The sequence below is a fragment of the Gymnoscopelus microlampas genome (assembly GCF_963454915.1).
Source record: "Gymnoscopelus microlampas genome assembly, chromosome: 10".
Lineage (NCBI taxonomy): Eukaryota > Metazoa > Chordata > Actinopteri > Myctophiformes > Myctophidae > Gymnoscopelus > Gymnoscopelus microlampas.
Genome location: NC_139947.1, coordinates 24,646,120 through 24,717,704, shown reverse-complemented (window position 1 = coordinate 24,717,704; position 71,585 = coordinate 24,646,120). Strand labels below are relative to the sequence as shown.

At 42.0% G+C, this 71,585-nt stretch overlaps 6 protein-coding genes across 9 annotated transcripts in view; 2 read left to right on the top strand and 4 right to left on the bottom strand.

The window, feature by feature from the left end:
* The window catches only part of LOC311053691 (histone-lysine N-methyltransferase SUV39H1-like), a 6,934-nt gene extending 4,193 nt beyond the window's left edge, over positions 1 to 2,741 (bottom strand). Inside the window, exons 1-3 of the mRNA XM_084069360.1 lie at positions 2,677 to 2,741; positions 744 to 889; positions 1 to 606 (exon numbers count right to left, since the gene is read on the bottom strand). The exon at positions 1 to 606 is cut by the window's left edge and continues 60 nt beyond it. Of these exons, the coding sequence (XP_083925486.1) occupies positions 1 to 606; positions 744 to 889; positions 2,677 to 2,695 (771 nt within the window). The 5' untranslated portion in view covers positions 2,696 to 2,741. The remainder of the gene's footprint in view (positions 607 to 743; positions 890 to 2,676) is intronic.
* A 7,326-nt stretch (positions 2,742 to 10,067) lies between these two features.
* On the bottom strand, positions 10,068 to 13,106 carry LOC311053254 (DIS3-like exonuclease 2; the record flags this gene model as incomplete). Its single annotated transcript, XM_084068715.1, has 1 exon — positions 10,068 to 13,106. One exon carries the CDS (start codon positions 13,104 to 13,106, stop codon positions 10,068 to 10,070), a length of 3,039 nt encoding a protein of 1,012 aa, XP_083924841.1.
* A 2,687-nt stretch (positions 13,107 to 15,793) lies between these two features.
* Positions 15,794 to 21,431, bottom strand: LOC311053253 (organic solute transporter subunit alpha; the record flags this gene model as incomplete). The annotated part of the gene is made up of 7 exons (XM_084068714.1): positions 15,794 to 16,245; positions 17,936 to 18,188; positions 19,297 to 19,408; positions 19,616 to 19,771; positions 19,903 to 19,976; positions 20,153 to 20,304; positions 21,365 to 21,431. The coding sequence occupies 7 exons, from the start codon at positions 21,429 to 21,431 to the stop codon at positions 15,794 to 15,796; spliced, it is 1,266 nt and encodes a 421-aa protein (XP_083924840.1).
* A 1,269-nt stretch (positions 21,432 to 22,700) lies between these two features.
* Positions 22,701 to 34,124, bottom strand: LOC311052996 (protein-serine O-palmitoleoyltransferase porcupine-like). Of its 4 annotated transcripts, XR_014601589.1 has the most exons (14): positions 34,010 to 34,124; positions 31,692 to 31,878; positions 30,001 to 30,193; positions 29,019 to 29,062; positions 28,694 to 28,875; positions 28,209 to 28,339; positions 27,088 to 27,213; positions 26,675 to 26,775; positions 25,735 to 25,811; positions 25,380 to 25,443; positions 24,819 to 24,904; positions 24,148 to 24,255; positions 23,050 to 23,902; positions 22,701 to 22,965 (listed from the first exon to the last, which is right to left on the bottom strand). XR_014601589.1 is itself a non-coding variant. In XM_084068332.1 (13 exons), the coding sequence occupies exons 2-13, from the start codon at positions 31,825 to 31,827 to the stop codon at positions 23,801 to 23,803; spliced, it is 1,350 nt and encodes a 449-aa protein (XP_083924458.1). In that variant the 5' UTR covers positions 31,828 to 31,878; positions 34,010 to 34,124; the 3' UTR covers positions 22,701 to 23,800. The 4 variants fall into 4 exon arrangements, 3 of the variants coding, with proteins under 3 accessions (XP_083924458.1, XP_083924459.1, XP_083924460.1); XM_084068332.1 differs by having other exon boundaries at positions 22,701 to 23,902; XM_084068333.1 differs by having other exon boundaries at positions 22,701 to 23,902; positions 31,692 to 31,873; positions 34,006 to 34,100.
* A 9,302-nt stretch (positions 34,125 to 43,426) lies between these two features.
* On the top strand, positions 43,427 to 59,543 carry myt1a (myelin transcription factor 1a; the record flags this gene model as incomplete). Its single annotated transcript, XM_084068713.1, has 24 exons — positions 43,427 to 43,451; positions 47,031 to 47,119; positions 47,698 to 47,752; positions 47,873 to 47,915; positions 48,024 to 48,092; positions 48,652 to 48,887; positions 49,181 to 49,599; positions 49,636 to 50,455; positions 50,949 to 51,068; positions 51,192 to 51,282; positions 51,676 to 51,795; positions 52,498 to 52,715; positions 53,031 to 53,242; positions 53,414 to 53,629; positions 53,749 to 53,903; positions 54,242 to 54,304; positions 54,662 to 54,730; positions 55,281 to 55,343; positions 56,789 to 56,872; positions 57,323 to 57,544; positions 58,099 to 58,190; positions 58,461 to 58,564; positions 58,858 to 59,001; positions 59,400 to 59,543. 24 exons carry the CDS (start codon positions 43,427 to 43,429, stop codon positions 59,541 to 59,543), a joined length of 3,873 nt encoding a protein of 1,290 aa, XP_083924839.1.
* A 4,942-nt stretch (positions 59,544 to 64,485) lies between these two features.
* Positions 64,486 to 70,743, top strand: pcmtd2a (protein-L-isoaspartate (D-aspartate) O-methyltransferase domain containing 2a). Its single transcript, XM_084068538.1, has 5 exons — positions 64,486 to 64,812; positions 64,928 to 65,030; positions 65,173 to 65,344; positions 66,540 to 66,663; positions 67,753 to 70,743. The coding sequence occupies exons 1-5, from the start codon at positions 64,506 to 64,508 to the stop codon at positions 68,178 to 68,180; spliced, it is 1,134 nt and encodes a 377-aa protein (XP_083924664.1). The 5' UTR covers positions 64,486 to 64,505; the 3' UTR covers positions 68,181 to 70,743.
* The last annotated feature ends 842 nt before the right edge of the window (positions 70,744 to 71,585 follow it).

Below are 71,585 nucleotides of genomic sequence, written 5' to 3'. Positions count from 1 at the left end.
CCAGCCCCGTCCATTCTCAGTCTTAAAGATGCAAAGGTCGAACTGGATGCCATGCTGCACAACTCGGTTGGGACAGTCAGGGCCGCAGCAGCAACAGGAGTTACACTCGTAGATGGGCTCACCCGGCCGAATCCGCACCTGCCCCCGGTCGCTGTAGGCCATGCGGTGCAGGGCGGCACCTGGGCAGCAGCCGTTAACAGGCTCCTCCAAACAGTTCTTACATTCACAGCCTACCGCCATCTCATTCAGCACGATGCCCTGGCCTACCTTGCAGTTGTTGATGTAGGTGAAGTCCTTGGGTGGGCCCTCAAGGTCCACCTCGTTCAGGACAAAGATCCGGCCTGGATGGTTACGGGTCTTATTCATGTGTTCCTCCCAACGCTGGAGACTCAAGCGATGTTTGGCTTTTTGGGTGAGGGCCAAAGAAATGTCCTTGCCCAGTCTTTTAGGGATGACACGTTTCTTTTGGCGTCTCAGCTCCTGCTCCAGGTCCTGGTGAAACTCCTTGATCAACTTGGCACATTTGAGGTTCCTCTTGGGTTCCCAGGAGTTATCTGATTCTGGGTAGCCCCTCCATTTGACCAGGTACAGTTCCTCATCCTGGACCTATAGCCATCAAAACGCATTGTTCAGAGCAAACATAAAATTAAAAAAGAGGGACCAAAGATTATTTCCACAATATTAATACTGAGTTTATTAATATTATTATACAGTTAATGTCATTAATACACTTGACAACTCACCTTGTCCTTCTTGTAATCGCAGAGGAATTGAACTTCATAGTCGTTAAAGTTATTCTTGTTCACCCTTAATTGTTTGCAGTTTACCCTCCGACGGCGACAGACATCCTCAAGGTCATCCCAGGAAAGCTTGCATGGCACGACACAACCTGCAATAACATGTCTATTAGATCAACCAATGCAAGGAACACTACTACCTGCAATTAATACAATAAATGTTTAGATTAAATCAATGCAAGGAACACTACTACCTGCAATAACACAAATGTTTAGATCAAATTAATGCAAGGCAAACTACTACCTGCAATAACAGGTCTATAAGATCAACTAATGCAAGGAACATTACTACCTACAATAACACATCTGTTTAGATCAAGTTAATGCAAAGAACACTGCTACCTGCAATAACACGTTTGGATAAACATTAATGCAAGGAACACTACTACTTGCAATAACACATTTATTTAGATGTTAAAACTAATGCAAGGCACACTACAACCTTCAATAATAAATCAGCTTATATAATCTAATGCACGGAACACATAAACTGCAAAAACAAGTATGTTGAGATCATCTCTAATGCATGGAACACTATAACTTCCATTAACGTTTCTGTTTTAGAGTGGTTCTCAAGGTGGGGTTCAGGGACCCTCAGCGTTCCTTGGGGGGGGGTTCTAAATTAACCCTTATGGTTTCTGTTAACTCTGAGTGTACAAATAGACTCTCAGGGTTATTGGGGTCCTTGAAATTCACAGGCTTGAGAACCAATACATTAGATCACAACTACAAACCTAAAATGTTTAAATAAACTAATGTACGGAGCACTACAACCTGCGATACCACGTTTGTTTAGAGATCAAACAATTCGTGGAACAGGTCCAGAAGCAGCAACAAGACAGTTAGATCAACTGTTAAGATCAGCAACTAAAGAGCTGGGGGGTTACACCAACAGTGGTGGCCTATCAAATTCCGCGACTACACACTTTTCCTCACGAGTCATCGCCGTCAAGTTAAGAAACAAGTTACAAATAAAGTTTCAATCCACACCTCATCCCTCAAAGCCGCTAACACCGAGCTAAGTACAGTAACTATGTTGTTTGGACACACCGACTGTATCCCAAATGTCAAATCAGCCTTCGTGATTTTGGGGATAAACAATTACCTCACGAACAGATATACAATTCGTGTAATATCACTTATATGCCAATATTTCATTTGGCTGACCAGTTGAAACACTTAAACCATGTATCAGCTTTTTCCCCCGTAGTTAATTGCTGTACTTAGGCTACGTAGGGCACTTGAAGCTAGCGTGAATTTGACACCCCCGGGGTCACATAATTCGATAGGTCACAAAACGTAATGTAACGTCAGTTTAAAAACGTTTGCGCTCGAATAAGAATCGCTCATAAAGAACTGGCAGGTAGTGGATATGTTAAACGACGTCTTGTATCAAGGCTAATACATAAACAGACCTGACGTTACACAAGGAATCGCCATGTTTGCTCTGTGTGGACTTGTTACAACTTGGCGCCTGAATTTAGCGGCGCAGCATTTAGCCGCAAGAACAATCCCACGACCATATATTCTAGATTAAACCCAGAACTCACACACAAGAATGCCAAAAGTCGCCTCTTTAAGATAATAGTACCGCTATTAAATCACGGTGTAAAAGCTCACAGAACGACTCAAACCATCAACAACAACGATCGAGCGTCTTTCTTTCTGCGCGCACTGTTGTTGTTGCTTCTTCTTCCTCCTCCATAAAGTCACCATGTTGACCCAGCCCGCCATAATGCTCCACAATAACACTACGATCACTCCAACAGAGCCGATCAACACTTCGTGTGCGATCGCAGCCTTTGCAAGGCAAAAGACAAACACACGATACGACGTTCAACTGAGTACGAATTCGATTATTGTCGCCCGAAAAGTTTACCTTTCAAATTTTCCGCCATCTTCCCGCACAGCCGCCAAAACACTACGAGTTACATCGGGGCAAAGAAGGTCTTCGCAGTGTTGCCAGATCCTGCGAGACAAATAAGCAACCGGGCCTATGAAAACAAGCCCAAAAGAAGCGACTTTTGCGATCTACAAGCTCAAAACGCGTTGTGAGCTTGTGGATCTGCTAACAAAAAATGTAAAGGAAAAAAATCTTGAAGAAAATGGTAATCTTGGGAATATTTTTTTGAAACATTTTAACAACACAAATCTTGTATGGGGGGGGGGGGGTCCTGGCACAAACTATTTTCAGATGGGGGTCCGTGGACAAATACATATTCATTTGGGGGTCATTGATCATGAAAATGTTTGAGAACCACTGGTTTAAACAACATTAGGAAACAAGCAACTACACTATAACACTAACACTTTAAAAGCAAGCCCAAAAAACCGCAAGCCGCACATAAAAACAAGCCCAAAGTCGCTTATAATAAGTAGGCATGGCAACACTGGGTCCTTGCAGACGAAGTGGTTCCAGGCGGCTGGTTGGATGAACGTATAGACTTACATGCCTTCCTATTGGTGGATACGTATGCACGTCAAGAAATTAGAAACACGGCTTCCTGGTGAAAGGGAACAGCACGTTGCTTGCTCTCTTAATCGTCGTCAATGATGTGACAACCATGTCTAGATAACCAGTTGTTTCTATGCGAATACGTTAACCTGGTGTGAAAGCCTAGTTTCAATTTACTGTAGTTTCTGCTGCTCGGTGACCGTATCCGGTCTATAGCCCGCCTACCTACTGTATCCTCTTCTACGCGCACTCCTCGTGCCTGCGCACACCGTCAGACCATTTCCGTATCCGCCATTATAGACAAAGTGACCCCCCCCCCCGACCCCCCCTTTTCAAAGCAGTCTCTCATGCCAGATGTTGATTGACGCAATTTACAAATGCTTCTGCCAATGTAGCATTCAGGAGCTGTGTGGCTTGAGGGACTAACTGCAAAGTGACAGGAAAACTGGGGGCTCAAATGTAATGACTTTTGATTGATTGATTGATTGATTGATTGATTGAATACTTTATTTAGATAAACATGGAAACAGTACATGGAAGTACAATTCACAATAAAGGTCATTACATTACATTACATTACAGTCATTTAGCAGACGCTTTATCCAAAGTGACTTACAATAAGTGCATTCAACATAGGTAGGGAACGAAAACTACTAATCACCAGAAGTCTTAAGTGCATTTTCTGCAAAAACAAGCAACCAAGAGTATTGGTACCTATATATACTCTACCTATTTCCTTAAACAGATGAGACAAAATAGCTAAATCAAATGAGCAGGAGCTAAAACAAATAAGTGTATTGACTAAACAAGATCCAATAAACAATACAACAATAAAAAGTGTTCGTACAACTAGTTAACAACAAGTAGGCCAGGCAGAGAGGAAGGGTGTTTCCTGAAGAGGTGACTCTTCAGGAAACACTACTCTAAGGTATAGAGCGGCTAGCGCCGCTAATAATATATAACCTGAGCCCGCCAAAATGAAAAGCCTATAGAACAATGTTTCTCAACGTCTGTTTGTTTGTTTTTGTTTTTTTTGGGGGGGTATTAAATAATATTATTATTATTATTATTATTATTACATTTATAGCGTTTTGTGTCCACGAGCCATAGTCCCTATGCCCTGTGGACACGGCCAATTTCTGGGTTCCACTGTACAGTCTGTGGGGGCGTGAAAATTCACCGGGGGGACTCTAAAGCCCTTTTTCCATTACGGCTTATAGACCAGTCCAGTCCAGCATATACCAGACCAGAACCGCACCGCTTCAAATTATCTACTGTTTCCATTACACAAAAGTACCCCTGCTCAAATCCACAGGTATGAGTAGCAGACTCCGGTCATTCACACTCATTTGTAATGTCAATTTTTGCCTAACAATGGAATGTAGGTGAGTGGCCAACTGTCCTGTATACAAATGCAAATCACCTGTGCATGTGGCCCAGCTTGGCCTAGCTCAGACCTACCCAGGACTGGGTACTTTTTAGGCACCAGTTTAGTACCACTTACACACCACTCTACCCACTTCATTGTAGTGGAAACCGCTGCTGTGGTGGTCGGTGTGGTGTGGTGTGGTGTGGTACCATGCCAATGGAAATCCGCCTTATATGTCCTATTGGCCCCCCTCTGCGTGTGGACACCACTTGTTCGCCCATCAGTCCCACGGATGATTTTTGATTCCTTTTTTTGTTTTTAGGGTCCTTTTCTGCAGTTCAAGCATAATTCCACAGGGTGGCAGGCTATTTTCCAAATCTATTGGAAGTGGACATGTGCACACAGCCAGCATTAACTCAATGGAAAATGTACTCTGTGTACACCGTGTACAGAGGGTTTCCAAAGGGGTCCATGGCTGATTTCCAAAGTGTGGTCCGGGGAAACTATAGCCTAGACATGTTCATGTAAAACTATTGGCCGTGGACACAAACTTGTGTAAAACTATTGCCTGTGTACACAGTGGTTGATCTCCCACTGGGCTGGACTTGGGTGTGCTGGAATGTGCTGGGCTGTGCTGGGCTCTGGTGGGCTGTAATGGGCTCTGGTGGGCTCTGTTAGGTTGTACGGGGCGGTACTATACTATAGCCTAGAAATGTTCCAACTTTCCAGCTTTTCCAACCTGCAATGTGTCCTTGTCCGAGACCAGCAGAGTCGAGTCATCCGCGGACAAGAACAACTTGCAGTCAAGCTGATGTTATGTCGTTTACATTAGGAACAGTAAAGTCCCTAGTATGCTTCCTTGTGGAACGCCACAGCTCACTGGGAGGAGGGGGACAGGGTTCCGGACCGTTCATCCCCACCACCTGTTCTCTCTCCTCCAGGTAGGATTTCATCCAATTCACTGATGTGCTATCAAAACCGATTGCTTTTAGCTTATCAATCAATATAGAGTGATTTACGTTGTCAAATGCCTTTTGGAGGTCCAGCATGACCATGCCGCAGTATTTGCCCGCGCCCACCTCGTGTTTGATACGGTCGTTCAAATAGAGAAGGCATATGTCAGTGGAATCTGGGAATCTGTTGGGTAAAAAAAAAAATGTTTTGGGAGAAAGGAGACAAAAAGCCCATAATTTGAGAAGGCTTACTCTTTTCATCATCAGCTGAGGTATGAACCAGGTGTCTGCCCTACATCACCAAATAGTCAGAATGTAATTCACCTACAGACATACTGAAATGTAGTCCTGAAACAGGACAGGCAGGCGCAGTGTCCACCTTTAAAACCTTTTTATAAAATGGCTTTTAACTAGGGTTAGGAATTGTCCCTTTTTTTCTCCTCTCTTTTTAAATGTATTTTTTAGAGTATAGCCAATTATCTTTTACCCCCTTTTTCTCCCCAATTTAGTGAGGAGTCCCCACCGGGAGGACGTAGAGCCCTTGTCCTACTCCTCCCGCCCAACACTCGCTGACCGCCCCAGGTTCCGTCCCAGCCCGTAGTACGTGCAATGATCAATATCACCCTCCCCGCTCGGCTTACCTCCCCCGAACACGGACCAATTGTGTTTGCATAGACGCCTGACATACTGTAGCCGGATGCACCACGGTGGATTCGAACTCACAACCTCTGTGTTGGTGGGCAGGGAATTGTCCCTTCTGTTTCATTTTTCTTTCACTTTGCTTGTTTGCTGTTCTTGTATGTGAAGCACTTTGTAAACTTGTTTTTGAAGGGTTTTTTTTTACAAATAAAAGGGGTCCAAACACCAATCCCAGGGTGCTCAAGGAATTTGCCAGGCAGTTGGCAGCAGCATTCCTGACGCTGAAGAAGTTGCCCCAATTCTGACCTCCTTGCAGTGTCCTGAGAGGACACCCGAGCGCTTTTAATGACTATATAGTGAGTGAGTCACACCAAGTGGTAATCAAACACTAGTCTCCCACCCGGCAAACCGACGCACAACCTACCTTGCCAATAGAGCTAAGCTCGATTGGCAGAGATGTTGCGGCCGGGTTTTGTCCAGGGCACAACATCTACATGCTCAGCTTTTGGGACGACGTCCCTGTGCTTCACACTTCACGCATGCATCGCGACCTTCACACTGCACAACATCCTTCATGTCCCTCTTACGAGAACCTCCTCTATGTCCTGCCGACTACACAAGATGCAGTGATTCGCACTGAGCGAGACTTAAACCCCCGTCTCCCACTCGGCAAATCGACTAAGCTCAATTGGCAGAGCTGTTGTGGCCGGGTCTTGTCTGGGGCACTACATATAGGCCGTCAAGATCTTTGAGATTCTGGTCCTGCAGCACTCGAAGCCCCTGGTGAGTGACTCCCTGGACCCCCTGCAGTTTTCATAATGAGAAAACATTGGTGTGGATGATGCCATCATCTATCTACACGCACCTAGAGAGGCAGCGTAGCACTGTCAGTCATGTTCTTCGACATAACTAGGACTTTCAACACTATCCAACCAAGTGGAATACTGCTGGATGCCTGGATTACGGACAACCTCACCAGCAGACCTTAACGCAGGACAGTATCTTTATCTGCCTACCTCAACTGCCTGTGTTAAGGTACTAGTTCCTAACTGAGCACATAGCATCTGCACACATCTCTACCTTTCTATAAAGCCCTCATTGGCATCTGTGAACAATCTGGTGTTGAAGGAGAAACACACAGAGAGCAAGGTTTTTGAGTAGAATTGAATAAGGTGCTCTATCGAAAGTGCCTTTAGAGGTCAACATGGATTCCATACCCCCCAAAAAACACAATAATGGCCATATTTATTTTAGGCAGGGTTAGACAATGCTAACTGAGAAGGAATTTGACATCAAAACCTTTACTTTTTGGTATATATAAAAAAGTGTTATTTTTATATGGAAACTAATTCCTATAAGTATGCCTATTGTATGACTGTGTTTAGAGCCTTACAGTGCAAAAGGGAAAACAATGAACACACCTTTTGTTGGTATGTGCCCTAGCTGCCTGACAACTCATATAGTAAAATCAGAGCTTGCTTGAAAAGCTAGACAGCATTATGTGGCCCTTGCACCCTCCAGCAGGATCTCTATGCTCTTTCTGAGTGTATTGGGTGCAATGTATTGGGTCAATTTATCCATTGATTTAATCACTTTTGCCTTCAAATAAAGTTCCACAACAATACATTTCATGAATGGGAGACCCTGAAGATTAGAAAAAATATGTTCTGTTTTGTTGTAACTCGGGTACAACAACCCGGGGTAGGCGTACCTGAAAATCTGACAGTCCCTCCTGCTAGACTAATACACACAAACTCACCCTACTGAATTACTGAATTCAGATCATAGGTTTCACTTCTCCCCTCTCTCTCCACCACCTACAGTAGAAGTCTGTACTAACCATAATCTAACAACAAAAAATATTTTTTCAGACAAAATCTGAAATTAGGGTCAGCTGCCTATCAATTTGGGGGCCGTGACATGAAAACGTTCGAGGACCACTGCACTATACAAATCAGAACAGCCATGGAACAAAAACAGCGTATTAGCCTGCGATTGGCAATCACAAAATCCAATCATTCAAAATGTTCTTACCCACACATATTTTTAAGACAGGAATAAACATGGCCATTACGAGATATAGATCAGATATTTGACAAATTGTCAACCGTATCAAATCTGACTACCTACATCTGAAAACAAAAAGACAAATAATGAAAAAAAATGCTCGATTCCAATTTCTGAATGTATGACCTACGGAAAGCACTGAGGACGCTTTCAAAGCAAAAACACAGATAACCAAGAGGTACCACTGGAAAATCTAAAAAATAATACCACCACACCACCAGATCAACTCGCTGTAATTGAGGAATCTATTGATTCAAGTAACAGGAGTCTCCCCGTCTCTGAAATACATTTTCAGGTCGGGACACTATTTTAATTTGATCCATACAGGAGAGATAACTCATACAGGATATGCAAGTGATTAAACAAAAAACATGAGCAGGCAAAATTGGAACTGGAACACTATAACATTGAAGCTGATAAATGATCTTTGTCGGTTTCCTCTCCTGATTGGATAAGATTGATATCCTGACCTGAAATTGTATTTTCTGTTTACTAAAGAGCTGGAGAGACGGGGAGACTCCTGTTACTGAACAAATACTCTCTAGTCTGTATATGATTATTGATTACTAATTAGAATATAGAGATTTATAACAAAAAAACATATATATTATTTACATCCCCTTTAAGCTTCTGCTTTACACAGAGGAACGTCTTAGCCAGTCCCTTTTCTCCAAGCAGTTCCTTGCTCTCCTCATACCCGCTGTGCTCCAAGCTTCTACTCTGCAGAGGAACCGTTCTTCAGCCCTCCAGAACCACTAGAGGGTGTAAGGCAAGGCAAGGCAAGTTTATTTGTATAGCATGTTTAAACAACAAGGCACTTCAAAGTGTTTTACATACATTAAGCATTGATACATTAAGACATAGGGCATTAAGGTAGACAGTGTAAAAGAAACATTATAAAGGGACATTTGAATACATTAAAAAATAATTTAAAATAAAATAAGATTACAGTGTAGAAATGATTTCAGAAGCCCTGATAGGAAACACCTTTCTCCCTAGAATAGATAGATCAGGTGTAAGATCCTTATATGGTTGTTGCTTTGGGAATTGATGGATGTTCTTCCTTCAGTTTGTTGATGGAGAGTGTGAGGTCTCCTGATGTGTTCATCTGTTCATCTCTGACCCCCCCCCCTCTGAAGTTTAGCCTCAAGTTTCCAGGAGAGCATCTCCTGCATAGCATTCTGCTTCTTCTTTCGTGTATCATTAATCAAAAGGCGGGCTTCTGAGGGTGGTCTGTATAGGGGGCAGGAGCTAATTGTTTGGCATTCTGGTCAGGTTTGCCACACACTCGCATGCTGCGCTGTTTGCAAAGCCCCGCTTCTTCATGGATGATTTGAAGCAGTCGACCCCAGTGCGTACATAGGTGGTTCAGCAGTGTCCATTGCTGATAGGTAGGTCTTCCTTCACCTTTGACGACATCCATGGGTCCCAGATGTAGTGATGGACATATGTGGGCCCAGTTCCTGCTTTCCTCCTGTAAAGTTGACTAGAGAGCAGATACATAAGCAGGCATCCCACTTCAACGACAAGAGGGCGGCATCTAAGAGAGCCCAGGACCTTGCACATCAAAGTGTACAAATTAATCTGCCCACAATCCTCTCTCCCCCTTGTACCCTATTATGATGGGTTCAAAGGGTACTCTCTGACAATGGGTACAGCGGGTATAACCATGCATTCCTAACCTGCATCGTTTCCGACTTTCATTGTTCCCGAGTAGGCCAGTGCCAAAGTTCAAATGCATCATAGGGACAAATATAGATTTGAATTATGTACCTTTGAACATTGTTCTATGATACGTTCTCATCTGGCCTTTTAAGCACAGCACTGCATTTCATGGTAACATGGTCTGCTATGAGCTGCACCTCAACTACGGTGAAGAGTGAAATGACCTGACAAACTGAGGGTTTCTGTGGGTCCTCTTCTGATGCCCAGACCAGTGTCAGCTCTGATTTCTTTCCCACCTTGTGATGCTGGAACATCTCCAGGCCCGGCAGATTCTTGAGGTAGATCCGTTTCTGCACACCATAGCGGAGAACCATTATGTCAAAGGAATGGTCCAGTACTCCCATCACCATGGCCTCAGAGTCCAGAGGACCACACTCCTTGACTAGCACACCAAAGAATAGTTCTGTGCTGAGGTCTTGGGCTCTCTTAGAGGCCGCCCTCTTGTCGTTGCAATGGGATGCCTGCTTATGTATCTGCTCTCTAGTCAGCTTTACAGGAGGGCCACAACCCAGGGAGGCAGCCAGCAGCCTGTGTACAATGACATCAGCGTATCGGCGGATGGGTGAGGTGAAGTGAGTGTAGAACGGAACATTGAGGGCATAGTGCTTAAAACGAGACTCCTCCTGCTGAACACCAGTGCAGAAGTACTCTGCCATTTGCATTGGTCTGGAACACATGTTGGTGAGAACCTCTTTTCTGGCACTGGAATACTCATCATCACTGAAGATGGCAAGGAGGCTACTATGCAGAGCTCCAGCAGAGGAGAAGTCGATGTCAAGGCCCATTTGGTCACAAAACTCCTGCAACTCTGCAACCATCTTGGCCTGGGGTGGAGGGTGGCATCTGAGCAGGGCCAGCTCTCGGAAGGAGCGGTAGATCTGGTGGGCTGTGGCTATATTGGCCAGTAACATGAACTCCTCCACCAGCTCATTGCTGTCTCTGTACTGGTAAACATGGCAGCTCTGTGGCATCATGGTGTCTTCGTCCAGGGTGAATGAGAGCTTCAGGCGGTCCAATCGGAGAGCTCCTTCTTGGAAGCGCTGAGCTCTGAGGTTCTTGGCTATGGCGTGCAAGTTGAGCACAGCATTTTGGATCTCATCAATGGTGTGCTCAGGGGCCACGGGTGGCAGCTCCTCAGGGGAGAACAGTTTGTCCGGTGCCTCGATCATGCACTGCGCGTGGTCGTAGCTCAGCTTCACGCAGGAGCGGATCACAGAGCGGTCAAAACGCTCATTCAGTATCTTCCCCTGTGGTGTGATGGTCCAGATGACTGAGAATGTAAGTCTATCGGTGAGCGGGTTCAGACTGCACAGCTCCTCACACAGCAGCCTGGGTAACATGGGGATCACCTTTTGGACCATGTATACACTGGTGGCTCTCTGGCTAGCCATGGAGTCCAGAGCATTGCTCTCTTCCACAAAATAACTCACGTCAGCAATGTGGACTCCAACCTCAAAATTACCATCTGAGAGTGGTTTACAAGACAAGGCATCATCCAGGTCTCTAGCTGTATCGGGGTCAATGGTGAATATGCACTCATTCCTCAGGTCTCTCCTCTTGCGAAACTCCTCAGATGGGATGGTCCAGGGTAGATTCTTGGGGAGGCAGTCCAGCACGTCTTCTGAGAACTCTGAGAAATCCACATCATACTCTGTCAGGATGCCCTCTGTCTCTGGTTCGATATCTCCGGCCTGCCCCAATGTATTTGCGAGACGGCCTTCAGCAAGGAAATTATCAGCCGGCCAGTTGGTGATACGACAGATGAACAAGGTGTTGGCGTAGTCACCTGGGCGGGAGCTGAAGTCGGCGGGGCAGTCAGCAAGGGGAACATTTATCCGTGGCAACCGGTGGTCCACAGGGCGGAACATAGTGAAGAGCTTGTTATTGTTGTTGTGGTTGAATTTGAGGAAACCTGTGGCGGCTCTGGAGTGTTTCTGCTCAACAATGTACACCACATTGGCGGTCCTTTGGAGTATTTCTCTATTGAGCCGTGGGGCAGAAGGGTCAAGGGTCTCGAATTCAATGTCATTATCTGACCTCACTACCTTCCACTTCTCCTGTGGAAGCACCTGCACCACTACTATGTCCCCGTTGAGTGCTCTGTTTCGAGCTAAGATTCCATCCAGGAATATATCGCGTGTGCCGTCCGGAGATGGAATGAAAGCCTCCTGGTACTTCCTGGGGTTGATCCTTAATGGTCCCTGAATTAGTTGTCCACTCTTTAGGCCCTGGTTAACTTCCTCAGAGATCATGTAAGATTCAAAGATTTGCTTTCTTGGCCATTGCCCCCCTATGCCATTATTACTATAATCAGCATGGAAATAAGAGGCGTGGTGGGCTGCTTGCTGCTGCTGAAAGTTGTTGGCATTGACTGCAGCTCTCATCACCCCGTCCCTTCTGTTCTCCTCGTGATGCTTTGGCACGTTCTTCTTCTTCGGCTTTTTCTTCTCTTGTTCCTGGCCACTGGAGCTGACTTTCTTGGCCCATGCGCTGCCTTGGTGACACAGGGTACCATCCCTCGTATAGTCTCTGTGGAGGTCTTTGTTCCTCCTCTGCTGCTGCCTCTGGTGCTGCTGGGAGTCTCTTGTTTTTGGAGGGCGGGATTCCCCCACATACTCCACGTCTCCATATTGACGACCAGTGATGGCGGATCTCCTCTCTCCACGTCGCTGCTTGTTGCCAGACATGCCCTGATGCTTCCTGTCACAGTCTTGCAAGGCATTTCTGTCGTTATTAATCTTCTCCATGCACAAAGTCAGTGAGCTGTTCTCCCCTCCTTTGCTGCAGTTCATGGAGGAGAAATCATTTGAGTCGGAGAAGTCGTTGAAAGCCTGGTCGCCCTTCCGTTGAGGTATGTCGAGTCTGTCAGTGTAAGTCTCGAGTGCTGTGCTTGGTCTGTTTTCCTCCCCCTGTAATGACAACCCTTGTGCATACTGATCCACGTATGTCTTGAACTTGATGCCGTGGTGCTTGCTTAAGAGCCTGGCATATTGGTCTTTCTGAGTGGTGGAATTATATTGGTCCTTCTGAGTAGTGGCGGAGGCATTCTGGCCACGGTTAGCCTCCCGATTACGGTTACCCAACTTAAATTTCTTAGCCATGAAGATATTCTCATTCAGTAGTGATGGTAAAACGTCCACACCACTATGGTGTGTACACGCTGTTAGTTAATCTCTCTTGGCTTTCCCTTTAGTCTGAAATCTGTCTATAATATCTATATATTCTATGCTTCTATGTACTATCCCCTATCTTTACTTTATATCTCATCATCTCACCATGTCTCTACATATATCTCTGCTTATATAGGCTGGGTTTTTGATCTGACGTCTTGTTTGTGATTTGTGGTCTGACATCACACACAACACAAACAGAACTCAAAACTGTTGCCTTGCATATGTATGCCTAACAATGGCGATTCTTTTTGCCTAACAATGAGTTTCCTGAATTAGGCCGATGCCCATTGCGAACGATGCCTGTTGGGAACGAATGCCCCTCTGGTTATAGAATACCTGTTGTACCCCTAATCAGAGACCTGTTGTACCCGTCTGTCTGTGTCCCTTTGATGTCAATATATGGAGCTTTCTAAATCTGTCTGTCCGTCTGTCTGTTCCCCTTTCATGCCCATAAATGGAGATCACTGTCATCAATGTGACGTCATAGTACTGACATCGTTCGGACGGTTCACAGATTCCAACTGACTTCACTCTTCACGCACCTTAGCGAGATGGTGACCACACTCCCTCGGATCCTTGGCGATGTGCAGGCTGAGTTTGAAATTGATTGGTCCGACCGTTCTCGAGATATGTCTGAGATACAGTACACACATGCACATGCACACACAGATATTTGCGTAATTTAGCTATAGGAGAATTGTGTCCACAGCTTGCTGGCCCCAGCACCGTGGGGAAAATAAATGGAGTTTTACGTAGGCTAAATAATGTTCGCACCTGTCATTCAAGCTGGCGTTTAAAACTTGTACATTCATATCTGCAGACATTATTGTCTCCGCCAGGAGACTATGTTTTCGTTCTCGTCCTTCCGTGTGTCCACCAAGCTAACATTGGTCAAGCTTCACGTGACACGTGACAATATGTTGAAAGGGTGTGCTTTGATTGGCTAGCGAGACGCATGATGAAATAGAGACCTATAAATAGGTGTGTCACTTCAAAAGATCATTTATATCTTTTGAAGTGAGGTAAGACAGGATTAATCAGGAACAGTACTGGCTGAGACCTGTGCTCCGAGGAGCACATTTTCTAGTTTCTCTCTTAAATGGCACTGTATCCACTGAATTTCAATGCCGCTTTCCAGACAACGGTTCTAATACTGACGGCAAGCTAGCGCAATCAAGTGGTTCTGTGTCGGGAGGATTTCTCTGTCGTTCTCTCTTCCACCAAAATAAAAAGATAATACAACCTTAAGTGAACCAGAGAAATGCGTAGGTCTGTGCACATTGTAAGATGTGTGCATTCTTCTGCAATAGACCAGACCTATTATGTCTCATTTGTCAGTTACATTTTGTGATAAATTATCAGTGAACCCCCTCACATTTTCACCTTGTCAGAAACAAAACAAAACAAAAACAGCCTGCCCAGTGCCTTATGCATGACAATTGAATAAGGAAATATCTCAAAAGTTAAATATGAAGTGTTCTTTCATATATTGACGACTATTGGCTATAGAAGTCCCTGGGTTAGAGCTACACCAGAATGCTACGTGCTACGTGCAGTACTCAATCAAGGATGAATCTATGTAAAGCGCTTTGGATAGAAGCGCTATATAAATGCCCCAGATACCATTTACAAGGATGAACACATTACCAACAAGTATCGGGGTCTACAGAAGGCAAGGCAAGTGAGAAGATAGCAGCCAGGAGAATGAGGCTGGTCGGTCATTACCTTCTACACTAGGAGGCGGGAGATCCCAGCCAGCAAACTTGTGGTATGGGAACCAAAACACGGGCATCGATCACAAGGGCATCATCCCACACCTTGGATAGCATTTTGCTTATACAGATATTTATGTGACAATTGACCCTGTCGTTTGTGAACTAAGGCTCATGCTTACTCTGATTCACACTTGTAAGTCGCTCTGGATAAAAGGGTCTGCTAAATGCCTAAGTTGTAAATATTATACAAATAGCCTGGAAAAACAAATGTTTGTCTATTAGTAATTCTAAGGTAATGATAAGGTTTTTTAAATGTGTATGACTAAAGACTATTGCATTGTTCTGATAGTTAGACACACATTCTGTGTGTGTGTGTGTGTGTGTGTGTGTGTGTGTGTGTGTGTGTGTGTGTGTGTGTGTGTGTGTGTGTGTGTGTGTGTGTGTGTGTGCGTGCGTGTGCGTGTGTTTACCGTCACGATTGAGATGTCTTGAGAAAGGTTCTTGAGACTGAAACGTCAACCTTTTTCAATAAATCAGTGCACAGGTGATTAGTGTGTGCAGGAATTCACTTTTTTTCTTTAGAAATTGGATCTTTGGGGGAGTTGATTCCCTGCACCCCGGAAAAGACAAAACAAGTGGTGTGTGTTGCCTTCTACTAATCCTAGCAGACAAATGTATTCATGTTTTATTACACTTGTTACTTTTTCACAGACATTGTTGAAGTTTCTCTTCCTTTCCTCTACTTGTTTACAAGCAAGTCAGTCATTTTAACAACTCCTAAATGGCACTATGGTGAGGCTAGCACGGCGAGCTCAGTACCCAAAGAAAGGAGAAACTCCATATTACAACCAAACATGTAGAACATGGCATTGTCTTTTGACAAATGCCACCCAAAAGAGGTCAAACAACTGTGACATCATTAGGGTCCACATAGTTAATATCAGCTACGACAGTCACCTTGGCCAGATCCAGGCGATTATTTTCCTCTGAAAGATTGTGAAGCACCGCCGATGTCCCGGGCTTGCGTCGGTCGCGGTGTGTGGGCTGCAGAGGGAATGGGAAGCGATCAAGAGGGGCATGCTCAATTTTGCACAGGCTATCTTCACTGTCACTGTTGTAACCTGGATTGTTGTGACCAGGCCAGGGCTCTTCTGGTGGTGGGGTAGGGCTGTGGCATGGTCCCACGGTTAAAACACTGTCTGTTTGAACTGCCTTCTCCAACAACTGGGTTTTGATCTTCCTCTCCTCCAGGGCCAAGCCGTCCTCCACGCTCGGCTCCACCTGACGGAACGTATGGCGGGCGTAGAGGCCGATGCAGAACATCTCCACAATAACACAGTAGTGATAGATTACTGAAGTAGGACAGAGGAAATCATTAATTTAAAATGCTGAGAATTCTAATGATGTGAAAATGAAAATAATAAAAAAACACAGTACCTATGTTATAATCTGACATTCTCAACGATAAATATGTTATATACATTTTGGAAATCTGTGTTTGAACAGCTAAATGCACGCCAACATTTCCCATATTCAAGGTTGTTTTGTCGGGAGTGAAATACGTGTACCTCCAACCTGGCAAACTCACCCAAGCTCCATATAATCAAATACAAGGATACTTACATCATCAATTTACCTTTTATGTGATATTGCACAGTAGAAATGGTTCCAGATCATTGCCATTAGAGCTAGTTTTGCTAGACATATACAATGTACATTTATTGGCCAAAATATTGTACCACGTAAAGTCAACACAGTATGTACAACTACCACCTTTCTCCACTTGTGATGTCCTGATCTTTTCCATTCTGCTACCAGTACAGCCGCATTTTCAGAACTTTATTTTGGATGGCCAATTTATATTATGCAGCTAGTAGCAACTAAACTGCAGAGCTAGTGTCTTTACTGGCTTCACTAATCTACTGTAATTAAGCATAAATGCCATCAACAACGTTTTCTTTAAAAACTGGGCTGCAATTGTTAAGATTGGGCTTATCTATAAAATGAACAAAACTCTTGTCAGTCAGTCCGTCTGATCAGCATTTCTTTCCCTTAATGGGTTGAGCAATTCTGAACTTCCACACGGGCATTGACCATTAGCGTAGTGAGGACGCCCGTTTTTCACTTTCCCCAAATTGAAGCTGTTTATTAGCATTTTTGTGTACACAAGTCCCTGTGCATGCACGACCACAGGCAGTGTTGCATTGCTGATTTGGTATGTGGTTGTACTCTATTTTAATGACGTAACGCGCACGTCGTTTAACACCTACACAATGGACAATTGATATGCATCTAGGCTCAATCCTATGTTAATCCTATGTTAATTCATGCTGGTGTGACAACCAGCGGTTGGCAGCCTTTGTTAACTTTGTTGAGGTGTGAATTTAAAGTTAAATCTATGCATGTGCGTGCGCGTGCTCCTGTTTAAATAGGTTCCTTCACGGTGAGCAGGGCCGTCCCATGAGCAATGCAACCCTGGCCACAGGCTATGGGCTCTGTTGTCTGTACATCTTTTTATGACCTGAGGGCTGCTTTGGATATCATGATTCATGTCCATAGCACACGCACACAGATTGACACGATTCGACACCGGGACGTAAATGACCGAGTTGTCACACTGTCACACCATACACCAACAGGATGACATGAGCAGCGCTCCTCTAGCCTGGCTCCAGCCCCTGAAATCGCTAGCCTCGCATTCAGGGTCTGGTGACGCTGTAGAAGGCGGGGTTTTCTCGATTGAAAATCTAACCGGCGTCCCGGCCCAATCAGGATCGGTTTAATCCAGTATAAATCAATCGCTAAAGAGTCCCACTTTGGCCACGCCCCCATGGCCCCATCTCAGAAATCGTCTCCACTGAGAGGGCTTCAGACTGAATAATGGAGTGAAACAAAATGAAAATTCAGGCAGAGTGTCAGGCTAGCGCTCCTCTCCAAAAGGGTAACTATGCATACTGAGTGTATAACCCAAAGGTTTTGGGTGTGCACAATCCCCAGGTATGGACTAGTTATCTGTATTCTCTTTTCTGTTTGGGTACTTACACTGGGACCTGGCGATAACAGAGAAAGGGGGGGCGCAGGGTATGACTTCCAGAGAGCCCATAGTCTCCAGGATGCCACTCTGTAGGCCACACAGCACTAATACTGCAATGGTGCAGACAAATTTGGCCCTTAGTCCATAGCCGTGCAATGCCCTCCTGGTGGCCTTGTAGAACAGCAGGTGGCCATAGAACGACAGGATGGTTGATACGCCAATGATCCCATTTACATACAAATTGGGATTTACCGAATCCACCTGCAGAAATATATAAGAATGCCATCAATGACTAGGGGAGCTGATTGGAAATCTGGGACACATGACAACACATCACAACGGACAATATAATCAATATAATAATAACTACTTCCAGGTGGGTTACCAATGTATCAGCTTCAATTCTATAGTGATTTAATTCCAATTGCATCTGCTCATTTAGCTTGTTTATCTAATCACTTCTTCCAGTTTCACTTATTGTTTATCCTGTATCCTGTATGTGTCTCCTGATTGGATGACATTTGTATCCAGAACAGAAAATGTATTTATTGTTTAGTAAGGTGTTGGACAGATGGGGAGATCCCTGTTACTAAACAAATACTATATAGCAGGGGTCTTCATAACAGGGGGTCCTCAGAGTTACTGCAGGAGGGCCATCAAATGTTTGTGTGATAGAACCTTTTTTTTTTTTTACATTAACCGCTTGAACCCTTGAATTCCTTTTTCTGAGGGGAACATTAGCAGATCATTAGCAGATCTACAAGCTCACAAGGCTGTGGGCTGCGAGGCGTTGTGAGCTTGTAGAAAGGCAATTTTCGGCAAAGGGGTTTGGTGTAGGGGGAAAAAGAGCAGGTCAAGTACAAGTTATAGTAAAGTATTGAGGGTTTAAGTGGTTAACTGTCTGAAAATACACAGTAACATGAATCAAACACTGATGATAGTTCTGTCAAACAAGTCTATGAAGCCATCTATGAAATCTATGAAAAGGTTTAATCTGTAACATAATGTTATACAATGTAGTGGGGGGGTTCCTGCTTCATCTCTCTCTCAGAAAAGGGGTCCTTGGCCTGAAAAACTTTGAAAACCCCTGCTCTAGTAATGATTACTCTTTAAGCCCTTTACGACAAAGTGTTAAATAGATCTACATTCCCATAGTAATCATTGCTCTGTAGTATTTGTTGGTAACAGGGATCTCCCCATCTCTCCAGCTCTTTGAGAATCCCTCTTTCCAAGGTGTTTCCACAATGAACATAGTTACACGTGGCAAATGCATTTGATTTTGTCACTAAATATTATGATTTGTTTTGTAATATATTCATTAATATTGGGAAATAGAGACAGTGTAGCTGGAACTGAGGTGTGCACATACATCTCCATAGTCGTACTGCTCGTCTGTCCAGAGGACCAGAGTGATGAAAAACAGGATGCTTCGAACCACAGAGAGCTGGAGAACAGCAGCCATCATCCACCCCCGACTGCTCCTGAGTAGTGAGTAGAAGAGGATAGACATGGTCTACTCCAGAACATAATAATTCTTGTTAATAATTCGATTAGTTTGACTTTTGCGGCGCCAAGTGGCAGTAAGAGGTAACTGTTATGCCACTGATCACACCAGACCACTGAAGCTCATTCTGGTAAATGCAAATCCCTGAAGACTTCCCAGAATAACAGAAAGAGGTTGTCTGTACCTGTTGATGGCTATCATGGGGAGACAGCAACAGCAGCAACAAGGGAAAGGGTCTGGACTAAATTGTTCCCCTGCCAAGATGTCCAGCATGCGTGCCTTCCCACCAAAGAAGTCCGTGATGAGCCCCATAAACTTCAGCAGTGAGATGGAATGGTATCTGCACAGAAATATACATACTTCCATGTTTTTGTCCCGTAATGTCACCATGACCAATGTACAGTTGCTTGCTGCCTTTCATATAAAGTATGTTTGGTGAGGAAGATTTGAAAATCTCCAATGTGAACTCACAATGAAGCAATGAAATTACACACCGACGATGAGCGGGGAATATACAGTGCTATGAGGGAGGTCAATGCAAAAACCTAAGAAAAAAGAAATCCAAGATAATATTATTTTAAGTATTTTTATTTTTGTTCTAAACCACGCTTTAGAACAAAAAAAAAGAATGTTACAAAGGTATGAAAGCTTTAGATTGAAAATATCATTCATTTTGATCAGTGGTGTTTGCATGAAGGGAGGAGGGTAGGGGTCACGTTACCGGGTACATCCCTAGTATCCATAAGTACAGCCACTTCCGTCTGGAGGAAGTGACGTGGCGTAGGAGGAATCCCACCTCCTCCAAGAACACAGCCAGCAAAATGACAGCCAAGCCAGCGGGGATTAGGAAGAGCCACAGTTCATCCTTGATGGCTGACACAAACCAATAAAGAACACACACACACACACACACACACACACACACACACACACCGTGTTTTCTCAAAGTAAACTCCAAGCTCCTCCAATGCTTGTTGATCTGATCTGCAGTGTCTGTGTCCTAGAACAAATTCTGATGCTATTATTGTCCCGTGTCAAATGGGATACAGTACTTTGTATAGCTTCACCTAGGGGAGTGGTAGGCAACAGGTTTGGCATATTAGTTTGTAAATAATTTACAATATCTGACTGACGGTCCCACATACAGTATAGGCTTTAATGTCCAAATAGTATGGTGCTTACTATGGTGCTTAACCACTCATAGCGGAATCAGCAGACCGGGTAGGATGAATGCATAGTTCTTTTTCGCCTTTTAATTCTGTTTCTCTGTGAAATTTTGGATGAAAATTCTCTCTTCCATAAAAACAATACCTTGGCTTAAACAAGACTGTTTCTCTCTGAAGAGACCTTAAACAATGGAACAGCTCCTGTGTATCTCTGTTCGAAAAGGAGTATGACTGTCTGTGACCAGATACAACTTTTTTTTTACGTTTCAATTAACTTAAGGTCCTCACATTCAAGGATTAAAATGATTACACTTGTCTTTTTATCTGAACAGGTAACATTTGATTACACACACACACAGTTCTATCAGCATGCAGTTATACCAATATGTAGACACAAATCTTTATTTGTATTAATTTGTATTAATATTAACTTATAACACACTGTATGCTATCCACATTTCCAAGCAGTACACAAATGTAACCAAATGGACCCGTAAGGGTCCTTTAGGTTACATTTCTACACACTGAGTTACAAATACTGTAGAATGTGTATGTTGCTATGTTTTACTATTTTTAAAAAACATTTTCAAATAGTTCAACTAGCCAATCTACATCAACACGTTGTGAGCTTGTAGATTGGCTATTTGAATGATTTAAAAATGTTTTTAAAAATAGTAAGAAATGGCTAAGAAGTTTAGGAATTATGGGTAAGGCACTGGCGAAAATAGGGCCCTGAGGATTTTACTGTATAGTGTAGTCAAAATTACCACTGAAGATCTCTGATGAGAGTGGGAGCTCACGCCCCATCCAGCTGCAGTTGCCCCCTCTGCCCATCTTTTCAGCTCACTCTCACCACTATCAGTACGGTGATCACAGCAAGGCCACACAGTAACCGCTGTGGTCTTCAGAAGAGAAAGCAAAGATATCAGGAAAACATCTCTTGGCAACAAAAAGATGACAGCTTCATTCAAGGGCTAATCAAATGATGTGAACAAAATAACCTTTTAAATTCATGTTATCAAAGAGGCACCATATTGTTTTTAAAGAAGCGTCTTGTCCTGTCAGTTCCGTATTGACATGGTTTTTCCCTTGCATGACCAATACCCTTCTCATAGAGGGCATTAATGATTGACTAGACAGGTAAGTACGTAGGTGGGGATCCAAGTCCATTCTGAAAGAGTGATTATGATTGCCTCTATGAATCATGTACCGGTAATCAAGTCTGGTAAAAATGCATTTCGATAACATTCACACCATTAAGCTGAGATGGCATGATATTAGAGGAATGAGGCATTTAATACATTGTGGCTTATTTCACTGTTCCATGATTTCCTCTACATAAAGTTAAATTGAGTCTCTCCGCTTACACTCTAATCGCTCTAGAAATTGCGATAAGCGACTTTTCTGTTCTCCTAATAGTTGGGATGAGTAAATGCAGAGGACACATTTCATGTATGAGCAAATGTACAGTGACAAATACTCCTAAACCTAAATTATTATTGTGTAATATTTTGTAGATATTTTTTTGTCCTTACCCCCTCAATTTATGTTATGCCAATTCCCCATGTTTCCCCTTGTAGCCCCGTCACTGCTAACCCCTGCAGTTGATCATGTGGGAGGATGATGACAACCATTTATTTGTCTCATCTGATACACATGAAGTCGCTAGCTGCTTCTTTTCACCTGACAGTGAAGAGGGAGTGCATAACACTGGGAAAGCATAACGCATGGTGAGGAACACGCCATCTCTCCTGGCACTCCACACCCCGCTGGACAGGCACTCTGACCAACCTGTAGGAGTCACTAGTCTAGCGACATAGACTGGCCTTGCCGCCGGCATGATCATTTTAAAGCAGCTGAATGCCAGAATTCCAAGCAAGAAGGTTCATGTGTGCGGTCTAGTTCTACACTGTGTAATACACACAGTGTAGAACTAGACCGCACACATGAACCTTCTTGCTTGGTATTCTGGATTCAGCTGCTTTAAAATGTCATCATCCGTTTTTACCTGGCTAGCTAGTGATTTTTGTAGATTTGAATATCTGTGTGCAGCTTTGACACTAAACTATATTAACTGTTAACAGCATGATAGACACACATGTATTTAATATAGAAAAAGATATTTAATATAAAAAACATTGAAAATGAAAACAAGTACACTACCATGAATCACAAAAATCAAACACTGAACATCATATGCAAGGCTTGAACATTTGCAGTCATGCTTTTATAAAGGTGCAAACTGTTTAAATATTTTTGAACATGGACAATGATCTATGCAAGCCAAATATCAGTGGAGTACCATTTCACCTGACTGGCTAGCTTCAGTATTTGTGACACATTACAAAATAATATTTGAAACAAAGCACTTTGTTTCAAATATAAAGTGCGTTACAAATAAAATGTATTATTATTATTATTATTATTATTATTATTATACTAATGTAGATACTGATGACCACTAAATACTGAGTATGTGCAACCCTTTCCACCAACAAGCAATCCACAGGTTAAAATCATCAAATGCTTCCATTTAGTCTTGAACAAAAGAGGTAACTGTTGCAAGGTCCTTTGAGCTAAAGAAGACATTTCAAAACATTCTTCTTAGGTGTATCTCCGGTTTCCAAATATACTTATCCAGAAAATGTGTTCATGAGCATCAGAGCCGATATATACACAAGCCAAATAGGAATGAAGATGACAATGGCTGACATCCCTATTATGGGCATGTCATTATAGTTGAAAAGTTTCAAACATTTATAAAAATGGCAAGAAAAGCCTATCTACAGGCTCACAACATGTCACAATGCAACGTGTTGTGAGATTGTAGATTGACTACTTTCGCTGTGTAACACCGTCATTGGGGTTAAGCAGTTAAATTATATCAGTTTACTTTGGCTGTTGCCTGCACCAAAGCAGCACTTTTCCTGCTTGTATGGAAACATGTCTAGATGTGGGGTCATGATAACAGCATTAGTTAGTTCTGGGCTTACTTCTGTTCCAGTTTAACATCACCCATTTCTTTAACCGAGGTTTCTGGTGACAATTCCCTGACTGCAAAAAAAGGAAGTCCCAGTTCCCATTAGGGGAAGGAAACAAGGTCACCCGAATACAGAACAGCCCCCCTTTCTCCGCTATGTAACAAATACCAGTCAGGTCGATTTGCCTCTGCGTCTGCCGGTCTGATCTCTAAGTCGATGAGGTCACTGGATGAGGCGGTAGAAGATCCAGCAGGCAAAGGCCACCCAATGGCTGGCCCAGTTCAGTTCAGACCACTTCTGGATAGTGTGGCTGGCTACATAACCCTGCAAAGGATAACAAAATAAAAAGGAAACGCTGTCAAAAACATAATTGACATTTTAACCATGGAAAAACAGACTCATGAGTCTATTCTTTACACATTCAGAGTCTACCACGTTTAACCTGGTGTCTCTATTTTGGGCATGTCATCATTATAGGTGAGCTTGTAGATAAGCTATTTTTGCAATGAGGCTTAAATGGTTGAATTAACACTCCAGATTTTACTGTGCAGATGGCCTGTGGGTCTCACCTCCTCTGCCTGGTCGTCCACATCTGTGTCAAACATGGAGCCCAGGTAGGCAAGGTGGAAGACCGCTAGGAAGCTGAACATCAGGTTGAGCCCCGTCACCCAGTACACCTAAACCCCAGACAGACTGCCATGAGAAGTTGATAGTGATGTTTTTTTGGTAGAACCTTGGGTTGTATTGCATTGGCTACTTGGACATGATATAAGTCCAAATGTCAATCATCCTTATCAGTTGCTTCTGTGCTCTGTGAGTGAGGAAACGGAAGTAGTTATTCCGCTGAGTGTCATTGTAAGGAGAAACGGGTCTCAAAGTCAAACTTTTATCACACCAACAAACGCAAATAAATATAATAATATAATCTAAAACTAATTCTAGTACTTGTTTTTCGCCTATTTAGATCATTTCCATTTTTGCTGACCTAGAGAACTTCTGTCAAGGGTAATATAACATGAATGACCCCAAACATAAGTACAGTAACATTTTATCTTTGTGTGTATATGCTGTGAGACAGACAGACAGACAGAGTTACAGCCAAATAATATGTCCTGTACTTGATGATGTATTGCTTATGATATTCGGGACAAAATGAACCATTTAAAAAATGTTTGCTGCTGCTGACCCCTCAGAACAACAAATACATATCTGTCAAATCAAACAAGAGTTGGATCTGTACCTTCTTGTGCTGATGAGCGCAGTCGGAGGGACAGCGCTTGGAGAGGACACACGCACTGAAAATGGCTGCCAGCCTCTTTCTCAGAACTAAAAGGTATGAGACAGAAGAACATTATGGACATGAGAGCTGGAGACATCAATACACCTCAGTACAGTTTCATATAGACCACATAATATGTACATGCAAATTAAGCTTGATAACTAGATAAGAAATGTCATTTTTGTTCAAATCGTATATTTTGAGGATTAGACAATACAAAAACGACAAAAACGGGTTCCAGGGGGTTCCCCAGCTAAATTACAGAAGCAACCAAATCAGTTTGATTTTGTTTCTAATAGCTGATGCGAACTTGTAGATCTGCTATTCTGCTATTTAAATTGGAATATTGTTGAAACATTTTAACATTAACCATTTAACAAAAGGTTATGTTCCTGGCGCAAAACCTTTTTAGATTGGGGTCTGAGGTCAATACATAACAATTTGGGGGTCCTTGACATGAAAACGTTTGAGAACCACTGCCATAAGGCAAAAGATGGATTATTAGCCCACTATCAGTCCTACCATGTTCAACATAGGTGATGAACCCCAAGGAGAGCAGGACAGCCCCAAGATGGAAACTCAGACCCTGCAGGGAACAAAACACCACATTAAACGGGAAATGGATGGGCTGCATTTATATAGCGCCTTTCTTTGGTTGATTAATTGATTGACGTTTTTATTGACATGAAATGCATGAACATATATTTGTACATATCTGTCAAAAGGATAAAACCCCAAAACTTGAGAACTTATTACAATTGTGGTCCTTTGAGTGAAAATGTGCGTGTAAAATGCGTGCCAGGCTGTAACCCTGTGCCACCCGAGCACCCACAACGTGAAGTGTACATGGGATGGGGGCGATTTGTTTTTTACTTACATGAAGTAAGGCACTGGCTGTGTATGTCACTAGGATCGCAGGGAAAGTCCCGAGTTTCATGGCATTTTTGAAAACATCTGAGAAATTAAAACCGCCAATAGGCAAGACAATTAAAGTTGGGCGAATACTCATATACTTAGGAAATAACCCCTTTGTTGAACTTATGGTGTGAGCATAAAAGATTGGTAGCAATCTCACTATCTCATGCCCCCTAATGTCATTATACGTTTTTCAATAATAGCAAAAGTAGCAAATCTACTGTAGACTCACAAAGAGTCACATCACGACTATATTTGCCGTGCTACACCATCATAGAGCAAAGTAAAAAATAGGGTTGAAGTGGTTAAGTGTTGGGAGTCTACATGCACAAATCCAAAACAAAATACAGTAAATAATAAATACTCAAATACATGAAACAGCTATCAATCTTCTCGTCATACAACAATTAATATTAAGAGCTGATTTACAAAAAGCCCAAACATTTTATCTTCTTCAAATATAAAATGGCATAACTATTGGCAATATTTCAGCAATTCTGATATAGAACAAAGCTATTATCCCTTATGTAACTAAGGGACGGTGAGTAACTCACACCGGTTTATGGTGCTAGAGCTAAAACAAAAACTCTAATTGACTGAAAAAGGAGCAGCTGTGGCACACACTTATATCTGTGCTTTTGTTAGCTTTTGGTCAGTGACCTTCTTCAAAAGGTCAAAAAGCTTGCATTAACAAAAGCTTGCATTAACCACTTTCAACCTGGCATCCCTATTTTGGGCATACAGTAGGTGAACATTTTCAAAAATGTGAAAAATAAAAAGAATGTCATACAACAAAGTATGAAATAAGGCTTACAAGGTTTTAAAATCACTTGTGCACCGATCTGAATGTGCGGGTGCTCTTTAAAAAAAAGGTGTAACAGGTAGGTATTAAAAGTATTTACATGTATTGAGCCAGCGAGACATAGGGATGTTCCAGGAAGTCACCACAAGCACCATTGAGCGGGGAAACTCCACATTCAGGGGCTTCACTACCGTCATATCCCTGCAGAACCAAACACAAACGCACATACAGTATGAGAGAGGGGATGTACTGCAACCACATTGCACCTGCTAATGCCACTTCAAAGTACCTCGAATCATTGCGCTCAGTAGATTGCATACTTCCGCCTACTGTGCAACTGTTAAAATATGCTATTTCCACCGTAGATAATGAGGGAGTCATTTCGCCCTCGCCCTTGATTATGGCCTTGTCCTTTTGACCTTTGCGACTCAAACGTTATTACCATCTCTTTGGGGCAGCCAATTACTTTGTCCTTTAGACATACTGCACATGCACAACAACAACAGAACTCACCACTTGATGTTGTCTTTCTCATCAGTGAAGCCTGCTCCTGTAAGTACGGCGGTGCTTTCACTGAGATATCCCACAAAGTAGTTACTGAAGTGGAAGGACACTGCATTCATATAGGCATGGAGCCACCTGCACAGGAACAAATCACACATTATTAAACTATACTTTATATTATATATACACACACACTTTATGCCAATTTCGTGGTGATCTATCGATTTCTGCGGCCAAGTCAAGTTTGAAGTTGGTCGTACAGTTCTCGATATATGCAGGGAACACACTAGGGGTGTGCCGATATATCGTCCCGCGATATATCGCGATACGTTTTCGCGACGATATGTATCGTTTTGGAAAAAAAATATATCGTTTTTGAAAAAAAAAAAAAAAACATTTTTTTTTTTCTTTTTTTTTTTTTACAATCATAATAATCAGGCATGCAAACGGCCCCGAAGTGAAAAGAGTGACAACATGTTTTTTTTTCGGGTCAGGTGTCATACTATTTGGATTCAAAACGGCTATTGTAGCTGAAAAGCTACAAGTTTGCATGTCTGAATAATGCAAAAACAGAATTATTTGTTTGCATTTTCTTTTTTTCTCCTCCATATATTTTCATAATAAAAAAAGTGCGTATCGTATCGTATCGAAATCGTATCGAAGTTGTGAGCCAAATATCGTATCGTATCGTTTCGTGAAATTAGTGTATCGGCACACCCCTAGAACACACACACACACACACACCGATTCCATGCGTTTATAGATAGATGGCAGAATCAGCTTTTGCATACGTTTATTTGCTAAACGTGTGATTTTAAGACCCGTTTCGCTAAAGAATGACAGGGACTGTAGAGACAAGGGAATAGAGTCATTGTTACTCACTCAGGGTGCACAGAAGCAACAGATAAAGATCATGAACAGTATTTGGACTTCGATCAGGCAATTATACAACTCAAGGTTCTACCAAAGTTGACCGTGGCTTTGAAGAAAAGCTTACCTAGCGTCTCAGATGCCTCTTAGAAGCAGGGGAAGAAAAAGACACAAAGCTTACACAAATTATTGTACTCTACAAACTCTTGACTGAACAAACAGATGGGACCGGAATGGAAATGGGTCATTCATGGACTTACTTGAATGTGACACTGTTGCCCTCGATTGGGATGAAGAACGGGAAGAGATAAGGAGCAATACAGGTGGAGACCACCAAGCAGAGCTGGCTCTTCAGAAGACCAAGGGAGGACTTCTGCAGCCATGACCAGCTCTGAGGGGAGACAACACATATCAACATCCAACTTGCGCACAAAAATCCTGTAATGAACTTAAAAGTACAGACATATGCAAAGCGTTAAACAATATACCTTCCAACATTTTGACACTCAAGAGCTGTACACTGTATTAACCACTTAAGCACTATATGTTATATGCTCATTATATGCTCAATGTAATTGCCTTGTTATTGAAATGTGCTATACAAATAAATGTGCCTTGCCCATAAACTTTATTGTACGATGAATAGCGACAACAATGTACAAGTGTGAAATACAACAGTCACCATTTCCCCCAAAAAACACATTTCTGCAACTGGTAGAAGGCTTGACACACTGCAATCACTCACCAGCTTCCTGCTTTCAATGGCGTCCTTATAGCTAGAGAAGCTGATCCAGGGGCCAAAGATGACTGTACCCACAAATAGAACATAACCCAGGAACTCCGCTGGTGAGGGAAGGGTGGCCACCACACCTCTGTCCATGTCAAAGGCTAAAGAAATCGCCTTCATGGCCACAACCATCTGGGAGCCTGCAGAACAAACATAGGTCTGAAACACTCACAACTCACAGCCCACATACAGTGCGTACATCAGAGTCAAATGTGAGCTGATCTGAATGCTGTGGTGAAAACATTATTTTATGTCCGGAGTCGGACACATGAACAACCTTTACCTCTCATTTTTTGCCAGGTGACAGGATCAATCAAATGCAGCTCACTGAAAAAGAGAGTCAAATCTAATTTATGAAGCATAGATTAGGCTTAAAGCAGCACTATGCAACTTTTCTTTAATGAATAAAATGTAGTTTTGTCCAAGCTGTAGTAGAGTATGTTAATACAATATAACTTACTTTTTGTAAAACTAAACAATTGAGGTGGTTGTATTTTGTCTCCCTGCTCTTCTATTGAGACATTTAGATCATGTTTCACATAGACACAGGATCTGACACAATTTTTCATCTGATGGTCAAGATTCAATTTATCCCACCGAGCAAGCAGGCAGGCTCTATTAGCTCATTGGTAATCATTGCAGCACTTGCGCAGGAAACCGGGTTCAAATCCGGAGTAGAAGAGGAAAGTTACATAGTGCAGCTTTAAGGGGGATGGGAATGTTAGAAGGCTGGAATTCTAGACATGAGTGGTGGACAGTAACTAAGTACATTTACTTAAGTAAAAAAAAAAATCTTTTTGCAAGCTCATGACTTTCACTACATTTCAAATAGAAATATTATACTGTCTTTTGACTCCATTACATTTCTATGAATTGACTCTTGGGACCCAAACTTACAAAAATATATTATGAATTAACCACTTCAGCCCTATTTCAAATAGTGAGAATAGCAGATCTACAAGCCCACGAGTCACGGTGAGGGGTTGTGAGCTTGTAGATCTGCTATTTTCACTATATTTGAAAATGTATTTGGAAATGTTCTACATTTCAATACAGCAATGCATTGCAGCATTGATATTAAAAAAAGAAATGTACTTCGGAATTTGTACTTTTGAATACTTGAGTGAGCATTTACTTGAGTATATACTTTGTCCATTCAGATGACACAATACTGCTCCCGGCAAACACATAAAAACACACTTAATACATATCTACGTATGCAGGTTCTTCACTTTGACAGGGGGAGGGTCTTGCTTACTCCTCACCCCAAGAGGAGGAAGATGAGGATGACTCCAGAGAGGAAGAGCCCTCTCCTGCTGGAATGGCGGTTGAGAAGCAAGACCAGGTAGCAGAGGGCACTGAGCGCCATCACCCACAACATATGCAGCTCAAAAAACTGGAAGAGGGCATACGTCCCGACCACCGCTGACACCACGTGCTTCACAGTGGACGAGGAACCTGAGAAGGAGAGCGATGTTAAGACTATTATCTATTATGTTATGTTGTGTTTATTTATTTGACATGGACATCACAATCACATTGGATGAACCAGATGCATTGTTTAAAGTGTATATAGCACTGCACGAGTGATAATTTTTGACACCTGTTAAGGAGGCTTTTATACAATCAATTAATAATTGATCCTTATTTCGGGCATGTCAATTATAGCCTCACAGTTTCAAAACATTTCAAAAATAGCGAAAACAGCTACAAGCTCACAATTTTCACTATTTTTAAGAATATAATAACACACCAAGTGGTTAATCGATTCATTGATATACAAAAATGTATATATACAATATATATAAATATAATAAATATGTAAAACACTATTCTTAATTATTCACTGATAATAATCACTAAGAAAATAATCGCCCGGTTGTCAATCCTCAATAAATGGATCGATGACAGTCCTCCAAGTGTCCTACTATGGTTTGAAAAAGTGTTACGTTTAATGCCCTTGGAGAGACTATCATATGTTCTACGGGGTACCTTGAAGGAATTTGTAGAAGCATGGCTGCCCTTAGCACCATATATAGGGGATGAGTGGCTTAATGTCTTGTGTATTGGAGTGACGGAGGTATCAGTTAGTTGCCATACTAATTGGGAGGCAGGGGATGGATACAAATGGTAGAGCTCTATATGGGAGTGAGGTTGTTGGCAGCAATATTGTGATGATTATCATATACTGTATTTGGTGTGAAGTCTTTTATGATTTGTCTTTTTCTTTTGTGTTTCTGTCTTATATTGTATTGTTATGTTGGGCTATGCTGTGCCCTATGTCCTGTCATGCTTGTGGTGTATTGTCTACTTTTTTGTCTAATAAAAATATTGAAACAGAAGAAAATAATCGATAGTTGCAGCCCTAAAACGGTCTGTGTGTGTAACGCCCAGGATTCGAACCATGGTATCCCACGTGGGACGTACTGGGACGGGATGCTACAGCCAAACATCTTATCTACAAGCCTAAAGGGGAATCGCCCTTGGACGGGGGAAATATTAGGCTTTTGGTCTTCAGGCAGCCCCTCTGCAACAGTTGAATGTATTATGTGAGTGTGGAAATGACTGGATCTAGACTAGAACAGTAAACCAGGTTTTCCACAGCCTGGTGACATGAGGTTGGAAGTGATGCAACACAGTGCGACGTGCTGTTTGCGAGTATATCTGTTCTTGATAGCAAGCAACTATATGGAGTATGAAGTAGTGCTGTGCAGTGGTTTTAAAGCGTTTTAATTTCAAGGACCCCCAGATTGGTATAATTAGGACACAGACCCCCGTAACTCTCAGATTTACAGACCCGCAAGGGTCCATTTGGTTCCTAGCAATCAATCATTTAGCTGGGAATGCCCTGGAACCACTGTGGGTCCCCGGACCACACTTTGAGAACCACTGAATTAGTGTGGCTGCCTGCCACTCATCATGAGTCGCAACTTCGGGACAATGTCAGTTCACTCACATTGCCTGAAACAAAGTCGACAGAACAGACAGAGTAATATGAGTTCCCAGATCTGCTCCACTCCTTGCTGCGCGGTGGGGAAGATGCAGTTCTCTGTCAGGTGATACCACAGGTCCAGCCTACTGAAGTCCTCCATTGGTGGAACTTCAGCAGTACAGCCTTTGTTCAGACCCTCTTTTTTTCTCCACTGGAAAAACAAAACAAAAACAATAGATCCATAAACCAGAGGTTTGCAAACGTTTTCATGTCAAGGACACCAAAATTGATATTACGTATTTGGCCACAGGCGCCGATCTGACAAGATGTTGTGCCAGGGACCCCCACAAGAGAAAATCTGTAAAAAAATAAAATAACACTAATAATAATTCTAGATGTCTTTTAATTTTAGATATACAGGAGAGGTGGAAACCTCAATGTAAAATTGGCAATTTTGTCCAAAATGAAAAATGGTCATACACGGTAGGACTACATCATTAACAGACTTAACTTTATCCTTCAACTTGTTATTTAATTATGCCCCAAAATGACTGGATATACAGGTTTTATGTGTAGTCAAATGTTTAAGCATGTTCTAAACATGTATACTTTACTTATTAACATTTTACAAATATTTTATTTTCTGGAACATTCTGGAAAAAATAGCCAATGTAACACCACGGTACCCACCTATCGTGTTAATTTTAACCCCCTCAAGGACCCCTGAGGGTCCCCGGACCCCTCTAACAAAGCATGAATGTTATTGCACTGACTCTCCAAGCAGACAACGTTGTCCAGTCACCTTTGTTTGTCAGCTGGGACATGTTTGCACCCTGTTATTAAGAGTTCAAGCACCATGCACGTTTACTTCCAGTGCCTTCAGATAGGAATGTTGCAGACTGAGTTATGAACAGGGGTGCACATAACTTTTTAGGTCTGGTACGCAGAAGAGCACCTGGACATGTGACTTGGTGCGCATGGCGCCCGTCCCGTTTTGTCAACGGGGGGGGGGGCGGGGGGGGTTCAGCCCGGACAGTTTTGTCAACGGGGGGGGGGTGGTTCAGCACGGTGCCCACCGGACAGTTTTGTCAACGGGGGGGGGGGGGGGGGTGGTGGTTCAGCACGGTGCCCACCGGACAGTTTTGTCAACGGGGGGGGGGGGGGGGGGGGGGGGCGAGAAAAAAAGGACGATCTGCTTCTAAACTCCGCCGATTTTCGCCGTTTTTTTTCTCACGCTGTTAGATAAAGCCCACAAGGTTGGTGCCCTGTGCTGCTGCGCTGATTTTATCCGCCAGATTGGGACGTTCACGGCATATTTTGCACCATTACGGTGCGTTCATCATCGGTGACGAGTGCCTCTAACAGCCGCTGCTGGCTGCGTGCACGCAGCGAGCGAGGCAATGCGAGGCGGTGCGAGGCGACGCGAGTCATATCTCTACCCCTCCGCCTAATGGCTGTACATGGGGCCGACGGGTGCTTTAGAGTGATTGTGTGAGTGTGGCTTCAGGAAGTAAATTCCTAGCCTCGATCTCCAGGCTTTTATTTTTTATTTTTGCTAAAAAATAAAAGCTTGGAAATTCCTGTCCCAGCTGTTGGTGCGCAAAAGCGCCTCCCGTTGCCTGATGTGGTGCGCATTTTTTATTTTGGGTGCGCATGCGCACCTGCGCACCAGTTATGTGCACCCCTGGTTATGAACCCATATAGAGGTGCATTAGAACTTTGGGAGTCAGTCAACCTCACAGTGGATGAGCTAACTCTCTGTTAGCTGCTAATGTTAGCTGTGTTGCTAAGTAACGCAGAGCATAGGTAAAGCTAGCAGTGAGGTAAAGTAACTATAAGTACATTTACTCAAGTACTGCACTTAAGTACGATTTTGAGTTATTTTTTAACTTTACTGGAGTATTTCCAGTTTTCAGTACTTTTACTTCTACTCCACTACATCTCAGAGGCAAATATTGTACTTTTTACTCCACTACAATTATTATACATCTTGAATTACTAGTTACTTTGCAGATTTAAACATAAATTAACCACTTCAGCCTTATTTTATACTTTGACTATTTTCGATCATTCTGACACACAGACACAGTGAAGGCCATTTGAAAATAGAAATAAATTCCGGACTTTTACTTGTAACAGAGTATTTCTACGTTGCACTATTGATACTTTTGCTTAAGTAAAACATGAGAGTACTTCTTCCACCACTGGAAGCTAGTTAGCAACCAGGGCTAACGTTGAGCTGCGGCTTGGCAGTGCGGGCTAATAAACTACAGTGTTTTCTGTCAGCATGACACACACTGTGACTCTGTGCTGCTACTAGTTAACCAATGGAGGTGACATACCTGAAAGTGGGGTGTTTGATTAAAAAAAAATACGCGAACTTGCGCCCTTTGTCAAAGTTTGGTCTCAAGTAGTATGTTTCACATCATAACCTCAAAGAAAAGTCAGGACATCATAGTTGTCATGTTCAACAATGGCCACTAGAGGGCATAAAATGACACATTTTACAAAACGGCCAGCAGCCAGGTCTATGCCTACGGTGTGCGACTTGCAGTGGTGGGAGACGGGAACAAAAGTAACACTTTTTGTATTTGCCTTCATAATTCACAGACTACTTGAAATATCCTAGTCATCTTTTGCTATAAGAAACATATGTGCCCTAATTAATAATACCATTTTTAAGCTTTCACTAATAAGGACAAGACTAAAATATGAATTTGAATGCAATCAGTTTTTTGTTGAAAACTTCTGCTGAGAAGATGAAATGATCATTCTGTCCTTCCATATGCAGAGAGAGGACCCTACTGAGCATGTGCACAAGATGTCTCACCCCTCTAGCTTATTTCTAATTAGAATTATTGAGTGTGTTACTTTTGCCCCCTGTTACTTTTGTCTCCTGTCTCCCCTAGTAAAGTTGCAATGCCACAATATAAAAAGTAAAAGGTAAAGTAAAAGGCCTGTTTTCAAAATGTTACTTGAGTAAATTAAAAATAATTGAAATAATTAATTAAAATAAAATAAAATATTACCAAAAGTAAAAGTACTAAAATGTTTGAAAATAGCAGCTCTAAAGCTCACAATGCATCACATGGGGATGCGTTGTGAGCTTGTAGATCGGCTATTTTCAAATAGCCTTGGTATAAAATAGGGAGGTTAAAAGTGGTTAATGTTTGTTATAATATAAAAATGTAAATCTAGTAACTTAAGTTTTCAAATTATTATAGTGGAGTAAAAATACAATATTTGCCCCTGAGATGTACAGTAGTGTAGTAGAAGTAAAAGTACAGAAAATTGAAACTACTCCAGTTAAGTAAAAATACCTCAACATTTTACTTAAGCACTTGAGTAAATGTACTTAATTACTTTCCACCACTGCCAATAATCTTTGGCAGATTTATTCTCCTAGAAATGCATCACATGGAGACTTCTTCACCTTAAATGTAGTCTTATTAAGGAGACTTTGTACACCCACACTGCACCTCCTGGATAGTGAGTGAATCAGCATACCAGATTCTATAGCACCACCTACTGTCTGTAGGCTATCCTATTCATAACTGTATCCAAAAGTTATTTATGTCAGTTATGAATATATGGTACGATTTGATGGAATAAAAGTGTGTGTGTGTGTGTGTGTGTGGGGGGGGGGGGGGGGGGGGCACACTCCAAGCAGCTTTTGCATTGCAGCATTTTTTTTGTTCCATCACACATTTCCCAAAGGACCCAAACACTCCTGCACACAGTATTTGGAATGAAACAGTTAACTTAGTTCTGTAAACACTTAACTTTAGGTTATTATTATTTTTTATTATTCATACTATTTGCTTCTATTTCAACTGATTTTAGGGTGGCATCGAATCAGGAATTATATGACATTTGGACATTTGCCTGTGGCTTCACTGTGCATATTAGGGCTTTTTAAAATAATTTGTTATCAAAGAATTGACGCAAAACAATTCAAATGGATTCGATTAAATCGATTAAATCAATTAGTATGATAACCACTTAAGCCCTATTTTACATCTTGTCATACAACAGTGCATTACATTACATTACAAATAGATGACCTACAAGCTCGCTGTGCCATACACTGTGAGCTTGTAGATATGTTATTTCTGCTATTTTGAAACACAATGTCATAGTGATGTCATAGTGGATTAAAAAAAACAATAAATAAACAATCAAACTGAACGTTATAGAGACAACATAACAAAAAGCTTCAAGAAGCTACAGAATTTTGCAGGAAATGTTTCTAAACACGGTCTCTCAAGTAAACCCACATCAGTTATCTACAAGTGTCATGTGACAAGAAGGAGATCTTCCTCCTTCAGACCTTGAGGCAGTCTCAGCCTGGCTTTCTCCTTTTGTGTTTCTGTTTTATGACTCTCAAGTCAGCCCTTCTGTTACAGTGCCTAGAGGCCAAACCTTCTGCTTCACCCTTACCCCTTCTCTCTGTCCTATGTGTCCCTCTATCTCTCTCTCTCTCTAACTCTCTCTCTCTCTCTCTCTCTCACACACACACACACACACACACACACACACACACACACACACACACACACACACACACACACACACACACACACACACACACACACACACACACACACACACACACACACACACACACACACACACACACACACACACACACACACACACACACACACACACACTGACACACACACAGCCTACTCATCAAAAGCATAAAGAGAAGCAGGGGAGGGAGGGGGAGGACAAGAGAGGGAGAGAGACAGAGAGAGAAAGGATATAGATACAGAGAGAAGCACAGTCCCTTCCTGTGCTCTCTGTCTGTCTGTCTGTCTGTCTGTCTGTCTGTCTGTCTGTCTGTCTGTCTGTCTGTCTGCCCTCTCTCTCTCTCTCTCTCTCTCTCTCTCTCTCTCTCTCTCTCTCTCTCTCTCTCTCTCTCTCTCTCTCTCTCTCTCTCTCTCTCTCTCTCTGAGGAGCATATGTCAGTGAAACCAGGCAGTGCACTTGCTAATTAGACACATCTATTGTGGCAGGTCACCCCCCTTGTAGCGTTGACGGTTTTTATTGGGTCCTTAATGAGCCCAGCCCAGGGATGCTCCTGTCTCTGGTTTCATCTCTTTTCACACATTTTGTCATCAGGCTAAAGCCAGGAAGGCCTCAAATGGATCCTGATTTCAGCTCTTTATCTCCGTCTGTCCAAGATGAGGTCCCTCTGCAAGAGGGCTTCATTGTGATGGTATCTGGTAAAGTCACAGCTGGCACCCTGGAGGCATAACCAGCATGCATATTACATAATCGTAAACATCCTGGCTTCAAATCTGGCTCAAAACCTGTGCTGTATGTTACACTAGAACAATACAGTGTTAACACCCATTTTGAAAATGGAATCATGTGGATCTTGTGATCCACATGGGAACAGCATGGCTCCAATGTGGATGACTGACTTGGCTTTGATGTGGAACTCGGACTTCATGTGGCCAGCCTGTGACGCCAGTCATCTATGACATCATCATGACATACAAAGTTTTAGCCAGATCAGACCATTGACTAAAACACTTAAAAAAGTATAAAACAAACAATTAGTGGCCTATTGGCACAGTGCATACAAACTTTGGCACTGAAAAAAAAAAGGCGTGCCAGTTTTACAGTGATTAAATAAATTAATTCAGGATCTTACTGTGGGTCCTCTCTCCTTTTTGTCTCTAATATATCTCTAAATAATGAAGACATGTCTCAGATGTAATGTCACAGGATGTCGATCTAGTTTCATTGTCGAGTTTTAGAATCAACTCCATTGGAACTGGCTTCCTGCGCTGAAGTCACAGACGCTGTCTTCTTGTCCCCACATGGCTTCAATAGCATACGCAAGAGGTCTTTTGGACTTGGAGCCAAGAGAAGCAGAGATCACACAAGGGCCTCCTCTGTGCAGTGCAATGGTCAATTCATGGCAGTCATGAATGAAAGCTCATGGAGTTCTCTGCACATACACAAAAAGGAGAAGAAACTGGGAGCCCCTCTCGATTATTGCTGTGCAAGTTGAGGCAAAAGGATCAGTGTTTTTAAAAAAAATTCAAGGGAAATAAGTCAAGGCACACCTGTGTTTGTAGTGAAAATAACCGATCTCTAAGTTCACAACATCGTTATGTATAGTTGGAATATATAATATATATTGTAATAATGATGTGTGGTTATCACAAAATGCCAAGGCACATCTGGACTTGTCTCATGGCACACTTGTGTGCCTCAGCACACCGTTTGAATCACTGTTCTACATTAACCATGCAGATATGCCGTTGTGGAGGGGGTTGCTTAATTAAGCTGTCGTTTTTTGAACCCCCCCCCCCACACACACTCACCCTTTGGGAACGAGGCACGTGGTGTATTCAGACCCAGTAAATAAGGCAGCATCCCCTGCTATTGTTTTTCAAGAGGTCAGTCCCCTTCCAGCACCTGCTTCTACAGCAATGCAAAGAGAGGGGCTTCACCAGGGCGGTGACCTCTCCCTACAGGGCACCTAGGTGGGGTCAGGGGGTCAAACAAGTGAGTGGTGGGCCAGAACTTCTACACAGTAAAATTCTCAGTGTTAATTTAACTCTGAGAGGGTACAAATGAAACCAAATGGAACCGTAAGGATCCATTTGGTTGCATTTGTACACTCCCAGAGTTACAAATGGATCAATTAAGACCGAGGATTTTACTGTGTACCCTGCTCTCGAGTGCAGCGTGCACCAGAACCCTTCCCTGTGGGCAGGGTATCTCCTTTCCTTGAGGCCATTAAGCCTAATTGATGCTTCGTCGCACAACGGTGTCGCTTGTTGAAAATAATAGATTTTTGGTGTCAGCTTGAAAATCTGTTCTTTTCGTCGTGCGACGTAGCATTAGTTAGGCTTTAGTCTTGCAGGCTCTTAACTGTCCCTGGTCTCTCGTTTATCCAACCCAATTGGATTGAGTTGCAGGATAAAGAAGTAACTACAAAAAGGAGGGATATCTGCACAATTAATGAGTGCATTAAAGAGTGGGAGCTGTTCAGATATCACTACTTTTTGTGGTATTTCACTCCATGAGTAATTTAGAAATATCTCCAAAACGGCTTACTTAAAACTTAACAATAATACAATTTTCTGAGATTTTTACAACTAGCAACTCTGCTGGGTTGGTCTCTTTCAGACTGGCAGACAGCTGCCTGTAATTTTAGACTATTTCCGTCTTAATGAAAAGAAGGGGGGGGGGGTAATTCTCTGTATCATTGGGCTGATTTACATACAGATGCCAAGTCAGGCCTGCTGGGTAGAAAATGAGGGGTGGGAGGGCTCTGCAGCTCCACAACTCCTGCAAGCCTGCTGGCCCTCTGCTGGCCTTGCGCCATGGTGATAGGAATGTGCACCTCGAATGACTATGGATTCTTCGGAGGATGGGCACGGGGACTTCATCAATCTATTAGAGAGGACCTTTCCATGAATAGCTGCAGCACTGCAATGGCTGACACACACATGCACATGCACATGCACATGCACATGCACATGCACATGCACATGCACATGCACATGCACATGCACATGCACATGCACATGCACATGCCAGTGGCAAGGGATGATGAAAGAAAGGTTCGTCCTGAAGGAAGTTAGTGAGTAATAATAATAATGATACATTTATTTATATGTCACATTTCAAAAAACAGTTTGGACCCCTGTTTACAGAGGGTCGGGGACCAATTTTTATGGGTCGCGAGTAAATATTCCTTTTTTTGTGTTTCCTAAATTCTGATTTTCAAAAAATGTCAAAAAAAAATCACACATTTTCATGACATGGAAACAAATTCAAACATTTTTCTAAAAATAATTTCATAAATAGAATAAATGGCAGATCTGCAAGCTCACAACGTGGCGCGAAGCAAATGTGGGTCCCGGGCAAATTTCTCTTTTGGGTCTTGAGCTAAATGTTTGGGAACCAGTGGTTAGTGAGTGAGTGAGTGAGTGAGTGAGTGAGTGAGTGAGTGAGTGAGTGAGTGAGTGACTGACTGACTGACTGACTGACTGACTGACTGACTGAGTGTATGATTGAGTGTATGATGGAGGGAGGGAGTGTAGTGAGAGAGGGAGGGAAGGAGTGATTGAGTGGGTGTGCTTAATTGGGGAGGTGTCAGTAGGCATGGTGTTGATAAAGACGATGGGGGTGCACAAGGGCAGGTGGCAAGAAATGTGTGCTAGTGTGTGTGTGTGTGTGTGTGTGTGTGTGTGTGTGTGTGTGTGTGTGTGTGTGTGTGTGTGTGTGTGTGTGTGTGTGTGCGCGCGTGCGTGCGTGCGTGCGTGCGTGCGTGCGTGCGTGCGTGCGTGCGTGCGTGCGTGCGTGTGTTAAAGAGACTGTGGGGTGAATGTCTGTAAGAGTGATGCTAGCACATTACCGCTCTCTCTCTCTCTCTCTCTCACACACACACACACACACACACACACACACACACACACACACACACACACACACACACACACACACACACACACACACACACTTCAAAAAGAGCTATGCATGCATGTTGTTTTTTCCCAAATCAACTAAGTGATTAAAGTGATCAACTTGTGATCAACTGATGAAAACCTTGTACTGAAAAATAATGTAATTTTTAGACACCATGACACATTGTATGTGTTAAGTTTGCATAGTTAATTGCTGTGCATGGTTTCCTTTGTTTCGGAAGCAAATTATATACAGTTCAGTACTGTAAATTTACAGTAGGCCTACTGAATTTTTATTTTTTTCAGTTATCTGAAAAATGATTTTCAGCTTGTCATGTATGCTACTATTTAAATGTAGTGGTGGAAAGTAACTAAGTACATTTACTTGAGTACTGTACTTTTTTGAGTATCTGTATTTCACTTGAGTATTTGTATTTTTGGATCAAAGAGAAGTATTGTACTTTTGACTACATACATGGAAGGGAAAAAGAACATTATGAATTATGAACCGCTTAAGCTTTATTTCTAATATAGCTAAATTAGCAGATCTACAACAAGCTTACAACACTGCTTGTAGTTCAGCTGTTTTTATTTTTGGATTTTTTTTTGGACCATTTTTTTTTACATTTTTGGGTTCAATAGCCCACAACAATATTTTGATATTAAAAATACATTTGTATTTGTAATTTGTACCTGTAACATTTTTTTAAAGAATTTATTTTTGAATACTTAAATATTTTTAAAATGACTCCAGTACTTTAACTCAAGTATAAATTTGACAGAGCAACTTTCGCTAGAAGTTGAGTAATATTTGACTTGGAGTATCTATACTTTGAAGTACTGAGGTTGAGTAGATATTTTGTCCACCCACCACTATTTAAATGTGAATGATAAAAGACAGCTGTACTGAGAAAATGTTTTCTCATTACACACATGCATACTGCACAAGAATGAACATGCTTTCACACCCCACACACACACAATGCACGCACGCAGTTACACGCGCGCGCGCACACACACACACACACACACACACACACACACACACACACACACACACACACACACACACACACACACACACACACACACACACACACACACACACACACACACACACACACACACACACACACACACACACAAGCACACTCAAGCACACTCCTAAGCGGCTTCTTGTTCAATGGCCTGGAAATCATTGTGATAACTCCTCCCCAAAGTGTGAGCAGCTTTTGTTATTGTAATCAGGCTTTGACAGGAACGTGTGTGCCAGGGTCAGGACTGGAGTGTGCGTGTGTGTGTGTGTGTGTGTGTGTGTGTGTGTGTGTGTGTGTGTGTGTGTGTGTGTGTGTGTGTGTGTGTGTGTGTGTGTGTGTGTGTGTGTGTGTGTGTGTGTGTGTGTGTGTGTTTGTGTGTGTTTTGAGCTTTGTATGTACTTTGCCAGAACTTTGGGCTTTTCTTTTTTTTTCTCTCTTTCTTATCTGGTCCCTTCCAGTAATGAGACACCACTTGTATTCTGTGCAGTTGAACACCCTTTAAGGTGCATGATATTACTAAAATGTTTTCAAACAGTTGATGTTGCATCAAATGACACCACTTTGTCTTCAGCCATGGAGTCAACTGTTCCTGCAGCAGGAGCCTCATGCATTTTCAACTCTTGTTTCTTGGTCTAGAAAATGTAGTTATTTAACCACTCTAGCCTGATTTATATTTCATTGTATGTCAGGAGCTTGTAGATCGGTTAAAAAATAAATAAATACAAATTAGAATGACATGCCCAAAATAGGAACGCCAGGTTGAAAGTAGTTAATGCAGGCTGTATAACAAAGGGGAAATGATGCTCTAAAACTAACCCTAATAATAATAATAATAATTATTATTATTATTATTATTTTATTGATTATTTACCACTATTGTTGCCTTTGTTGGTGCTTTCAATACATTTGTTCTTGGTAAAAATAAAAAATAAAGTTTGCCAGAAAAGTTTAAGTGAAATGTCCTCTCTCACCTCTGTCCCTCCCTCCACTTCCACCCGTCCTCCTCAGAGCCTGCAGATGCCCTGGACTACAATCAGAGGCCCCCTTGGGCCGGGGGTGGGGGGGTGCTGCAGTCATCATTATCTGCACTGCCATCTGTCATCCGGGTATACAGGGGCACCCCAGTCCCGGCTGGTAGAGTGAGAGCGAGTATTAAATCAGAACATATGCTGCCCTCAGTGCCCTCTTCACAAACTTTGTAAAGTACCACTTAGATTTCAAACCAGGGAGAAGATGGACCCAGGCAGACACAAAAACTCACAAAGCATTTCAGTTGTCTGTTCTGTTATTAGACATAACAAATTGCAACTGGTCAACGCACAAGCAAAATTATTTTTGTTTAGGATCATTGTGCAAAAGAAGAAATAAGCCGCACGGCACGTAGCCTATAGCACCAGCTGTCATTTTCTTAACAATGAATGAACGACCCCAAACAAAAATAAAACTACAAAACTTGACATATTTTATAGTAGCCTATTATTAAGCTTATATAGTTGATGCTGCATGATGGGGTGTGAGTGAGAGTGCGTGTGAGTGAGTGAGAGACACTGATGAGATTCAGATTAATCATGTCCACTACTTGACGCACGGTGAAAAGTTAAAACCTAGATTCTAGAACACTGTTTCCCAAATATCTTCTTTTTTCCTACATTTACATATATTATATATATATATATATATATATATATATATATATATATATATATATATATATATATATGTATATAATTATTTATTTATTTATTTTCCTCAAAAGTATTTCAGAAATAAGATGAAAAACTCTTTCCATGAATAAATTCCATAATAAACACATAGCATGGCATGTGTTGTGTGCTTGTAGATCGGCTACTTTCACTAGTTTGGTCCCCTGCAAATGTCTAATTTCTCTCTTGGGTCTTGAGCTAAAAAGTTTGGGAAACATTGTTGTAGTAGACACTGGCCGAAAAGTTGTACTTGTTCGGTGTGATGTGCTGGGGCGACACTGCATAGACATATCATATGTATCTATGGGGGACACCGCACCGTCACTGCGACTTCTTTGTGCTCACTTTCAATGGCCATTGTTTTGGGAAGCTGACAGCGTACGCCGCTCCCATTGGCTGCCTTCGGAGACATGGGAACAAAAGCGGTGGCATCTGATTGGTTGAATTGCACAGCAGCTGTCCCCCCCTCCCTCTGCCTAGTGAGAAGTTCTCTTCAAAAGTTTCTCTCAAGTTGCCACAGTTTTAGATTAGAACTTAGAAGCGGTGTGTGTGTACTGAGAGAAAACCCACCCACCGCAAACATGAAGCTCTGTAAAACTTTCTTGGGTAAGTGTTATTTCATTTAGCTATTTTATTCCTATTTGGTCGGTTACTAGCTTAGCTACTATTAACTGAACTGGGGGGACAGCTGTTATCAGAAGAGCATCTGGCTACCCTGTTGTGTTGTATGTGGTTTAGGTTTGATTTCTTTTCAACAAGATTTATTTGTTTGATACACACTTTTCATGCCTATTTTGACTATTTTGTCAAAATAGCCTACTGTTGATATATGACTACTGGCACATTTGTAAATTGTATCCACGTTGAGCCTATATGTGATGTTGAAAAAACAACAAAATATCAACAAAACATTTTAAATGTAAAAGAGCGAAGGTCTGTTACTACGTTATGTTATTTGCTTTACCTAAATGGACAAACTTTCAAAAAGTTTAATGTAAAAAGTGAACCCGATCCTGTTCTGTTTGAAACTCTGCTTGTAGGAGCCCAGACAGTTTGTTTTAGACAAAGGAAAGTTTTGTGCCCGCAGGGATTAGTGGCTCTTAGCGCAGTGGACGTCAGGGTTCAGGAATATTAAAAAAGTTTTGTGCCAAGAGGAAGGAGGAGGGAGGGGGGAGGGAGTGGGGGGACGGGGGGTGTGGGGTGTCTGTCAGACGGGTCCATCTGTTTATGTGCAGTGCTCCTGAGTGCCTTTTCTCGCAGCCTATGTAATATTTATACAGCCAGGCCCGTCAGACCACATCCATCTGCACAAGTGAGGGACTGGGATGAAAAGCATGAGCTCCAGCTGGTCGCCGGCCAAGTGTATAGTAGGGCTCTTTAAATATGCAAAACCGACCCGTTGCCCTTTAAGTTTATGTCACACAATTTGCGTATCCTACACTTTGGTTGTTGCATAGGAATTATGGACTCAATACACCAATAATATGGTAAAACATAATATGACTTTACAAATGGGATGGGCACAGCACTGGGATACTGGGATAACTTGGATCCAAATATAGGACAGATGGTCGTGGATGGATATAATTAGAACTTTTAATATGATTCAAATAAATAAATCTGTTGTTTAATTAGTAGCCTAACCTCCTGGTTATTGACAAATGGCCTATTGTAGGCAGTAAGAGATAACGTTGGCAGTCAATTGTTTTATTGATTCTGTGTTGAATTGCCACTGTAAGCCTTTGTATGAGTGCATCATATTTTGAAGAAATTTGACATTGTTTAGGTCTAACAATGTGCGAAATTGGCTATTTTTAATATATCATATTTTATACATTTTACAAATTTGATAACTTCTTCATTTGATAGACATTCTGCATATGAGTACTTTCTACTTTTGGTAGGCTACTTTAAGTACATTTTCATACCAATACATTTGTACTTTTACTCAATTTAATCACGGACTTGTAGCCTATTTGTAACATAGTATTTACATTGCAGTATTGATACTTTTGCTTAAGTATAAGATTTTAGTACTTTTTCCACCACTGGTTGTGTGATATTATGGACCAGTCTTGTCCTGCAGGAGCGCAGTAGAGCCAGGACACTGTCCATGGTCCTGAAAGTCCTGTCGCACTATCACTGTCCCTGGTGCTGAACCAAGCGATGTCCGTTTGCTGTCACGTTTGGGACAGATTTTTTTTAGTGGCATTTAGTGGTTGAAATAGTAGGAATTAACTACTGTCAAAAATGACAAGAGAGCCCTGCCCCTTAATATGGTGAGCTTGGTTTGTTCTGGTGATGTCACATCATTGGGGGAGGGGTGAACAATAGTCTCTGAACGAAAGGTAAGGTAATATTTCTCTTTGACAAAGGCAAATGGGGACGCGTTAATTTTTTTGAGGTGCCGGTGTACATTTATACCATCCGGACTATAACGTGTGGACCCGTGCATCGTTTGTAAAGAGCCGGCATAACGCTTTACCGGGGATTATTTTTTTAACGGTCAATGGAGGAGGTAGGCTATACGTGCAGCCTTTATAACGTTCAGCAGAAGTTCGGATGTGATCGGGCCCATCTTACTTAAAAAGAACCCAGTGAAATCATTTGTTATAATAGGCAGTTAATCGTCTTGATATGTTTTTTTTTATCACTTAAAAGGACAATTCCTATTATTTTCGTGAGGTCTGTTTTTCAAACGATTTAGCAGGGTTTCTTTTTTTCTTTCGGTGAGCATTGTGTTGGTTTCTACAATGGACGGCCGGTGTTTGTATAACTCTCACAAAAACAGTCCGAGCATTTAATCATAATTTGATAGCTAGATTATAGATGCATTTGTACAACCTCTACATTCTTAAATGATGGTCGCCTGATGGGTAAACTACAGTAGCGCCTCTTATGTAAAAGGGATCAGAAGTCCATTCTAGCGTCGTCCTAGCAGCTCATTGGACGGATAGTCGTTCATAGTAATGCTTGCTTAGGAAAAAGAGAAGGGCCTTGTCCTGTTTATTTGTAGGAGCTTTAGGCCTCGCAGCCAATCCTACATTTTGCGCTGCGTTTCGCACTGTATACTTTATATTGTTGGATCAGACTGACATGTCGTCTTCTTTTCGGTCTACTTTTACACAAATAATCCTGTTCAAGTTGTAGACGGGTTATTAGGCCACAGCCTCTAAAGGAATGTTGATTGAAAAAGGGGGTATTGACTGTTTTATTGGAACACTAATATTCTTGCATGGTACTTTATCAAATCCACCACTGTCTAAAACTCTCGAAAAAAATGGGGTATGGATGGACTGAGTGACATTTGTCTGTCACCTCTCAAACCATCATTGCCCTGTCACTCTCTCTACACTGTAAAATCCTGGGTTTAATTTAAGTCTGAGAGTGTCCCAAATGTACTGCATGGGTCCAGTTGGTTCCATTTGTACACTCTCGGAGTAGGCTAAGAGTTACAAATGGATACATTGAGGATTTGTATTGTTTAGTCATTGTTTATATTGTTCTATTGTGTCAGAGTATTTGGAGTCCAGGCTTTAGAAACCACATAGTGCTGCCGAAGCACATACTGTATAGCACCTTATTAGCAATATACTGCATGTATGTTTTGACATCATCATTTTGCACTGTTTGCATGAATATGTGTCAGGAACAAAACAAATGGGAAATTATGTTTAGGCCTGTATCTAAGTAAAAAGTAAAAAAAAAAAAAAGAAGCACACTCTATGCCTTTTTCTTGGTTGGTAGCTAGTCATGATATCTGATTTCAACACCATAAACTGTCTAGAGTGTATTGTCTCTGTGTTTTGGAAGCACACAGCATTTAGGGTGGCACAGAAATGTGACACAGAAATATCTGCAAACTTAATTTTACTGGAAGCCTATGAATGTAGACATATGATTTTTTTTGCTAACTTTGCTAAAAGTTAACACTTCCAATACACAAACTGGTATGTATGCGTGTGCGTGTGCGTGTGCGTGTGTGTGTGTGTGTGCGTGTGCGTGTGTGTGTGTGTGTGTGTGTGTGTGTGTGTGTGTGTGTGTGTGTGTGTGTGTGTGTGTGTGTGTGTGTGTGTGTGTGTGTGCGTGCGTGCGTGTGTGTGTGCGCCTGCCTGCCAATGATGATTAGCCCTGATTGATACCTACAAGGCTAATATGTGTGTGCCTGCTTTTCTCATTAAACAGAAAATGAGTTCAGAGGTCAGCTGCTGAACCAGAGGTGGACCAAGGGTGACACAGTCAGCAGCTGGTTGAAGAGGAGCCATCGAATCAAAGTAAGAGTCTCTCTCTCTCTCTCTCTCTCTCTCTCTCTCTCTCTCTCTCTCTCTCTCTCTCTCTCTCTCTCTCTCTCTCTCTCTCTCTCTCTCTCTCTCTTATGTGAACATGGAAGGTCTAGATTTGATTTGATTTGATTTTGGTAAAAGAAATACGAGTAAAGAATATTCCATCAGCATCCTGGCGACAGGCCCATTGAATGTTGTACAAGGTACATTCATCACAGCGCAGCGCCAGGATTCATTTTCAATCCACTTCTATCAAACAGTGGATCTCAGCTGGTTTCGCACACTGATTCCTCCCATTGAAGTTGTTAGTCCATGTCAGAACATTTCAAAACCCAACTCTGGACCCCAATCCACTCTGAACCCCAATCCACTGGTACAGTGATACAGTGTTAATATGCAACTCAGAGAGTGTACAAATGTACCTAATAGGCCCGTAGGAGTCCATTTGGATACATTTATACACTCTAAGAGTTAAATTAACATAGAAGATTTTACAGTGGACCAACTCTGTGGAAGACGTGAAGAGTTATTTGTGTAATTAAGCCTTTTGTTTTCCCTCTGTTGTGCAGATGAGCCAAGACGCAGCTGAAACACGAACACGGACTCGCTCCAAAGGCATCCGAGGTGATTGAAAAACACAATTTAACAAGCTATGCTAAAAGGATAAGGATGTTTACATTGTGGTCCTGTGTATCACATAATACCACTAGTTCTCAGTTTAATGACATTGATTTTTGCCCACAGCTGCTTTAGAATTGGTGGGGCAAGAGATAAAGCAAGAGTTAAGGTGAGTGGCAAACATATGGATAATGCTTGACAATATTTCTCAAGCATGTATGGGTGGAAAACATTGGATCAAAAACACTGACATTTACCGTCCCCCTTTTGTGTCCAGTAACAGCTGCCCCACTCCTGGATGCAATGGTAAAGGTCACGTCAGTGGAAGATACTCACGTCACAGAAGGTAGGACTCTCAGCGCCTCCCCTAATCTATCTGGATAGATGAAAGTCTGATTGGTCCAGTGATTTGCGGGATTATCTCTGGACAAACACACACAGACACACAACAACACACCATTAAAAGAGCAATCGTAGAGTATGTTTTAGTTCTCCGTTACAACAACACAAGTAGCCAATAATAAGAAGTTGAAGGATAAGAGCCATAAAGCTTGGTTAAAGTTGTCATGATCCCAGAAGATTACATATTGGAAAATGTGCATTTATATCTTAACCACGTAAACCCTATATACTTTGTTGACCGGAGTCCAGAGTTTTGTATTGACCCCTCCCCTTTTCCCTCTACACCAAACCCCTCCTGACGAATGTTTACATATTTTCACCAAATGTTCGCCTATTTTCGCAGAATGTTCACCTATTATGACATGCCCAGAATAGGGATACTAGGTTTCACGTGGTTAAGATAAGGGGTCAAGAAGAGTGAGGAAATCTGAAAGATATTGGAAAGAGGGGCCAGGTTTAAGGGGGAGACAACTGAAAGTCAACTTGGTTTCTACCTTCCTCAGTGTACTGGGATGTCCTATTGTGAAGAAGAGGAAGCTGGAGGAGGCAGAGGCGGAGGAAAACCAGTCTGCCCCAAAGAGGAGCAGGAGCCAGCCTCTTAAACTAGCGATGGATGAGGGCTTCAACGCTGACAGCGATGGGGGTAGTGAGGCTGAGCAAAAAGAGGAAGAGGAGGTGGAAGAGGACATAAAGGAGAAGAAAAAGAACAAAGTGAAAAGCATGCACGAGTCAGTGAAAGGTGAGTGAAGGACACCTATCTTCATATTAACATGTCTTGTTAAAGCTGGCAATGATTATTAAACACTTTAATACTAGCATCCATAATTTGGGCAAATGTTCAAAATCTTTCAACATTTTTCAAATGTTTTCAAATAAAATGTTCAAAAACATTTTGCGAAAATCTAAAAGATCATAGCATGTTGCGATGCAACACGTTGTTGCGATTCATATGCCATTTGTTGTCCGTTAGATGGCTGATGATGTGGCTCTATTGTTTGTCACTAACCAGCTAATTGCATTCTGAATCCTTAGCGGACTGTCCATCAGTGGAGACAAAAGAGACTGAACCATCGCCAGCCGAGTCCACCGCAGATGCTATCGAACACAACAGCCAGGAAGAGGTGGAGAAGACTGAAAGCAACGCCTCTCAGTCCGACCCCACAGGGGCCGAGATCCCAGAGGACACAGAACCAGAGGCGGAGTCCCAGAGGACAGAGGAGACGGCGGAGACGGTTTCAGAACAGTTCCACGAAGAGGAAACAGTAAAAGACATGGAGCCGGAGGAAGAGGAGTCGGCCACCGAGGAGGGACCATTAGACGGACCGTTGGACGGACTGTCAGGCGCACCCTCGGACAGACCGTTGGACGGACTGCTGGACAATGTTGTGGTGGCGGAGGAAACCGAAGTAGAGGAGGTGAAAGAGGTGGCACAGGAGGAGGTGGAGGAGGAGGTAGAGGAGGGGGAGGAGGTAGAGGAGGAGGAGGAAGTAGAGGAGGTAGAGGAAAAGGGTAAAGTCGAGGACAAAGCAGAAGTAGAGAGACAGCGCGTGAGCAGCCAGGAGAACTCCGATCACCAGTACTCGAGTGGGGATTACAACAGCCTTCCGGCTAAAGAGGCACTGGAGGGAGAGAGGAGGACGGAGCAGGAGGAAGAGGAGGAGGAAGAAGAGGAGGAGGAGGAAGAAGAGGAAGAGGAGGAGGAAGAAGAAGAAGAAGAAGAAGAGAAGGAGACCCACCAAGAGATTGACACTCTTCTCACCTCCAGTCCTCCCACTCAGGGATCCGAAGCCGAGGCGTCACTCAGGGAAGAACGACTCTGCACACCGATGACCGAGGAAGAGGAGGAAGAGGAGGAGGAGGAGGTGGAGGAAGAGGAAGAGGAGGAGGAGGAGGAGGTGGCGGAAGAAGAAGAGAGGCAGGAAAAGGAAGTGGGCGAGGTGGTTGAAGAAGAGGAGGAAGAGGACGAGGAGGAAGATAGGGACTCAAACAAAGCCTCTCCCGCTACAGTGGTCATAGAAGTCCACTCTGAGGAGGAGGAGGACGATGAAGAAGAGGAGGAGGATGGAGAAGAGCAGGATCGTGTCTCAGAAGGCTCCGGGGTGACGGATGACTCCGAGGACTGGGACATGACGCGGGGGAACCTGGGGCTGCTGGAGCAGGCCATTGCCATGAAGGCGGAGGAGGTGAGGGAGCCGCAGGATGTGCGCCGTTCGCCCGACTACCAGCCCTACCACAGTCCCAGCGAGAGGACTTCCAGCAAGACCATCGATGGCATCACAGTCTCACGCCGCAGTGGACACTACAGAGGTTGGGCTGCATTAATTAATTAAATTGCCTTACTGTATTATAGACAAATCCATTGCCAGTATGGCAGCTTTTCCACTGACCATGATGTTAAATGATAAATTGTGTTAATAACACAGTCAAATGTGTAGGTACCTCCCCATTGTCGTGTACAGTATGAATTTAGGATACTGGTAACTGATGCAGTGAAATGAGGTAGTGATACTTGAGGTTGAGTAACCATCAGAGAAATGACGGTGCAAAACATAGTCTCTGCCACGCCTTCGGCCTGGCGGAGACAATCATTTTATTATTGTTATTATTAAATGAATATACTTTGTATAAAACTGCACTAGCGGAGCTAATACCAGTGTTATTCTCACGCGGCGGCATGATGCTCTCGTCATGCCGTTGTGTGAAAAGAACATTGGCGCTTTCCTGTCCCAAAATTCAGAATGTGACTTACAGTATAGTACAGTGCTGGTAGCTGTCTAAAGCCTTGCCCTTCTTTATCCAGAGAAGAAAGAAATCAAGTGCCCGACACCAGGCTGTGATGGGACAGGTCACGTGACTGGACTGTACCCCCACCACCGGAGTCTCTCTGGATGTCCTCACAAAGATCGGATCCCACCTGAGAGTGAGTGACACACCTGACTCACAAAGCACATGAACCAACTTAACAGAGATGTCAAAAGATCTCACCACCCCTTTTCTCTCTCTCTCTCTCTCTCTCTCTCTCTCTCTCTCTCTCTCTCTCTAGTCTTGGCCATGCATGAGAACGTGTTGAAGTGTCCTACTCCTGGATGCACGGGGCAAGGCCATGTCAACAGTAACCGAAACACACACCGCAGGTGAGTCAACATTCACAAGGGATGTAGCCTATTAAATCAATGGAGAGTGACAAGAAAGCAGAGAAAGATGAGGTTGTTGTCTTGATTGAATGTCCAACATTATGAATATAGAAACAAAACCAAATGAAATGAAACACACATTCAAGGATGTTATTGTTCCCGCTTGGATTCTAACCCGAGTCTTCCACACGGGAAACCAAACATCTCACACACACACACACACACACACACACACACACACACACACACACACACACACACGCACACGCATGCATGCCACCGATCAAATAACTATGAAACACATAATAGCAGGGGATGAGGCATGTTGGGTTTCAAGTGTATAATTTGATTCAGTAATGGAAGATGACATGTTTATGTCTCGTGTCCTGTCAGTCTGTCAGGCTGTCCCATTGCAGCAGCAGCCAAACTGAACAAGACCTATGACAACAAGCAGGTTCTCCCTCAATCATCAGCCAGTGAGCCCCCTAGTGGCAACTCTGACCGAGTGCTCAGGTGAGACAGTTATATCTTTTTTACAATTATTATATTGATTGATATAGATACAAAACCCTCTATATTTCAACTTATTTTATTTTCGTCAATTAATGCCCTAATTCATCATACTACAGTGTCACACAAAAGTAGCAAAGCCGGCCAATCTACAAGCTCACAATCATTATTTTTTTCTAGTAAAAGTGGTGTCTGTGGATTTTATAAATATTTAACCAATGAAAAGTATTTACAAGAGCTTGTGACCAGTAATAACTATATTGAATCAATTAGAACACAGGTTATTTTTTCCATTTTTTCCATTTCCTTCCACTTTCAAATTAGATTTAAAATAGTGCTTCGCTCAACAGGGAAGTAAGAACCTACCTTTTAGGATGCCACCACCACTTTTATCATACTTGAATATGTTTCTCTTTGACGCCTATGGAGGAGGGGGCCTAGTATAGAGCCACGGGGGACTCCGGTCAACTAAGTATAATGTTATGTCTTCTACACCAGCACTTCAATAGGAGTCTTTTTCAAGGATAACTAGTTTTAGTGCCTTATTTAATGTCTTTGAGGCTGTACTGAAGAGAAAATACTCTCTTTAAAATCCTTTTCTGTTTTTAATGTAAAAACGTGAATTCCCTTCCTTACTTTCAATTCATTTCAGTTCCAGTTTCCACTAGCAGGAAGAATACAGAACATCTTTCTTTCTCTCTCCAGGCCAATGTGTTTTGTGAAGCAGTTGGAGATTCCCCAGTATGGCAGCTACGGGCCCAACATGATGCCAGCCACACCACGTGCCAACCTGGCCAAGGAACTGGAGAAGTACTCCAAGGTGTCCTTTGACTATGCAAGCTTTGACGTCCAGGTGTTTGGCAAGCCCATGCTTGTTCCGAAGACACCCAGCACCAGTGAAACCTCACCCAAAGCCTTCAAATGTAAGAATGGGGCTTACAGTGATCTCTCAGATGCACAGCTCATTTGTCATTTGAAGTAACAGTCTGGATTTTACTGTGTATAATGTTGGCATGTAATTAAAGTGCTGCACTTCCTTTAGTGGGACATCAGATGAATGTGTCCTTAAAGAAATTATGCCATCATCATTCAAAATATGACCAATGTGCCATGATACTTAAATGCTCATTTCATGATAAACAAATAATGATAATAATACAAGTCAAAGCATCTTTCGCAGAGTATAATCTGATGAAAGTCTCTCCCTTCTGCTCTCTCATTCTTGTTGACCACTCTAGCCAAACCATTCCCAAAGGCCTCATCCCCCAGCCACAGTCTGTCTGGGGGTTACGAAAAAAGCAGCTCCTCCACCTCGTCCTCTAGTGGTTACGACTACAGCCACGATGCAGAGGCGGCTCACATGGCTGCCACCGCCATCCTCAACCTGTCCACACGCTGCTGGGAAAGACCTGAGAACCTCAGCACCAAGCAAAGAGAACCCAGCACCAAGGTAAAACCTCTAGCCCTGGATTTACCTAGCCAGTAGCATAGCAGCTAGCTTAGCTTAACGTGCCAATGCAGAGTTTATTTTACACCTTTAAAGTTATACCTTTACGGTATCACTTTATGGTAAGACATATTACATTTACACATGAAACTATTGTGTTGATTGCAGCAGCAGGAATCAGATATCGAAGTGGACGAGAACGGCACCTTGGACCTGAGCATGAAAAGGACTAAGCAAGAGGGTATGCAGTCTCCGGAGCCTTCGTCATCCTCCTCCACCTCCTCCCAGCACGTTGGAGGAACATCTTCTCAGGGCCACGCCCCGGTAGAGTGGGAGGAGCCTTTGGACTTCACCAAGCCCAGCGGAGCCAAGGAGGAATACCAGGATGAGGTAAACATCAATTCAACTAAAGTATATTGTAAGATATGTGTGTTTGCTTGGGTTAACAAACGAACAAGCAAAGGCAGAATGGAGGGATGGGTCATAAATGTGCTTCTTTGGTTCCCCAGATGGAGTATACAGTCCCCTCCTATACGTCATCTGATGCGGAAGATGAGGATCCAGCTCAGGACAACCTAGAGGACAGGAAGTACCCTGGTGAGGTCACGACCAGCAGCTTCAAGGTCAAGTTCCTGCCCAAAGACTGCAAGAAAGAGATTATTATGTAAGTCACAACTTGCATGGCTGGATCATACCTGATATCATAGTTGCCTTGCAAATGTATTGGGTTGCAATTGGTACAGCTGAGAAATCATTTGGAGTTTATGCAAATGTTTAGTTTAGTTTTGACCTCATTTTGTGTTCATCAGTGAATCAAAATTGTAGAGACAATTTACGTTGTTATGTTAAAGTCAATACACCCCTTAGTGTCAATGTATTGGAGTCAAGGCCCTTGACTCAAGGGGTGCTCAAAAACTTTTCAAAGACCACTTTTCAGCAATGTCTATAAACCCTGCTGAATGACTGGGGATGTATGTTAATCTCACAAATGTCTTTTTCCAGATGTCCCACACCAGGCTGTGATGGCAGCGGACACATCACAGGCAACTACGCATCCCATCGCAGGTATTGTATATTAAAAGATTTGCTGAAACGATGTCGATCTACCTCTGAACTGTAACTGCCATTCGTTGTTCTTGTGTGCTTTTCTTTGTTTGCATGGCAACTGTTATGCAAATCTGAACACAAAACTAATTGAATCCCTGCACTGACACAGCCTTCTTCTGCACTGTATTTACTATTAATCTTGGATTAATAGTAATATTCTAATCTAATCTAATATTCATGATTTAGATTTTTTTTTAAATGCTGGCCTTATTCAAAATCTGAATCTTTCCCTATTTTCCATCTCCTTCTTTTCTCTCTCCTTAATTCTCCCCTGTCTTTCTTTTTCAATCTGCTCTTCTTTTCGATATCTTGTAGCCTGTCTGGCTGTCCTCTCGCTGACAAATCACTTCGGACTCTCATGGCTGCCCACACTGCTGAACTTAAGTATGTGTTTTCAGCTTCTATTTCCCCCTACTGTACACTGTCACTGCCCCCTGCTGGGGAGATGAACTACAGCTCTTCTGTCTCCCCTTCCCCTTTATTTGTCCTACCTGTGTCTCGATTATTAAGATTATGAATATTTATTCGATTAGGACTTCATTAATATTTTAACTGGTATGCTACTTTTTGCAATTCACAGTGCACATAATAGCAATTCACTGTTTAATACAGTTATTCAAGGACTGGGGGCTGCTTTATACCTCTAAATTGTGCACATTTAAAGGGGTCAAATGGGGACATAGACATGGGTTGTGGTGGGTGTCTGTGGACTGTAGACGCTCTCTAAAACATCTTCAATACAATGGACCTTTTGTAATAGTGTATGGTGGGTTAGAACTCTTCTGAATTCTAACATGTATTCTGTTCCAAACCAAAAATACAACATGTTAATTAATAACACATGGAAGATGCACAGGTATATTTAGAGCTATACCTACCTACTGCATCATATATCATGTACTCATAAGGTGTGTTTTTCGGATTGTTGTCCTAGGTGTCCGACTCCAGGCTGTGATGGTTCCGGTCACATTACTGGGAACTACGCCTCCCACAGAAGGTACGCCCACACCACAAGGCAGTCACCTATCACCTGTCACATTCATCTAAATATTGTGTACTAACCACTAATGGTCGTGGGGGAAAGTTTTAAATGTTTCAAATACTGGATGCAATGTTGTTTTTATTATTCGTTTTCATGAAAATCTTCTCTATATACCCTTTAAGATCGAACAATACACAGTAAAAAATCTCATTGTCAATTACATTCTGAGTACAAATATAATCAAATGGACCAGTGTTACACGGTGCACACTCTTGCACACGTGACAAATGGATTTTACTGTGAATTCCAATTTGCACAGTCCACTAGTTAATTAAACCATTCTGATAGACTATGAGGAACGGCCATAGTTATTGTCGTTATTAGAAGCATATTTTCTGATGTTATCATTGGAACATTTGGCAGGCTACCATTTGCTAAGCAAGGGATACTTGACGGTGCACCAGCCTTTGTTTATTTCTAAACAACGATGCTTGATTCTGAAGCATCGTTGATTCTTGTTTATTTCTAAACAACGACCGGCAACGACCAGCGCCGTCAATTATCCCGCTTATCATCCTGCTTATTACACGGCTACTTAATAAATAAATAAATTCACACAAAAGTAACAAAAGTAACAACAAAACAAAGTATATCCTTATAACAGAGGACTCACAAAGCATATCCTTATAACAGAGGACTCTGTTACAACCTCGATATGGTATTAAAGGACTGTATTATTCTGTAGGTACTGCTGGCTCCTGTGACTGTCGCAGGTACTATGGCTGTTTGGGGCTGAGACGGGCGGCTCAGCCAACTATGAGATATTATGAGAGCTCGGTCTTCTAGGTTTAGTTCTTCTAGGTATAGCTCTATCTCAAGTCCAAGTATTCATCAAAGTCGTTATCGTACAGCAGGTCCGCTAACCGCCCCACCGGCCGCTGTACTTATGGATAGGATATGGTGTCGTATGATCTTAGGGCGACGTCACTGGCGTTGCTTCCTTAATCCGGACGATTATCCCATCGTCATCGTCGCCTTGGTAACACTTACGGTAATGAAAGTAGGCCTATTCCATAAAGTTATGCCCATGGTGCGGCAGTCCTTCCAGTGCAACACGGTCGCCTTGGAAAACAAGGAAGTGTTGATCAAATAGAATCAATTTTTGGTAACTGCATTGTCTATTTATCGCTTCAATTTTTTTCAAAAACATTACTTGAGAACAATGTTTAGTTGTAAATGACATTGTGCGTTTGTTTACATGCCGTAAGGTCAGGTGCTCTGAGCCTTTGATTAGACAGCGGTCTGTTATAGAGCTCATCGGTAATTATTCAGAAATAACACACCGCTGAATTCAGTGATCGACCAATCAGAATCAAGCATTCAGCCAAGCCGTGTAATAAGTACTTCTAACATGCTTTGTCTAGTCGTCACCAACATTGCTTTGTGTTTCTCCATGGCAGTCTTTCTGGATGTCCGCGAGCCAAGAAGGGAGGGATCAAAACTACTCCCTGCAAGGATGACAAAGAAGACTCTGAAGTGCTGAGGTCAGCACTCTTGTATGTACACGTATAACCTCAAAAGACACAAGTACACACATCAACGCACGCACGCACGTGCGCACACACATGCATGTGTGTGCATGTACACACACACACACACACACATGCATGTACGTGTGCGCTCACACACACCCGTTTACTTTTGGGGACATCGCATTGACTTACATTCCATATCTCCATACCCCAATCCCAACACTAACTGTCTGTAACCCTATGAAATTCAGTTCATATGTGGGGAAAATTTCGCCCTCAAACAAACACACACATACATACATACATACATACATACATACACACACAGATTACACACACGTGCGCAGACACACATACATTCCCATTTCTACTACCCTGTTGCTTGTCTATGTTTCTATTTCTAAGATCATTGCAATTTGCTTGCTTTAATAGCTTCACTCTTTCTTTGTGTGTCTTCACCAGGTGCCCGGTGCCAGGCTGTGACAGCCTGGGCCACATCAGCGGGAAATACGCCACCCACCGCAGTGCCTACGGCTGTCCACTGGCTGCCCGCAGGCAGAAGGAGGGCCTTCTGAACGGCACACCGTTCTCCTGGAAAGCCTTCAAGACGGAGGGGCCTACCTGTCCCACACCAGGCTGTGACGGCTCAGGTCACGCCAACGGAAGCTTCCTCACACACCGCAGGTACCACCCTCAGCCCAGCAATAATAGAACTATAGCCTAATTCGAACTTGAGGATGCTGCATCCCGGTCAGTGTATGTTATGTGTACACATTAGGTTCAGGTTCAGGTTTATTTGTCATATGTATAGATACAGAGTATACATACAATGAAAATGATTTTGCTCAGAGCATTCTCAGTCTTACATACATGTGACAGCCTGGGCCACATCAAAGAAGACTCTGAAGTGCTGAGGTCAGCACTCTTGTATGTACACGTTGAGAATCCTCAGTGTTAAAACACTGTTAACACTGAGGATTTTACCATGCAGTGACTTGTGAGTGTCTCAATGATAGTTATTCACTTTGTACATTCAGTTTAGCATATGTTTAGCATATACTAATGAGTTGTATTGGAGATGCTTCCTTGATAATGGTGTTGACACACTGTATCATCCACACACGCACACCACCAAACATCCAAGCAAGGGTTCAGAACGGAGAGGAGGAGTTATGCATTTTGGCAAATATTGTTTGAATGTGGGTCTGATACATGTTCTCTCTTTCTTTCTCCACCAGTCTTTCAGGTTGTCCCAGAACCACAGCAAACAAGAAGAGAGCCAAGCTCCCCGGAGACGAGTACCTCACAGCGAAATTCCGGGCTAGTGATGGTAAGAGATGGAAACAGATGTCCTCTGTTTATCCACTCGAATCAATATGATAGGATACGTCACCAGATAGATAAGAAAAATGTATAACCATTATACAGGCTAGTGTTGATGGAAATCAGAACATGTTGATTAACACGTTGTTAATCATTTGTATTTGGAGGTTAAATGAATAATTGCACTATTGTCTCAGGGTGAGACTTTTTAGTCATGAAGGAGGGTTGGGTACTTCAGTAATGTCTGTTCTCTAACTTGTTAATGGTTCTTGTTCAGTTCTGGACAATGATGAGGACATCCAGCAGCTCAACAGGGAGATCAATGACCTCAGTGAGTCTAACTCAGAGATGGAGGCTGATATGATGAACCTGCACACCCAGGTGAGTCAACAACTGAATTCACACCATCACTGTTGTTAACATGCTGTTAGAGAGTTTAGATTTATTTCAGAAAAACTTACGTTTTAAGTAGACGTACACTTTCAGAATTAAATTAACACTGGTACCACTTAGTCGAATTGTACATATTCTCAAGGGAAAATGTGCATTTTTATTTCGTCTCATGTCTCATCAATAGCAAAGGCGAATTCTTTCCTTTCTTCCTCACTGTGTCCTATTGCCACATATTATGATGGCTGACTGCTCACTGACTGGTTTGTGTGTCTGCGCTTCAGATCTCATCCATGGAAAAGAATCTGAAGAGCATGGAGGAGGAGAACAAGCAGATTGAGGAGAGGAATGAGGCCTTGTTCGTGGAACTGTCTGGTTTGAGCCAGGCTCTGATCCGTAGTCTGGCCAACATCCGTCTCCCCTCCATGGTGAGTTACAATTCAGTACCTACAACCTACACTGGTAGACATAAACACACACAAAGGAATATGGGCATAGTGGGACACACTCGAACGCATACACATGCGCACACAGCCACAGCCACACACACACACACACACACACACACACACACACACACACACGCACACGCACACGCACACGCACACGCGCACACACGCACACACAGCCACACACACACACACACACACACACACACACACACACACACACACACACACACACACACACACACACACACACACACACACACACACACACACACACACACACACACACACACACACATAATAGTAGTAATAGCAGTAGTAGCAGTAGTGGTATTGGTATTAGAATTTTAAAAAAGTGTTCCTCATCCTCTTCTCAGCAGGAGCCTATGTCGGAGCAGAACTTTGACAGTTACGTGGACACACTGACCCACATGTTCACCAATAAAGACTGCTATCAGAACCCAGAGAACCGCGCTCTGCTGGAGTCAATCAACCAGGCTGTCAAAGGCATTGAAGTGTGAGTGTACAGCAGTGGTTCTCAACGTGGGGTCCGGGGACCCCCAGGGGTCCTTGAGGGCGTTCCAGTGAGTCCCAAACTAAATGATTGATAGTTAGGAACCAAATTCAGAGAGAGTACTGTACGAATCCATTTGTACACACTCAGAGTTAAATTATCACTGAGGATTTGACAGTGTAGAATGCGGTCCCAGAGATTTAAAACATTGTATCAAACTGGGGGTCCTTGAAATGATAAAGGTTGAGAATCACTGTTCTACCGCATTAGGAAGGGAACGTAGCGAACAGCATTCAGGAGAAGAGGAAAAAGAAGAGGCGAGAGAGGCTGTGGAGTGAAATGCCTACTCACTACTCCACCTATATTCATCCTTTTTCAACCCCCCCCACCCCCACCCCCCAGCGCTTTGAATACTTGATTATTATTATTTTCGGAACAAAATCATTGTCTTTTTTCCTCACCTTTGTTCCCTCTTTGCATGTTGCTTTGATGATGATATGACTGTGAACAGGTGTGAGTACAGTATGGGTGAATTATGTAACTTGGCAATGCACAAGGCAAGCACGCCGGAGTGATAACTGTGTTGAGGTGAGCGCGGCTGTCTACAGGTACACAACAACGCGCCACTGAAGCCTAATTTGTACTTCGCTGCACGAAGGTGTCACCCGCCGTAAATAACTGATTATCGAAGTATAAATTAGGCCTTGATATGGGTACAAAACAATCTTAGAATGCAGTATAATGACTCGTATAGCCCGAGCTGACCGGAAACTTAGCTAGTGAAAGTATTCCATCTCCATCCAGTAATGTCTTTAGTATATATGAGCATAGTGGTGTTGCACTTCCAGAACTAGTTTGTAGAAACATTCTTAATATTGATGTGTAACTATTTGAGCCATTTGGGAAAAAAACAAAATGTTCGTTATTTAATATGTTATTTATTCATTGTCTGTTGTAATGTTTTTTTTCTTTTTGGCCTATTTATTTATCATGATCTATTTATTGACCTTTCTTATTATTATTTACAAACAAGATGCTACTTAAGAGGTTTTTAAACAGCAAAACAGGAGAAGGGATTTGTTTCCTCTGTGCTGTTGAATAAAGAGGAAATATTTTAAGATATCAACTATAAATTGTTTTATATATCTTATTATTTATTTGAAATATGAGGATCTTTTTATGTGCAAATATTTTGTAACTGACAATTTTTGATAATTTTCTAAAGATTTTTTCTTTTCTTTTTTCTTTTTTCCCTTTTGTTTATATGATTTCTTTACTTTTTATTTTCACAATCTATTTTGAGATGTCTGCGATGAACTGGGAATAATTTTATTCTGTATATATTTAATATTTATTTGGTGATGAAGAACAAAGTGATGGTGTATATTTATTTTGTATTGTCTATGTGTTAATGATGGCTGTGTATGGTTTAGTCTTTAAGTTGCTCTTGAAATAAAGGAAAACCCATAGTGACCTTGTACGGTAATTTAGTTCTCTGTGATTTATATATTCAAATCTACTACTCACCTACATTTTATTTTCAGGCATTTAATACTCTTGAAATTAATACTCTTAAATTGAAAACAAATCAGTCATATGCTAGCACTTTGCAACTTTCACCAAAATATAGGCTTAAGTGAGAAGAGATATACACATGCTTGGGATGCCAGGAATTATAAAGTCCATCACTCTATTTTTTCCTCAGAAACAGTAAAACCAATTAAATCTCCTTCCACATTTTGCTCAATTGACACCAAACTGGCAACACAACATTTTTAGAGTTTCTTCCACAAGTGATGGCCACATTTCTGAATTATTTAAAATGGAGCCCACATGACATCAAAATGTTTCAGTATAAACAGAGCTGTAATCATCTAGCCCAGTGGTTCTCAACCAGTGGTCCTTGGGGGGGTTCCAGGGGGTCCCCAGCAAAATGTGTTAATATAGCATCACACACATTTTAAGCACTTTAACCTTTTATACTTTGGCTATTCAAAAATAGCAGCTATACAAGCTCATAGCGTGGCACCGAGTGCTGTGCTATGAGCTTGTAGATCTACTATTTTTGAAAAATCTGAAAAGATTTGTGCAATTCTTTGAATATATATATTTTTAAAGCGAACATTTTAAACTCAAATCTTTGCTTATGGGGGGTCCCTGGAACAACATATTTTGAGATTGGGGTCCGCGGCCATTTTGGGGGTCCTTGACATGAAAAAGTTTGAGAACCACTGATCTAGCCTACTGCAAATTCTCACTAAATAAAGTTCCAATGTTCATGAAAAATAAAACATTCTGATGGTAGGCTACAGTAGATTGCAGAAGTCAAAATCTGACTTTATTACAGCATTTTGAATTAAATCCTCATGTCAGTGCAGCATGAACATCAGTTTTCTCACTTATGGAGAAAGAAATACATTATATACATCTTTATGTTGTCTATATGAAGTATTTTTAAATTTTATGACAATTCTTGATTTTTGACACTAGTTTGAAATGTGCCCTTAAGGCCAGTCCACAGCAATGCAACTCCTTGCAACCGTTTTAGAGACCGTTGCAGTGGTCTGGACTGACCAGTTGCCAGTGGTGGAAAGTTACTCGTACATTTAGTACTTAACTTAAGTACAATTTTGAGATATTTGTACTTTACTTGAGTATTGCCAATTCCCAATACTTTTACTTCTACTCCACTATATCTTGGATCCAAATATCGTACTTTTACTCCACTACATTTATTTGAAAACTTTAGTTCCTAGTTACTTTGTAGATATTGAGTATTAATACAAAACATACATTAACCACTTCAGCCCTACTGCCATGCATTGTGAGCTTGTAGATCGGCTATTTTCAAAAGATTTTTATACATTTGAAAAATGTATATGGGATAGGACATTCTGCATAATGAGTACTATTACTTTTGGTACTTTACGTACATTTTGATGCCAGTACTTTTGTACTTTTACTCAAGTACATTTTGAATTCCGGAACTTTTACTTGTAACAGAGTATTTCTTTATTGCAGCGTTGCTACTTTTACTTAAGTAAAACATGTGAGTAGGCCTACTTTTTCCACCACTGCCAGTTGCAGACTGGTGTCATTTGGGGATAACGGTTGCAAGAGTTGCAAGGAGTTGCATTATTGGTGCAGAGTCAGACTGACTGGCCTTTATACAGAGAGTCAGAGGGAGACTTTTTCTAGTTTGTTGACACGGACAGCCAATGACGTGTTCAGTTGACATCCAGTCAATGGTTGTCAGGCAAAAAGTGAAGTAGAATTGTTTATTTATTTTTCGCTGCACTGTCCCTCCCCCTCTCCCCCCTCCAGCCTCCACCACCGAAGTGCACTTTTTGTTTGAGTGAGTGACGTCACGTCACTTGGTCAGCTGGTCGTGTTTACATCCAGAACTGAGGTGATAGATCCATGTATGAAGTGTGTTCCTGGGTAGATCATTATTGCAGTTTAAAAAAAAGCAGAATCACCTAAAGCGGTTGTTTTCGGCAGATCATCTGCGAAATAATACAACACATCGGGAGAAAGCGATTAAACGGCGGCGCCCGTTTTAAAGGTAATGTTATGCGCGTGAATGACGAAGTTTCTTTGTTTGCACCTTTATGCCAATGTTTCTATTCTCCTGCGGCTGTAACTGTACTGCAGTGAGCAGGGGATCCACCGACGAGCCAAGCTTTGTAGCGCGATCTGGTGTTATTATAACGACACGTTTCATCCGTGACGCATTTGTAATGTTGATTTATTTTATTTGTATTCTATCTGTATTCTTATTATTTCAATAGGACGAACAAAAAGCAAGTGCATGGATGTCTATCTGCAGTGGTTGTGGGATTTGGATAAACATGCCTGTATGTAATGTAACTACAGTGCTTTGTTACAGTACAGTGTGGCGCAGCTGCTTTTCAGTGTGCAGTGACTGACTGACTGGTTGGAACTGAACAACACATCTCTGGTAAACAGGCCTAACCAAATAATGTATTCACTAGAGATGTGTGGACTGTCACGAAAGTGCACTTAATCTGTATCTGTTGTGAAAAAAATACTTGACCAATAATGATAAGTAATAATAATTATTATTATTAATATTATTATCTATAATAGGAATTATGTCAACTGTCTGTCCAAAACTACAGTTGCTTCCTACCCAAGGCAGGGATCCTCAACCTTTGTAATTCCAAGGACGCATTAGGCCATAGATTATTATAATTTGTTTTATCTCTGTGACCTCAACTACACAAAAAATCACCTACACAAAAAAAACTCAGTATTATTCATTTAACTTCTAAGGGTGTAGAAATGGAACCAAATGTCGTGGTTCCTAACAATAAATCATTTACCTTCCCTGGAAACTCCTGGGGGTCCCTGGGGGTCCCCGGACCACACTGTGAGAACCAGTGACCTAAGATATTTCTCCTTGAAATGCCCGGCTACCACATAAGTTCAGAAGTAGTCTACTTGGCTGGATGTAGACATTGTGTGGTAATTATAGACAAGGGACAGGGCTGTAGTGGTTTGTCGATGTGCCAGCCCAACAGATAAATATATCAATCAGAAAAGATTGGCGTTCTGGGCTCAATGATAACATAGATAGGTTTCTTGACAATAATTGATGAACAATAACATCTATAAACTATGGAATCTCAAAGGGTCCTTGTCCATATATGCTGCTAGCGGAAGAGTAGGAAGACCACCTCCAACCACTGCAGATGTACTAGTTATATTGTATTAACATACTCAACCATACACATTGGTTAAAATCATGTTTTATTCATTAAAATAAGTTCTAGATTGCAGCTATAAAGCTTGAAACTTTATGCAATTCTGGAAGTCCAGCCACAAACGCTTCAAGTGATCAAAATAAAGTTGTTGATGCGTTTACCTCCTGCCACAGTACGAGAATTTGGAGAACAGCCTCAGGTCATACCTCATCATCTCTCGTTGTGTTGGTTGAGGTGGGACGATGGGCGGAGCCGTCAGCGCGGGCGAAGACAATGACGAGTTGATCGACAACCTGAAGGAGGCCCAGTACATCCGCTCTGAGCTGGTGGAGCAGGCGTTCAGGGCCATCGACAGGGCTGACTACTACCTTGATGAGTTCAGGGACAGCGCCTACAAGGACCTGGCCTGGCGTCATGGTAACATCCACCTGTCGGCTCCCTGCATCTACTCTGAGGTGATGGAGGCCTTGGACCTCCACCCCGGCCTCTCCTTCCTCAACCTGGGCAGTGGGACTGGCTACCTCAGCACCATGGTGGGCCTCATACTGGGTGAGAGGGGTCTGCACTCCCAAAGATACATTGGAGAGACCAATGCGAAGGACCCTCCTCCTACAGAATAGAATGGATATTTCCGTTTGCTTGATATTTCTTCTGTTCCCTACAGGTCCATTTGGAGTGAACCATGGAGTTGAGCTGCATGCTGACGTGATTGAATATGCATATCAGAAACTGGACTTCTTCATTAAGACCAGTGACAGCTTTGACAGGTATCAATGTGTCATATTTTCACATTTCATTGGCTGCAAGGAAAAGGAGACAGAGGGGAATTAAGAGTTCCCTCTGTCTCCATATATTCAACCTTTGAATATATATAGTTTTTAAAGCGAAATGTTTTAACTCAAATCTTAGGTTTGAGTTCTGCGAGCCTTGCTTTGTGGCAGGCAACTGTCTGGAGATCGCCCCAGAAGAGCGACGGTATGACAGGGTGTACTGTGGTGCTGGCGTGCAGCGTGAGCATGAGGACTACATGAAGAACCTGCTTAAAGTTGGAGGAATCCTGGTTCTTCCACTGGAGGAGAAGGTCAGTGGCATACAGTAACTAATTACATTTACTTAAGTACAATTCTGGGGACCTTTTACTTTACCAGAGTATTTACATATTTTTATACAATTACAATATATTTTGTTACTAGTTACTTTACAGATTTGTATTATTATTACAAAACGTAAATTAACCACTTACGGTAAGCCGTATTTTATACTTTGGCTATTTTCAATAAAGTCGGACACACTTTGAACATTTTTTGCACTTTTACTTTAGTACAGTAAGTGTATTTTGATGCCAATACTTTTGTACTTTAACTCAAGTAAGAGTTTGAATACAGGCCTTTTACATACTTTAAAATATGAGTACTTCTTTCACCACTGGAGAAGATCTTTACAGGGCACACATCCCAGCAAAATCCTGAGTGTTAAAACTGCAATCCACAACTTATTTGAATGAATAAAATGTTATTTATTTTAACCAATCTGTGTGGTAGAGTATGTTAATACAATATAACCAACTTCAACATCAGCAGTGGTTTGAGGTGGTCTCTCTACTCTTCCATTGAGAAATATAGACCCTGGTGTCGGGTAGGACACCTACTGGTTGACAAGTAGTACTGCCTGAAGCTCACCTTCCCTGGCCAATCTTGGCAGAGTGGTAGGATTTTGGTAGACCTGGGTTCAAATCCAGGGTAGGACAAGAAACGTATGGATTGCAGCTTTAATTTTTAACTCTGAGAGTGTAAAAATGGTTCCATTTCAATTCATTCACTTACTGAATTGGTCATATGAATTGCAATGAAGTTTTATTATCTTTTCTCTTTTTTCTTTCTTTCTTTTTTTTTTTACAAAAGGTCTTAAGAGTTGGAAATGTGAGTTTGTAATGTTTAAGATATTTCAAAGTTTGCTTCCATACAATGATTGGTAACATGAAAAGAATGATTGGAATGATTGCATTTTTTTTAAATGATTAATTTCAGATAGCATTTTAATTATTATTTTGTAGTTTATTGCTTAAAATATTTCAGTTGCTCCCATGATTAGAAAATTACACAGTAAAATCCTTTGGTAATTTATCCATTTGTAACTGAGGGTGTACAAATGTTGGTTTGTTCCCATTTTTACCATTTGTACACTCTCACAGTTAAATTAACACTAAGGATTTTACCGTATACACTACTAGTCAATTTAGCGATTTGTGATTTAGTTTTTCTTTGCCATGTTCTCAGTTGACAAAGATCACACGGACAGGTTCCAACAGCTGGGAGACAAAGAAGATCATTGCGGTGTCCTTTGCCCCCCTGGTGCTGCCTAAACACAGAGGGACCATCAAACCACAAGCAGTACCGCTACGTAAGTAGCATGTTTACCATCTTAAAGGCGAGAGACACTTTTAGTCTCTAAAATCCAGAGTGTTCAATTAACTCTGAAAGTTAAGTTAACACTCTGGGACTTCAAACAAGGGACTTATTTCTGTGTTTCTGTAACTGGCAAGTCAATTATCCACATTTTTTTAATAACTGAACTGACTCTGCAGAATGATCCTTTAACAGGAGGTGAGTCGTATTGGAGAGTATCGCTTCAGTTATTCTAAGAATTCCTTAAGATTTGGCTCAATTATTAATGAATTATGCAGCAGTGCAATTGTACCCTGCTATTTCAAGTGAATTTGGGTAAAGACATTGGCTCTCTGACAATATTTGGGTGATAAAAGAGACTTTCTCATAGCACATTATTTCCACAAATATGATTTGATTCCATGAAGATAAAAATGTTTCAAGCCCTCACAGGCTTTCCTCAGGTTTGTGTGAGGGAATTCCAAAAAAACATTGGAACATAATAGAGATGAATCCAAACGGAACAATAAATAAACCTAGTCGTAACAATTATGGAGAAACAAACTGAAGCTGTCAAACTAATTGCAATTATATAAAAAGCAATATGACTGTGTACTTTTTTCTTCTTTGAATGTTGCCATAATTTGCAGATATTATCTGAGGAATGAACAGGTCTCAGTTAACTGCAGTATGAATACAATGACACTTATTTGGCCCCTTCAGTGTCTGTAATCTATTAAATGTGAGCAAAGAAAAAAAATCTATTTTTTGTGAGCAAAGGTAACTTTACTGCGGCATTACTGCATGAGAACGTTTCACATTTTGCACTTTGGTGGCCCCAAATGGCAGTGAGATTTAACTGTTTTGAAACTCACTTTTGATACACCACTGGTCATATCAGACCACCTTAGGTCATTACGGTAAATGTACAATATTTTAATCGGGGGCGATGGGCTGATGTTTTGAGTTTTCAATCCCTTACTTGATTTAGATAAAACACATGCATAGGGAAACTTTAATAACTGCAATGCCTATCAATTGTTTTCTTAGAAAGAGTAATGTTTCATTGTTGGATTTGTTTCAATCCGGGTGTCTGGTACCCCAGCGTCCATGTTTGAGGTGCGGACTCTTCAGGATCTGGCCCGGATCGCCATTCGCCACGCCTTGAAGAAGACTTTGACGGGGACCGCGTTCGGACTCCTGCCGAGGAGGCGATTGGTCACGGGCAGCCAGGCACAGGTCAGACAGAGGCGGGCCCACCAGAGAGGCTTCATGAGTCGGCTCATCCCTGAATCCATGGACAGCAACCCCTCCTCCAACAGTGAGGAGGAGGATGATGAGGACAGGGAGGGAGAGAAAGACTGCATGGGCATGAAACAACCAAAGGAGGAGGAGGAAGAAGAAGAGGAGGAGAGAAGAGAGGCTGGAGCTCTGCTTCAGGAGCCTCCTGTCAACCAGTTGAGAGAAAAGATCCTAGGTCTGCCTCTCCCGGAACCTCTCAAGATGTACCTCCTCCATTACAGAGAGAAATAGGTGGGAACTGCAATCTTCAACACGCCGGGGTCCTCCATGAACTCCTACACAGCTAAATCCAGAGCGAACCACTTGACCCTATTAAATACTTTGTCGTAGTGAAAATAGCTGATCTACAAGCTCACAACGTGTTCAACTTCTGATGCACAGCGTTGTGTGTAGATCGGCTGTTTTTCGCCTATCATGACATGCCCAAAATAGGAACACCAGGTTGAAAGTGGTTTATATTACACCGCACGGTGGTGTCACTTGCCGGCAATAACTAACGTGTAGTTAGCTTTAAAATCTGTTATTGTTGCCAAGCCACACCATCGTACTTTGGATTACAAATTACACTTTACTCCGGATTTTGCTGCCTTTATGGAATGTACAGTAGTTGAGAACAGCATTTGACATAAGAATTTGGTCAATGTAACCTGTCAGGATTCTCTTGCATTCTTTGACTCACAAATCAAGTTTCACCTACTAAAGCCTAATTTATGCTCCGTTGCACAATGGTGTTGCATGCTCAAAATGGCAGACCTACAGCTCGCAAAGCGCTGCATCGACTACGTGTTGTGAGCCTTTAGCTCTGCTACTTTCAGCATGCGACACCGTCGTGCAATGAAGTATGAATTGGGCTAAGTAACACTCTGCCCTGCAGGTCTCGTCTCAAGTGTAAGGGAAAAAAAAAACATCCATTACTTTGTTTTGTAAGGTGTGTACACTTGAAAAAAGAGACGTATATACCAGTCATCCAGCATGTGGATTTTTGTTGTATTATTTTTTTTCTTTCCTTTTTTTGGTTGCCAACTGGTGTAGCCAATCTATCGACTCGGGAGTGTAAATAAGAGGCAACATTTTTTTTTGTCTATTCTAACAGATGTTTTGTCTGTGAATTTGTAGCCTGCACTTGTTTATTAATGAGGGGGGAAAAAAAGAGTGAAATAGGGTTTGGTCATCTATTGCTATAAAGCAGTTACCTATATGGCGGCATCGCTGAAAATAGCAGATCTATAAGCTTGCGTGTCGCATCAAGCTTCTAGATCAGCTAAATTTGGCTTGCAACAATCAAGTATAAATTAGGCTTTAGATGAGTTACGCGTTTCTGAGACAATGTTCTGCTGCATTATTGCACTGGTTTAGCTGCTGATCACATCATGGACAACTTTGATTTCTTCATCAAAATGTCCTGCTTTAATTTGATTTAAAAAATGTTTATAATTGTTTGTAGTTTTGCTTTATTGAATAGTGAAGTGGAGAGCGCAGAATATAAGAGGGAAGGAATATTGTGCAACATAGGTTCTGAGCCGGATTCGGACCGAGGAGGACTTTGCAAACCCTGGACACAATATTCCACAGAATCACATTTTGTCTTGAATGGAAGTTTTACCCGCTAATATCAAGACGTTTTAGTAAAAAACAGCCCCTGACAGTATCGAAGGGGCAGAGAAGAATTAAAGCAAACACTGAGCACCGGATATTCCCAAGTGACCTCATTAAAGTGTGGACTTGTGCAAGGATAGACTGGTCAACCCAGTGACATCTGCTTTGAGTGACTGTCGAAGCTAGTGAAGACCCTCTCTGTTAGCTAAAGCTCAATCGCACGATGGTGTTGCTTACCGACAGGAATCGATCATCCAATGGGACATGTTAGTTTGAAGATCGATTCTCATCAGCAAGTGACATAAATTAGACATTAGTCAAGATTTATGATACATATTGCTCCACAATTAGAGCCCTCTTGATGTTCTGTTGTATCTGTTTCAAATGATGTAATTGTCACTGACAATCAAGAGCTTGACTGATGCTCAGCAGGCCATTGACCAGCTAGGAATCAACATGTTCACCCATTGTGAACCACTGAACCTCTTTGGTTTCTCAACAGATTAAGCATTTATTTCACTAACAACGATGAGGTAGACCAGCCAAAGCCCAACCGTAAGTGGGACTTAATTTTCAAGTTCAGGGGTCTTTAAAAAAAACTGATTACAAATTAAGCCCACTCTTAAGACATTCTGAAAGTGAACATTTCAATGTGAATAATTTCAATTGAGCAAAAGACAAGACATACATCCCAGACCTACTAGGTTGGGTACTGGATCTAAAGTTCAACATAATGGTGAAAATAAATGAAATCATCACACCAATATAACATAAAATAAATAAATAATGCAGCATTATATTGGTGTACAGCATTATCATTTTTTCACCCAATAATTTCAGTTCACATCTCTTACTGTACTATAAATACTGGCTTTTAAATTTTGAAATGTAACTTTTGAAAATGTTCCTTGGGGGATGTTGCCCCGATGACCTGTCAGTGCTAAATTGTAGCAACATCCCTGCAGTCTGAGCCCAGCTTTAGTTAAAATCCTCAGTGTTAATTTGTGGGTCCATTTTTATACACAGAAACAGTTTTTGCCTATCAATCCATAATTAATCGGAAAAGAAAGAACATATGGCAGCACCCAAGGAACTTTCACTTGACCAGCACAGACGGTGCTTATATACTGTAATGTGAAGCTCATTTGAATGGAAGAGACGTTGATGAACCATAATCCATCTGATCCAATGAGTCTCACAGCACCAAGCATCGACTCTTAAAGTCGAGTCAGAAATGTTAGTTTCAACGTCAGACTGGGCTTTAAATAATTTGAGTGTCAATTCGACAATGATATTGGGCATGTTCCATTTTGTTTTAATTTGTTCCCTCAGCAACCACGCTGGAGATCATTGCTAAAAGAACAAGAAACTGGTTATCTATGCCCTTGGTTGTAGTTTCTTTTCCCCACAACTCGAAAAGCAAATAAGATGGTGACATCAAGTTTCTTAAAAAAGTAGTGGTTGTTGGAGCCAAATAAGTCATTTAATTCATGTTATTGAAAGCAATGCCTTGGGGGAAAAAACAAGACATATCTTGTGGAAGATTATTTATGGCATAAGTCATTTATATTACAAATATGGGTTTACTGTGCACCTGTTTTCTACTATTGCAAATTACTGAATAGCTCTGACATATTTGATATTAGTTAATCTATGAAGCAAATTTATTGTAATGAGGGTGTTTGTGTTTATGTATGTAGGCCTATGCATGTCACTCATACAGGATCATCAAATCACAACATAAGGCTATTGAGCCTTAACTAAGTTCTAATTTAATATCTGATATATGTTGCGACTCTGTGGTCAAAGAGGTCAATTATTAAAACCTGACCTCGGAGCAATTCATTGTAGGGTGAGATGGATTGAATTTGAGCTTGTTTGGAACCAAACGATGGGCAGTGTGGCTCAACTATGCACACCTCTAGGTTGCACTTGTTATCAAAGCTTTTTTTTTTTTACTCAATCACAGCCTGGTAAATCAACAGTGAGAAAAGGTCAGCCATTTGGTCAGTTATGCCTGATTTATACTTGGTTACTACT

Excerpts from the sequence above, each read along its gene's own strand:
- pcmtd2a (XM_084068538.1), top strand. The coding sequence starts at position 64,506 with ATGGGCGGAGCCGTCAGCGCGGGCGAAGACAATGACGAGTTGATCGAC. Across the intron at positions 64,813-64,927 it reads CATGGTGGGCCTCATACTGG|GTCCATTTGGAGTGAACCAT; the intron begins GTGAGAGGGGTC and ends TGTTCCCTACAG. Across the intron at positions 65,345-66,539 it reads TTCTTCCACTGGAGGAGAAG|TTGACAAAGATCACACGGAC; the intron begins GTCAGTGGCATA and ends CCATGTTCTCAG.
- LOC311052996 (XM_084068332.1), bottom strand. The coding sequence starts at position 31,827 with ATGGAGGACTTCAGTAGGCTGGACCTGTGGTATCACCTGACAGAGAAC. Across the intron at positions 30,194-31,691 it reads TCGACTTTGTTTCAGGCAAT|GTTCCTCGTCCACTGTGAAG; the intron begins GTGAGTGAACTG and ends TCTCCTTCTCAG. Across the intron at positions 26,776-27,087 it reads GAGAAAGACAACATCAAGTG|GGATATGACGGTAGTGAAGC; the intron begins GTGAGTTCTGTT and ends TTGGTTCTGCAG.